Source organism: Lactuca virosa, chromosome 8, assembly GCF_052849685.1.
Source record: "Lactuca virosa cultivar CGN04683 chromosome 8, Lactuca_virosa_CGN04683_v6, whole genome shotgun sequence".
Classification (NCBI taxonomy): domain Eukaryota; kingdom Viridiplantae; phylum Streptophyta; class Magnoliopsida; order Asterales; family Asteraceae; genus Lactuca; species Lactuca virosa.
The window spans coordinates 362,166,230-362,238,318 of NC_136433.1; the positions used below are offsets into that span (position 1 = coordinate 362,166,230).

Genomic DNA, 72,089 nt, shown 5'->3' on the forward strand with positions numbered 1-72,089 from the left:
ATACCACATACGCACATACGCCACTCAAGGCTATAGCTCTACAAGACCTTCTGGTCCATGTGTCTCAGGGGACTTCCGTCCCACAATCCGGATAGACTTTCCGGTCCTACCCATAATGACCTTCCGGTCCTCCTTTGTCGACCTTCCGATCCATAACATCTTGACCTTCCGGTCCATATCATAATGACCTTCCGGTCCATACCATACTACTCAGAACCTAACATAACACATACATATCATATAACAACATACATCACATACTCCTCATAGTACATAAGACTTTCCGGTCACACATAATTACCACTCTAGGTAAAGTATAGTGAGAAGACTCACATCATACGATGTCGGATAACCTCTCGTGCTCGATAACCCGACCTAGCCTCCTCCTATCAACATAATAACATCTCTAATCAATACTTTCTCTTGTCCTTATTTCTAAAGAATGGGTAGAAGACCATTCTACCCCTCCCTGACCTCCCTTGAACCAGCTTGACCAAAACCCTAAGGTCAACTGAAGTCAACTCTAGTCAACGGTCAAACTTTGACCAAACTCGTCGAGTGCACTCATGTGACTCGGCGAGTCGATGCGGGTCCTCTTAATCCTCATAAATCCTCACTCGACTCGTCGAGTTAACCTTTCACTCGACGGGTTACCACCGGTCACAAATCGCGGGGCAACCCGACTCGACTCGTCGAGTCCCCTTATGGACTCGGCGAGTTCCCTCCATGGCAACACTCAAAAGACCTTCTGAGGTCAGATCTGCTTCTCTAACCTATAGATCTGACCTTCCAATACACAATAATCACGTAAAGGTCCAACCTTTACACTCATGCAACACTCATAGGGCTTCTTTTGGTGAAATAGCTTCTAAAATAGCGACGTAGGTTCATATCTCCAAAGGAATAGCATAAAGCAGGATAGTTAGGACTCTCTGGACCTCTTAAGGTCCAGATCTAAGAAGAATTCCACCTTGGGACCTCATATGCTTCGAATCCAAGCTAAAGAAGGCATAAGAAAACCCTAAATTCAAGTATATCACCATATACACGAGAATGAGCATAGATTTATACCTCTAGCAGCATCTTCTGATCAAATGGTAGTAGATCTGAGCTCCTCAATCTGCCTAGCTTGCCCTCCTTCCTTCTTTCTTGCAAAATCACACTAGCAATGATGAAAATGGCTTCTTTTCTCACTCAGAATGCTCTCAGGTTCTCTGGTGCTCTCAAGGGTGAAGGTGGCCGCAAATAAGGGCCATAAGATCCCTTAAATAGGGCACAGGCCCGAGGATTTAGGGTTTCTGTCCACAGCGCGGACTCGTCGAGTCAACTTGCTGACTAGTCGAGTCCATTCATTAAATCCAGTCAGCAATCGCGATCCTACTCGACGAGTCTAGGCGTCAACTCGTCGAGTCCCTCTTCTTGACACAAACTAAATAATTAAAATATGATACCTGGAATTCCGGATGTTACAATTCTGCCCCACTAGAATCAGACTTCGCCCTCGAAGTCTCGCTCTGCAAACAACTTTGGATGATGCTCCCGCATCTCCAACTCCGGCTCCCAAGTCAGCTCGGACCCTCTCCGATGTTGCCACTGGACCTGAACCAGGGGCACCTCCTTGTTCCTCAGAACCTTGATCCTCCAATCCAGGATCGCGATCGGTCTCTCAACATAATTCAGGCTCGCATCCACCTGAATATCCTCTAGTGGCACTACCGCTGACTCGTCGGCTATACACTTCCTCAACTGAGATACGTGGAAGGTATCATGTATCTGGCTCAACTCTGCAGGTAGCTCTAAACGATATGCTACCCTGCCCACCCTCGCGGTCACCCTGAAAGGACCAATGTATCGGGGCCCCAGCTGCCCCTCTTCCAGAATCGGATCACTCCTTTCCAAGGAGATACCTTCAGGAGTACGAAGTCACCAACCTGAAACTCGAGCTCGGATCGTCGCCTATCCGCATAACTTTTCTGGCGACTTTGAGCTTTCAACAACTTTTGTCTGACCTATTGTATCTGCTCAGTTGTCTGAAGCACTATCTCAGTGCTACCCATCACTCGCTGCCCTACCTCTCCCCAGCAGATGGGAGTTTGACACCTCCTCCCATACAACAACTCGAAGGGAGGCATACCAATACTCGAATGATGGCTGTTGTTATAGGAAAACTCAGCCAATGGTAAGTACGTGTCCCAACTTCCTCTGAAGTCCAACACACATGCTCGAAGCATGTCCTCGAGCGTCTGAATCGTCCGCTCACTCTCTCCGTCCGTCTGTGGGTGGTAAGCGGTGCTGAAATGCAACCTCGTACCCAACTCCTCATGGAATTTCTTCCAGAATCTGGAAGTGAAACGTACATCTCTGTCAGTCTCTCTGCGGAAGAGCTCTCACTGATAGCAAAGAAGTGAGCGCTCTTCGTCAGCCGGTCAACGACCACCCAGCATCGACACCCCTCACGTTCCACGGCAATTTGGTGATGAAATCCACAGAAATTTGTTCCCACTTCCATTGGGGAACCTCAAGTGGCTGCAACTTGCCATGCGGACGTTGGTGCTCGGCCTTAACCCTGCGACAGGTCAAGCACCTCTCAACAAACCACGCAACATCCCTCTTCATACAGGGCCACCAATAATCTCTTTTCAGGTCCAAATACTGATGGGTTTTGAGCATTCTAACACTTCCTAAGTGTACATGCAACCCTAATAACCTTGGATATATGTTTGTCTAATAATCATGCAAAGTTGAATTCCAAGGTTATATTCCTATCTGCATACATGGGGAACATTTTTAACTTGAATGAAAGATAGAATAACTTACCTTGTTGTTGATTATGATCCTTGAAACCTTGTGAGCCTAGCACCCCAAGTGTGATGCCTCAAATGCTTCACACAACACCAAATGCAAAGGAGTAAACTTTGAGAGAATCTTACACTTGCAAAATCGGCTCTAGCCCTCTTGTTTCTTTAGTGTACCGATTTTGGTGGAGAACATGTTGCTTATATAGTGTGTCACATCTAGGGTTACACCATGTAAACCCTAATGTGGCATGACTCTTCATTTCCATGACCCATGGGTTTGTAACTCCCATGGAGCCTCCATGGAGCATTCAATGGGTTTAACCCAACTTGATTATCCATGGAGCCTTTTAGCCCACTATACAAGTTATGGATGATTTACATGATCAACCCATATATTTAATTAGTCATCTTTTGATCACTTAATTAATCCTAGATTAATTCTTGATCAATACTAATTAAATAATACTATTAATATATTAGAACTTATAATATATTAATAAACCACAAGTGTTATTTCTCTCATTTAGTCTATCCAAATGCATGATGCCATGCAACCCAAATGGACCATGCCGGGTCGGGTCAAGTACATAACAGAAATAGTTATGGACTTAGACACCTTATCCAACAGTCTCCCACTTGGATAAGTCTAATAACTATAACTGCAAGTATGACTTCAGGAACCGATCAGCAATCGTAGCTCTTTTAAAGGTTTCTCGGAACTGAGAAGATCATGATACGCCATTTAAGATAAGTGATCATACAATCCTCTGTTCTAGATATCAGCCGGACAAATACATGGAACAATGTCTTACTTATTGTCCAGCAGTTTGTTTCCCGATTTCCGATTTGTTTGACAAAGAACTTAATTGAACACATCAACTTAGTTCTGACCGGGCCCGGTACATAGGTCAAAACAAAATCATCGAGGGGCCCAGATATCAGCTTCTAATCCAAGAAGGAACAGATAAACTTCGACTCATATGTTTGTTCTACTACTCATTGAATTATACACAAGAGCACGTTTTATAACATCGAGTTACCAATGTGTTTTCGTACAATCAATGCATAACCAACTCATAAGTAACAAATCATATATCTAGGTTTGAAGACTTATATGATATTACCGTCTCACGATCACTCGAGATAAATTCCATGAAGTGATTCCAGTGAGCGTGGGTTGAGTCCAATGCTCAGAACTTATGAGCACTCATGAGTGTTGTAGCCATGTCCAACAACTTAGACCTCTACAACCAATCATGACAGTCTTGATTCATACCTACTTCCGACATATGACCGACTGTGGAGGTTCGAATAATATGATATACCAAACATAATTATTCTGGAAGTCAAAACATGCAAAAGAAATATAGTAAACGATCGACAAGAGATAGCAACACTTTACTCATAAATAAAACACCTTTTATTCATCATCTAATGTCAATTACACTTTACAAATTTCAAGGTTATCTAACTAATAAATCTAATATCATCCTTCAGCCCTATGCTCCGAGCATGCTGGAGATGCTTAACCCGAGTCAGTCCTTTTGTGAGGGGATCTGCTGGATTCTCATCCGATGATACCCTCTTTGCCACGAGGAGTCCTTCTTCTATTCGATGTCTGATGAAATGGTATTTTCTGTCGATGTGTCTGGATCTCCCGTGATCCCTTGGTTCCTTGGCTAAGGCAACTGCACTTTCACTATCACAGAAAATTTCCATTGGCTCTTTAATAGCTGGTACAACTCCAAGGTCTCCAATGAAGTTCTTTAGCCATATCGCCTCCTTTGCTGCCTCGCTAGCTGCTATATACTCTGATTCGCAAGTTGAATCAGCCACTGTCTCTTGCTTGGAACTCTTCCAAGAAATTGCTCCTCCGTTTAACGTAAAGACCCAGCCTGACTGAGAGCGGAAATTATCCCTATCAGTCTGAAAGCTAGCATCACTATACCCTACAACTCTCAAGTCTTCACTCCCACCGAGGGTAAGGACCCAGTCCTAGTCCTCCGTAGGTACTTGAGGATATTCTTTACCCCAGTCCAGTGTGCCTTGCCAGGGTTCCCCTGATGCCTGCTAACCATGCTCAAAGAAAAGGCTACATCAGGTCGAGTACACGTCATAGCATACATGATCGATCCTACAACCGAAGCATAAGGTATTCGACTCATTTCTGCTATCTCAGCCTCAGCACTAGGGCTTTGTGTCTTACTCAATCTGGCGTTACTCTGGATGGGTAACTCTCCTTTCTTGGAGTCCTGCATGCCGAATCTCTTCAGCACCTTATCCAAGTAGGTACTTTGACTAAGTCCAATTAGTCTTTTACTCCGGTCTCTCAAGATCCTTATCCCTAGAATATAGGCAGCTTCTCCTAGGTCCTTCATAGAGAAACACTTCCCAAGCCAGGACTTAACTTCCTGCAGAGTTGGGATGTCATTTCCTATGAGTAGTATGTCATCCACATACAATACCAAAAAGCTAACTATACTCCCACTAGCCTTGACATATACACAAGATTCATATTCACTCCTAGAAAAGCCAAATTCCTTGTCTTTCTCATCAAAGCAAAGATTCCATCTGCGAGGTGCTTGCTTTAACCCATAAATGGATTTCTCAAGCTTACACACTCTATTAGGATACTCTGTGTTGACAAAACCCTCTGGCTGACTCATGTAAACATCCTCAACCAACTTTCCATTAAGGAAAGCGGTTTTGACATTCATTTACCATATTTCATAGTCATGAAATGCAGCTATGGCTAACAGAACCCTAATAGACTTAATCTTGGCCACTGGAGAAAAGGTCTCATCATAATCAACTCCCGAAGTTTGTGAGAAACCCTTTGCAACCAGTCGTGCCTTATAAGTGTGTACATTACCATCCATGTCGGTCTTCTTCTTCAAGATCCATTTGCACCCTATAGTCTTACGACCTGGTACATTCTCAACCAAGTTCCAAACTTGATTGTCATACATGGACTGTATCTCGCTGTCCATTGCCTCTTTCCACTTGGCTGACTCAGGGCCTGCCATGGCTTCCGCGTAACTGTTAGGTTCATCCAGACCTATCAGTGTCTCATCACTGATAAGTGTATCACCTTCCACAGTAATATGGAATCCATAGTAATGCTCAGGAGCATTCCTAACCCTTGTGGAACGCCTCAGAGGTACAGACTTGTCAATTGGCTCAACAGGAGTTTCCTCCTCAAGTTGAGTGCTAGGGTTTGAAGTTCCTTCACCACTTGACTCTTGAATTTCTTCAAGGTCAACTTGCATCCCACTGTCTCCTTGGCTTATGAAATCTCTCTCTCGAAAGAAAGCCCTCCTAGCTACAAAGACCACATTCTCACTAGGTCTGTAGAAGAGGTAACCAAAGGATTTCTGTGGGTAGCCGATGAAAATACAGCTCTCACTTCGAGGTTCGAGCTTATCATGAGTCTCGCGTCTCACGAAAGCCTCGCAACCCCAAATCTTAATACGGTCTAGTTTGGGTACTTTACCAGTCCACATCTCATGAGGAGTTTTGGCAACTTTCTTTGTGGGAACTAGATTAAGGATATGGGCGGCAGTCTCTAAGGCATACCCCCAAAATGAGATTGGTAGCGAAGCTCGAATCATCATGGAACGAACCATATCCAACAAGGTTCGATTACGCCTCTCAGCTACACCATTCAACTGCGGTGTCCTGGGAGGTGTCAATTGTGAGACAATCCCACATTCCCTAAGATAGTCGAGGAACTCTGAACTAAGATACTCACCACCTCGATTGGATCGAAGCATCTTAATGTTCCTGCCCAATTGATTCTCGACTTCCTTTTTAAACTCTTTAAACCTCTCAAAAGTCTCTGACTTATGCTTGATTAAGTAGACATATCCATATCTACGGTAATCATCAGTAAAAGTCAAATAATAACGATTAGCATCCCTTGTGGCATGTTTGAAGGGCCCACACACATCCGTGTGTATAAGATCCAACAAACCTTCACCCCTCTCACAAGAACCTATGAAGGGTGACTTTGTCATTTTTCCAAGTAAGCATGATTCGCAACTATCATCTGACTTTAGGTTAAATGACTCCAATACTCCATCCTTTTGGAGTTGGCCTATGCGTTTCTTGCTTATATGTCCAAGACGACAATGCCATAATGATGCTTTATCCAAGTTATTATCATTAATAGAATCAATACACAATACATTATTTCCTAAGTTATCAACCACAGATACAGTTTCATACACACCATCACAAGGTAATGCTTTAAAATAAAGAACATTATTAAAGAAAGCATTAATCGAACCAACTTCATTATCAAATGAAAAGGTGAAACCTTGTTTATACAATGCATGAAAGGAAATAATATTTCTTGCCATTTCTGGCGAATAACAACATTTATTCAAATCTAAACTAAACCCACTACTTAGCGATAAAGTATAAACTCCAATCTTGGTGACAGGTAAAGCTTTCCTATTCCCCATGATTAAGTTTATTCTTCCATGCTCCACATTCTCACTTCTTCTTAGTCCCTGCAAATCAGAACAGATATGAATACCACAACCGGTATCAAGGACCCAAGAGTTAGAATGGGGTGAGTTATTAGATAAGATAGTGTAAATACCTGCATGGTTGGGTTTAACTTTCCCATCCTTCACATCTTGCTGGTATTTTGGGCAGTTCCGCTTCCAATGTGACTTTTCATGGCAATAGAAGCATTCAGCCTCTTTAGGGTCAGAAGAAGGAGTGACAAAACCTTTCTTGGTTCCACTTGAAGAAGAGCCATCAAGGGTCCTAGCCTTGGTACCCTTCGAAGAGCTCTTCCTCTTCTTCCCTCTACCTTTCCCGATTGCCAAAACCGGGGCGGAGTTTGGAGTAGGAGTGTTAACAACCGACTTACCCTTAAGACCTGTTTCTGCGGTCTTGAGGAGTCCCTAAAGTTTGCTGAGTGTGACCTCTTCCTTATTCATGTGATATGTCATGCGGAATTGATCATAGCACGATGGTAAGGAGTGCAAAATGATATCTATTGCAAGCTCCTCAGGGAAGTTCACATTAAGCTTCAGCAACCGATCCACATACCTTTGCATTTTCTGCATGTGGCTCGTGACGGATTCCCCGTCCTTCATCATGGTTGTTATGATAGAGCATATGATTTCATACCTCTCTTGTCGTGCACTTTGATGGTATCTTTCCATCAGATCTTGGTGCATTTCAAAAGGGTAGAAGTCCTCATAGGACTTTTGGAGTTCCGCTGTCATGGTGGCCAACATGATGCATGCTACTTTTGTAGCATCCCTTTCATGTGCCCGGAAGTCAGCGATCTCCTGGGGAGTTGCAGTGGTCTCATCAATCTCCTTAAGCTCCTTGTCAAGGACATATTCTTTGTCCTCGTAGCGGGTAATCATCCTGATGTTTCTGATCCATTCATTGAAGTTGGATCCATCAAAAGTGACTTTCCCACACAAGTTCATAAGGGTAAAGGAGCCATTAGGATTAGAGCCAGAAGCAACATTGTTTGAAGACATCTGAAAGAAGAGAACAAGATTAGTTTAGATATTAAGAGAGTCCTTAATAAAACACCCAAATGTAATATTAAGGCTAGGATCCAATCACAATATATTATAACTTAGAAGAGGTATGCCGTAATCCAAGCTATAACATATTTGAAAGGTAGGTGAATGACGATTCACCAATTTCCACCATGAAAAACGAAATATAAATATTAGGTTTTTAATTGGTTCTTAGAAATTCCTAGATTCTTTTGAGATTCAATGAACTTTTCAAAGGCATGTTTCAATCTCGAGTGTGCCCTCCAAGTTTTGTGACTGGGATACCGAGGATCACAAAACGAGGTGTGAAGTAACCATGCAAATCACTTGGTACCCTCAAGGTTTATCACTCAATCGATGTGCCGGTAAACCACACACGCTCCACCGATGCTATGGTAAGCCTTAAGTCACCCTTTACCTACCTTGTTAAGTCCAAGTTAGTGTGCCGGTTAACCACACACGCTCCACCAACGACTTAAACAAAGTGTAAAGTGTAATTTCATGGATTAGCACCTTATTCACATTTTCCTAAAGTAACTAAGATTGGGAATTTAATAAAAGCATTTAGTTACTTTATAATATTCATCATACTTTTAATGAGAATTTATAAGTCCTTGTCTTACCCGTTCGGCTAACGACCCTCCATCGATCAAGGAAGCGGTGGGTGAGAGTGGACACCCATTAAGTTGCCATTTTATAGGCAACAACCTTATACCCCCCTTATAGACCGGCTTCGTGAATGAGGCGTACTAGCGGTAAGACGACTTGACGTTATACATATATATATTAGTAACTTATAATATTATAAAGTATAAGGGTTGAATTTTAACTTTTAAAATTCTAAGGGTTGGAACTAAAGTTTTAATCAAGACTTTACATGTTCCAAAACTTGAGGGCAAGTTTTGTAAACTTCCAAAACTTTTCATTTCTTATAACTTATGAATTAATTGAGTAATAAAAATGAAGACTCTTCATTTTTATAACTCTTGTGTTCTTTTAATGGCTTTAATAAAAGTGAGACTTTTGGTTTTCCATAACTTGAGGACAAGTTATGGACTCCATTAAAACACATTATGATCATGAATTAAACTACCATGAAGGTTACAAACAATTCCTATGATCATCTAATCTTCATAAGTTCAAGAACATGAATATGAACACTTTCAAGAATCAAAAATTACACTTAAAAAAAACTTGTAATTTTAATAATTGCCATTGTAAATGGATTAGCATAAACATTACACCATCTAAAACAAGCTTTAAAACATCAAAACAGTTTAGGGTAATGTTTCTAGTCCATTTCCAGCAACAAATGTGCAAACTTTCATACGAGCAGAAAACAGAAAAATGATTTTTTTTCAAGCTGTTTGCACACAAAAAAAACAACAACAAACAAACCTAGGCTCTGATACCACTGATGGGTTTTGAGCATTCTAACACTTCCTAAGTGTACATGCAACCCTAATAACCTTGGATCTATGTTTGTCTAATAATCATGCAAATATGAATTCCAAGGTTATATTCCTATCTGCATACATGGGGAACATTTTTAACTTGAATGAAAGATAGAATAACTTACCTTGTTGTTGATTATGATCCTTGAAACCTTGTGAGCCTAGCACCCCAAGTGTGATGCCTCAAATGCTTCACACAACACCAAATGCAAAGGAGTAAACTTTGAGAGAATCTTACACTTGCAAAATCGGCTCTAGCCCTCTTGTTTCTTTAGTGTACCGATTTTGGTGGAGAACATGTTGCTTATATAGTGTGTCACATCTAGGGTTACACCATGTAAACCCTAATGTGGCATGACTCTTCATTTCCATGACCCATGGGTTTGTAACTCCCATGGAGCCTCCATGGAGCATTCAATGGGTTTAACCTAACTTGATTATCCATGGAGCCTTTTAGCCCACTATACAAGTTATGGATGATTTACATGATCAACCCATATATTTAATTAGTCATCTTTTGATCACTTAATTAATCCTAGATTAATTCTTGATCAATACTAATTAAATAATACTATTAATATATTAGAACTTATAATATATTAATAAACCACAAGTGTTATTTCTCTCATTTAGTCTATCCAAATGCATGATGCCATGCAACCCAAATGGACCATGCCGGGTCGGGTCAAGTACATACCAGAAATAGTTATGCACTTAGACACCTTATCCAACAAATACATCTTAGTGGCCCCGGGATGGATCGAGAACCTTGATCTGTGTGCCTCCTCGATCAGGATGGTACGTGCCCCGCCCGCACACGGCACCCAAATCCGACCCTGAAAGGTCATAAGCCCTCGGCTATCGGTAACAAACTCAGATACCTGCCCAATCACCAGCTCTCTCTTGCGGTTCTCTGGTCTCACAGCCTCTGCCTGGGCCTCTCGGATGGTATCCATTACCGGAGTCATCACCGTCATCCTCATACAAATATCTCGTATCGGGACACTCTTCGCCCTACGGCTCAGGGCATCGGCTACAACGTTAGCCTTGCCCGGGTGGTACATGATCTCGCAGTCATAATCTTTTACAACATCTAACCATCTCCTCTGGCGCATGTTCAGGTTGGGCTGATCCATTAAGTACTTCAAACTCTTGTGGTCCGTGTATATGATACACCGAACCCCATACAAATAATGACGCCATATCTTGAGGGCGAACACCACGGCCCCCAACTCCAAATCGTGGGTGGGATACCTCACCTCGTGAGGCTTCAGCTGCATCGATGCATACGCTATCACGTGCCCTCTCTGCATAAGCACCGCACCCAACCCCGATATCGATGCGTCGCAATACAGCACGAAATCCTCCATTCCCTCTGGAAGGGCTAACACCGGAGCTTCGCACAGTCTCTGGCGAAGAGTCTCAAACGAGGTCTGCTGCTCTGGACCCCATGTAAAAGCAACGCCCTTCCGGGTCAACCGGGTGAGTGGCATGGCAATCTTAGAGAAATCCTTGATAAATCTCCGATAATAGCCGGCCAACCCCAGAAAAATCTTGATCTCGGTGGGGGATCTCGGCACCTCCCAACTCATCACCGCCTCAATCTTGACCGAATCGACCAATATCCCATTCTGATTAACGAGATGCCCCAAGAACTGGACCTCTCGTAACCAGAAATCACACTTGGAGAATTTGGCGTAAAGCCTCTCCGATCTCAAGACCCCGAGGACCTCCCTCAAATGCTCCTCATGCTACTCTCGGGATCTCGAATACACCAGAATATCGTCGATGAACACGATCACCGATCGATCCAACATCGGCCTGCACACCATGTTCATGAGATCCATGAACGCTGCCGGTGCATTGGTGAGCCCAACAGGCATCACCATGAACTCATAATGCCCATAACGAGTCCTGAACGCCGTCTTCTGGATATCCTCATCCGGCACTCTCATCTGATGATATCCAGACCTCAAATATATCTTGGAGAACCAAGACGCTCCATGTAACTGATCGAACAGATCATCGATCCTTGGTAAGGGGTAACGGTTCTTGACCATCAACTTGTTCAACTCCCGGTAATCAATACGCATCCGGTGTAAACCATCCTTTTTCTTGACAAAAAGGATCGGCGCCCCCCACGGCGAGCTACTCGGTCGAATAAACCCCTTCCCCAGCAGCTCCTGAAGCTACGAGGATAAATCCTGCATCTCTGGCGGCGCAAGGCGATAAGGCGCCGTGGCGATAGGCGCTGCCCCCGGAACCAAATCGATGCGGAACTCCACCTGCCTCTCGGGAGGCACACTCGACAACTCCTCGGGAAAAACATTTGGGAACTCACGCACTATCGGAACATCATCAACCGAACTCGGCCTCTCTGTGGCCACTCGTGTATCCATCACATAAGCTACAAACCCGCTGCAGCCCTGCTGTAAACTCTGTCTCGTTCTGGCAGCCGAAAAAAATGATGACCCACATCGGGTACCCTCGCCATATATAGTCAGCACTCCCCCACTAGGGTCTCGTATCATCCATCTGCCGCTCGCAGTCTATAACCACCCCAAATCGGCTCAACCAATCCATGCCCACTATAACGCAAACGTCCCCCATCGCAATCGGGACCAGATCTATCGGGAACTCAACACCGAAGATCTCGAGTACACATCCTCGAATCACGTCAGTAGCATACACCGCTCGCTCGTCAGCTATGGAGACTCGTAGAGGTCGACTCAACGCCTCTCGTCGAATACTGATGTGCTGACTAAACGCTAACGACACAAATGATCGACTCGCACCCGAGTCAAATAACACCAAAGCAGGTACAGAACTCACAAGAAAAGTACCTACGCATATCATAATATAAGCACAATATCTCAACTCAGCATATACAAATGAAAGAATACATACCAGCCACGACATCGGGCACTGCGCGGACCTCCTCCGCTGTCAACTGGAAGGCTCTCCCGTGAGCCTTCGGTGCCTCGGCCTTCACTGGCCGACCTTCAGTAGCTCGTGCAGTAGCAGGGGCAGATCTCTGCGCTGATCTCTGTAACAGTTGTGGGCACTCGGCCCTCCGGTGACCCGTCTGGTTGCAATGAAAGCAAACCATAAATCCCTTGGGGCAGTCCTTGGCTATATGCCCCTCCTTGTCACATTTGTAGCAAGCACCCGCTCGACACACTCCATCATGTCCCTTGCCGCACTTCCCACAAGTGCGGCCCTTCTGGCCTCCAGATCTCGTGTCAGCGGGCTTAGCCCGCTTGGCTGCCGGATGTACCTGTACCGGTCGCCTGTCCCTCCTTTGAGACTCGGCCTCCTCCCTGGCCTGAGTCTCTAGCTCAATCTCCCTCTTCCGGTCATTTTCCTGGAGCTCAGCAAATGTCTTGTAAGTCGAGTTCGCCACGAACTCCCGAATGTCCCTCCTCAGAATGCTCAAATACCGACTCATGCGTTCCTGCTAAGACGACTCGTGCTCAGGGAAAAACAACGCCCTCTCATATAACATCCTTGTAATCACAGTCACGGACTCCGTCCCCTGCTTGAGGGACAAGAACTCCTGTGCCAACCATTCCCTCTCCACCGGGGGAACGTACTCGTCTCTGAACATGGTGGTGAACCGCTCCCAGGTCACCTCTGAGATCTCTGCAAGAGTGGAGTTTGCCGTCACAAACTTCCACCAATCCTTTGCTCCCAAGCGGAGCTGGTTCAGCGCAAACCGTACCCTCAAATGCTCCGGACACGAACAGGTGTAAAAGCATCCTTCAATATCAGAAATCCATCTCATCGCAGCAATCGGGTCCTGTGTCGCATCAAACTCTGGTGGCTTCGTGTTGCTGAACTCCCATAACAGCAACGAGTCACCCCCCTGAGGTCTAGCAGCAGCAACAACTGTTGTAGCTGCAGCGGCTGCAGCCTCAGTAACCACAGCGTACCGCTCATCGAATGTCTCAATCAACGTGGTCTTAATAGACCCAAACATCTCCGGTATCTCTGCTCGGATAGCCGCAGCTATCTCATCATGGATCATCTGACGAAGCCCCTCGTCACTTACGTTGCTGGTCTCTGGTCTGTGGCGTGTCCCAACTATGATGTCTCTGAAATATGACATAAAAAAAAATCAGAGACTCGCTCGAGTATACTCGCACTCGATAACTCAACCCTACTTGTTCCCTAGTACCCTAAGGATTCTTACTTGGACTACGCACTGATCCGGTGTTTTCAGTAGTACGGGCCCTATGCTACCTTCCACACCGCATCAGCATTCATTCCAAGTCCTCCTCCTAGGATCCCATATCACAAGTACTCTACATCTCGCTAAGTATAGGCTACCCTTCGGTAGACTTCTCATAAGCTCCTCACTGTTACCTACTCACTCTCGAAGCATCTCATAGCAGCAGTAATCTCCTAGGCTAAGGCATCACAAATCAGGCCATGCTAGTCCTAATAGGAATACCTAGCCTACTCTAGCATGCATAACATATCATATCATATTTCATAACACATCATGTAAGGGTATCATATCATATTTCAAAACAGAACTCACAACTTACACCATTTTACATCTACATTTTCAACAACACTTTACAACTTACTCACATCACTAAAATCTTATGAACTCACCAGCTTAATTGCTGAACAACTCTTTCAAATAACTTGTATTCTCAGGAGACTATTAGACAGGTGCTCGTGCTGGGAATTCAGAAGATGGAGCATTGCAGCTTCAAATCTTGTTTTGTTATTTGTTTATGAATTCTATGTTTTGTGAACACACACATTGTAAACACTTTCTTTCGAAATGAAATGGTTGTTCATTACTTGCTTACCATATACATATCTCATGATACTAAACATGACGTCCTCCACCCCCGAACGATTCCGCCGTTCCGGTTTTGGGGTGTGACAGATTGGTATCAGAGCATTGTTTATAGTGAACTTAGTATATCAACCAATAAAAGATATACAACTATAAATACAATGGGGCTTAAGTGCTCTGGATAATGATATATTTTTAGAGCATAACGATAAGTTATAAAAATATACCTACTTGCTTATACATGTACAAAATAGAACTAGTGTCACGAGGAGAACAGAACTAAAGTATTTAAAGGTTGGACACTGTCGTCAACCTGAACAGTTATGTAATCATAGCTAGGATCAATATAGCCCGATCAACTATATTCATTCGAGATGTGACGGACATGTGTTTGGGAATGATGTGGTGTTGCAACAGTGTTAAAACTTACCTGAACACCAGTCAAGAGAACACCAGAAACAAGTACATTTAGAGTTAGAATACTATAGGAGTATTTTAGTCCATATAAATAACTTATGTGATAACTTAAAATACCCTTACGGATAGGTCTATAATCTTGCAATGTATATTCCTAAAGTTTCATATATAATTAAGATCTTATAGACTTAGAATTTGTGGTCTACGCTTCGCTATCCATTCCTATTAAGGGTGTAGTTTTGGAGTAGGATCACTTATTCGAAGGTCTATTTAATCTTCAATTATATACAAACTTGTATACATTGTACAATTATAGGTGGACTCCCTAAGGATCACCCCATAAAGTTACCTTAAAGCTCATAGATTCTTTAGTCACTTTCATTCTCGCACGACAAGCCCAGATAGATGTAACCACTTCCTCATAGTAGACAACAGAAGAGTCCAGGAGGAACAAGAACAAGTTCATGAGAATTTTTCAAGGTGAGGTCAGCCGAAGTAACCCAAAACGTCTTACACGTCACACTATTAAATAATAATCTTGTTAATTTAAGTGAGCAAGTGGAAACACAGCTCACATTATATGTTAAAGATTTTTTTCTTACATGCAGCTGGTAACAGTTATTCAGGAAACAGATATTCATTCGAGGATAGTTGTTTCAAATTCATAGAGTTCGTTAGGTATAGACTCTTTTATGAATTGTTTCTAGAACCCTATGGAAGTCAGGACCCGATACATCCAGAACTAGGATAACCTTGTCTTTTCAGCTTTTGGCTTGTGTCCATTGCTTTAGACTTATTCCATCTCATCTCTGTATTCTTTTAGCAAAGATGCCTCCTCGCAGATCTAACAGACGCACTACTCTGATAACTCCAATACCACCTCCTTCGCAAATGGATATGGCAGCTATAAACGCTGCAATGGCTGCGGCTGTGGCAACAGCCATGGCTCAATATCACTCCATCAGTACCAGCGGAGGTGAAACGTCTACTGATTCTACTCAAGGTGAGGTCCTCGTGCGCTCGAGAAAGTTCTCCTACAAGGACTTCACCAAATGCCAGCCAATGTCCTTTAATGGGGCTGACGGAGTCATTGCCCTCGTGTAATGGTTCGAGAAAACAGAGTCGATCTTCGAAATCTGTTCATGCCCAGAAGGGAGCAAAATGAAGTTTGCTGCCTACACCTTCTCTGGCAAGGCCCTAACATGGTGGAACAGCCATGTTAAGTCACTGAATCTATCAGTGGCTAACTCATTAGGTTGGGAAAACCTAAAAGAGTTAATGCGGGAGGAATACTGCCCGTTAGGCGAAATTCAAAAACTAGAACAAGAACTATGGGATCTCACTATGGTCGGCTCAGACATAGTGACCTACACTGACCGGTTCAGCGAGCTAGCAGCCCTATGCCCCGGGATGGTTACCCCGAAGAGCAAGAAGATAGAAAGATACATTTGGGGTCTGACTGCTCCGACCCAAGGAAATGTGTTGTCTTCTAACCCAGCCACGTTCGATAGTGCTAAACGCCTGGCTCAGCGACTCATCGACCACGGAGTCCGCCGTGGTGTAAAAGTCCCTATTCCCGAGCCACCGAGGGAAGAGGACTATAATCAGAAGTCGGGGCACAAGAGGAAGTAGAAGCGAACAACACAGGACACCCCGCAAGGGCAACGAGCGAGTACTATGTACGCCGCTACGACGCCTACTGCTTCAGCACCTGCCATTCGATATGTTGGAAACCTTCGGAAGTGTGGAAAGTGCAACTTTCACCACACCGGAGTATGCCGGGAAATGCAGTGTCTGAACTACCACAGAAAGGGACACACAGTCCGTTTCTGCAGGGCACCGGCTCAACCGATCTCCCAAGTCCCCGGAACTGAAGAAAACCAAGCCTGCTATGGCTGTGGTGAGACTGGACACAATCAGAGGGGCTGTCCGATAATAAGGAACTCAGGCGCGGATGGACGCATTCTGATGATCACCGCAGGAGAATCAACCCCAGAGTCGTCAACGAGTAGCGGTACGTTTTCGAAATAGTAATTACTTTTAAAATTAATTTATATTCATATAAGATTTAAATTTGGGGATAACACCTAAAAGTAATTATAATAACTCACATATTGAAATAGGTCACAGTATTCAAGAGAACTAAAAGATCCTTTAGAGAAGCTATTATGGCCTACCATATACATCAGGGTTGTGCACAACTAAGATGTTGCAGACTTAGAGTGAGTGACTCCGCTTAGGTTCCCATTCCTTAATTGGTTGAGGATTTGAGGCAGGGTTACTCAGTCGACTGCCTGGTTCATCTTAAATATTCATAACTTGTATATGGCAGGAGATTGTAGTGGTACCAAGGAGGATCATGATATAAAGTATCCCCACCAGTTATTAGAGCACTTTCGTTTGTATGTACGCGCACATAGCGGTACGATACGTAGGAGTGTTAACCTCAACGACAAATCAGGAAACACGGGAACATTCACAAAGAGTACATTTTCGAACACACTAGAAGTACATTGTCGAACATACTAGGAGTACAGTATCGATCATATAAGGGATACATCGTCGTATAGCAGACGTTTCTTTCATTTGACCAAAACTTTGTTCAGTAAAGAGTCTGTTGCTTTCATTCGTCATGAGTTGGCGTGGTCCTCACCATACTGAGTTCATATGTTCTATCGCATCGATCGGTAAGTTCTCGAAACTTTCGTCATTCGTATCGAAAGTCCGACCTAAACCTCGATTTTATCTTTTGTATTCTAAACCCCGAAGTACTCATGCGAAGAGTATTTTGTCCTCCGAAGCCTTATCGTCAGATGTCCGCAGACCGTCACGAAATACCATTCGTCCAGCAGACCAAGTTCGAGCACAGAGGCGATGGAAGAATACAGCCCATCTATCACTATTTAGTATATATGCGAGGGTGGTATATGATTATGATTACGCAGATTTAGTATGTGTGTTTCCGCCCTATCTCTTGTTCCTTGTTTGGTTGTGGACCTGGGGCAGAGTCGTACATCCGACCGTCTTAATAACCCTAATTACATACGACTTGTATGCACGAGGTAGTAATAGATGGACCAAGTACGAATCCTAACATGAACACCAGGGCAAGGTTGCCAGGTCTATGACTAAGTATTCTGACAATCAGAGGAGTGTAACCCCAGTAGTAATGCTAAGAAAGCTAATTTCGGGACGAAATTCCATCTAACGGGGGGATGATGTGACAACCCGGAAAATTTTTGCTTTTAAGGCCCAGTCAATCAACTCAACGGAGAGTCAAACTCATTGGTAATGAGTTCTAGCCTTGTTAAAGGTCTTTCTAAGGAGTTTTAGCCTAGTGCACTTAAGGAATAAGTGTTGGATTTTATCTGCTAAAGGCCACAGTATAAGATTCAAACCCTAAACTCCATCTTGTGGAGTTTACGACCGTAAACATGGAGTTTACGGCCGTAAACTCATGTAGGCCGTAAACTCCTCCACATAAGTTCATTTCCTTCACTTTTCTTCATTCTTTCACTTTCACCTCAAGAACACATGAGTTTCCTCTCAAGTATCATCCTGATCTTCATACTTGATCTTCAAAAATCGTAAGTGTTCTTTCTCTAGTTAGTTGATAATCCTTCTTAACTAGCTTCATCCTCATGATTCATCCATGGAAATCATGTTTTCTTAGATCTTCAAGTTTCACCAAGAACACACACTAGTGTTCTTGGCCAATATCAACCATTTCAAGCTTCTAGATCGTAAGTACACTTCCCTATACTTCATAGCTAGTTAGTATCCATGCTTAGAGACTTGAAACATGCCTTTTCCCATGAAGATCAAGAGTTTACGGTCCAAGATCTTCCAGGACCGTAAACTCAATGTTAATGCATGTATTGGCCATAAACCCTATAAGATGCAAGGCAAGTGATCCAGAACCCTTCCTTGATGTTTGAAGGACCTTAAACTTCACTCAACTTCACAATGACCATGAGTTTACGGCCGTAAACTCCTTTGGGCCGTAAACTCATCAAAAGCCTCATTTGAGGTGGTCTTCTTCATACAAGTGAAGAGCAAAAGTCCTTAAAGTTCCCTAGCATTCAAACCAACACTTTAGCATGTTTGACCATGAGTTTACGGCCGTAAACTCCCTTGGGCCGTAAACCCATGACCGTAAACTCATGTTAGTGCCATTTCACTTCCCTTTGTTGAAGCACATGTGATTCCAACACTTGGTCAAGGTGTTTCCTAGTCCCGGAAGGTGTTTCCTTTCATATAATTGTCTATAAACACTATATTCATGTCAATATGTGTCCTTATATGTCATTTAGGACTTATTGTGTCTCGGGACTTCATTCGTGGAACTTCTCATCCTTACACGCATACCCGTTTGAATCACCCACATCAGGTGAGTTCATACCCCGTAATGAATCTTTTAACTGTTTTAAGGGGGGGATACAAGTTGAACACAATGATAATTGTGTAAATGTTTGTTATAAACATCTTTCGAAATGTTACTTATGTCATTTATAAGTTGTCAATACATTTCAAAACTCTTTAAAGTTATGTTACTTTATAGTTATACAAAACTCCGTTTTTAAAGTACAAGCATAACTTAGTAGATAAATGAGTCTTTTCAATAACAGTCCAAGTAGAACATTAGTAAACTATAATAGGTATAGTTTAGGAGAATGCTATTCATTACTTCTAGTACAATGAAGCACACAAAGAGTCGGTCCATACATGAGTCAAAGACACAGTGAAGAGAATCAAAAAATACCATATAGAACTTATAGTGAAGAGAATCAAACAATACCATACAGAGAGAACACACAATTACGATAAACAAACAGAACGTATAAGATACAGTACAAAACAAACAAGTTAGGTTGCTATAGCATGAGAATACATACAGGGTCTAATTATACCAATGAATCACTAACTGATTGTTTTAAACAAAAGGTGATAGTTATAGTGGGTATACATGATCATATAACAAATGTGAATTACACGGCTTGCAAGAATTTGCAGAGGTCGCGTTTGGTTCCCTTAATCGCTTGACAGGGAGAGCGTTTAGTAGGGGTTCTAGCCTTCACATTATAATCATAATAAAACAAATATGTTTTTAGGTTTTTAGTACATCCGCATGTCATTATAAACGACAACTGTGTACTTACATTTCCCATTACTTTCATAAAGTGACAGTACCACTTGAAAGTCAAACTCAAACTATTTTCGAGTCAAGATAGTTATAAACTAGGGAAAATATACATTTTTAGAATCGACAAACTAAACAGTCGAGTCTAGCACATCACAGAACATGCCTTGGTAGAAGGCTACGTTTAGAAGAAAGGACCATAATGCTAGTCTTATGATTCTTTAATGTATACATCACAGGATATATATATACCAATAGAGTCTGATAGGTGATAGGATGTGTGCTCTCCGCTTCATTTCCTGTTCCTTGTTTGGTTGTGGGCTTGGAACGAATTCACCCAATCTATTTTCTACCCGATTCTATATATATGTATGCTTAGTATACATTAAGTCATCATAAGGGTACCAAGTATGGGTCAGGTTATAGGACACAGAGTCAAAGCACAGTTTTCTAGTACAAAACATACTTTCCCAAATCAGTACTTTTGGTATACAAAACTAGAAACTTCCCAGTAAAGGGTTTAATCCATTTTATTAAACCAGTACAATTTAAAGGACCTTAGGTGGGTAACTCTATAATACCTTAGTTTATACACCATGCTTATATATAAAACTAATACCCAATAGGTAGTTGGATGCGTGCTTTCCGCCTTACTTCCTGTTCCTCGTTTGGTTGTGGGCTTAGGGCAGATTCACTCAATTAACTTTCTATCCGATATTATATTATATATAGCAGTATAAACTAAGCTATTATAAAATTAGTCATTGTGGTCACTATTTTATTATAAGAAATAAGGGTTTTCTTAAACAACTTTTCATTAGATACAAAGGAACCATTACAATTAACTCCATGAGTAACAAGTGTTTACACTAGGGTTATATACAACGATGATCTAACAACCAATGGGATGTGTGTTATCCGCCTTAATTTTTGTTCCTCGTTTGGTTGTGAGCTTAGGGCAGATGCGCACAATCGATTGTTTGTTTACTCTGAGTCTTATATAACTCGTATTTGCTTAGTACCCATAGAAAGGGTTGTAGTGTTATTTTACTTAAACTTCCATCAAAGTAGGAAATATAGGATTTTCTAGAGGAACAGACGATCTTTTCAAAACAGAACTCACAACTTACACCATTTTACATCTACATTTTCAACAACGCTTTACAACTTACTCACATCACTAAAATCTTATGAACTCACCAGCTTAATTGTTGATCAACTCTTTCAAATAACTTGTATTCTCAGGAGACTATTAGACAGGTGCTCGTGCTGGGAATTCAGAAGATGGAGCATTATAGCTTCAAGTCTTGTTTTGTTATTTGTTTATGAATTCTATGTTTTGTGAACACACACATTGTAAACACTTTCTTTCGAAATGAAATGGTTGTTCATTACTTGCTTACCATATGCATATCTCGTGATACTAAACATGACGTCCTCTACCCCCGAACGATTCCGCCGTTCCAGTTTTGGGGTGTGACACCATTGCTCAAAGAAGGGAACATTCTTTCACCTTGATCAACATGTGGAAGATCATCTTCAGATAGAGTAAAAACATTTCTAGAAGAACGAGAAAGACCATTGTTGTCTGAGTTTTATATCTATAATATGAGAAAAGAGAATTCAAGTTAGTTGATTTTAATCCTTAATTATTAACCCATAAATTTGATTTTAAGTCTAGGATCCATATTTTCAATTTGAACTTTGAAGAGGGATGTCGTAATCAAATTCGGATATATTTTAGGTAGGTAAAGCATTTACTAATTTCAATCTCATGAAACTCCTAGCTCATTTGAGATACACTGAATCTAATCAACGGCATGTTTAATCTCGATTATGCTCTCACTTTGTGTCTGGGATACCGAGGATCACAAACGAGATGTGAATAACTATGCAAATTAGCTTGGTACTCTCGATGTCATTTATCAGCTCTTTTTAATGTGCCGATTAACCGCACGCGCTCCATTAATCAACAATAATTTTCGAGACACCATTACCACCCTTTATAAGTCCCACATTAGTGTGTTGGTTAACCACATACGCTCCACTAACGACTTATAAAGTGTAATGTGCAATTTCAAGGATTAGCATCAAATTGACATTTTTCCTAAAGTAACTAAGAGTGGGATTTTAGAAAATAGTTTAGTTACTTTTCATCATTATACTTTTAATGAGGTTATGTCCTATCAAACCCGTTTGGCTAACGACCCTCCACCAATCAAGGGAGCGGTGGGTAAGAGTAGATACCTAATGGCAGTCATTTTCTGGGCCTCTTCCTTAAACTCCCCTTATAGATCCGCTTTGTGAATGAGGCGTACTAGCGGTTCGACTGAATTAGTCTTATACATATAGTAAATATTAAAACTTTAATCATATACATAGTATAAGATGTATTTTAAAATACTTTAAAATTCAAAGGGTTTAATCTTTTAATAAATTAAACTTTTATTTTAATTAAATTTAAACCATCTTGTGGATTTATTGATTATCTTTTAATTAATAATTTAATTAAATTAATAATAAGATCCATAAAGATGTATTTTTTCAAAATACTAGGGTTTTTAAGTTTTAAATTTAAATTTCGAAATTAAAAAAATTTAATTAAATTTAAAATTAAAAAATGATTTAATAATTATCTATTAATTAAACCTTTAATTAATTTATTAAACCAATTGAGGATTATCCAATTAAATTAATCAAATAAGGAAATAATTACCAAAAATAAGAAACTCTACCCAAAACCCTAAATTTCGAAAAAGGCAAATCATGGGGAGGAAGGCAAGGATTTCAATCCTTTCCATATTTCGAAAATCTAGAGGGTTAAGGAAACCCTAATTTTCAACACGTGTAGGGTAAGGGAAAGGGTTAAAACCCTTTCCTAATTTTCGAAACCTTAGGGCCGAAGTAACCCTAAATTTCGAAAATCCCTTAGGCCAAAAGGGTTTAATTGCCATAAACCCTAATTGATCAAATTCCAAAAATTGTAACCAATTCAATAGAAAACAAGACAAGGATTTGATACCACTTATGGGTTTTAAGCATAACAAACAAAAGTCTATGTGTGCATGCAACCCTAATTTCCTTATCTATGTTTTTTATGGGTTTTGTGCAAAAGAACATCCTATGTGTACATGCAAAACCCTAAAGCTTTGGATCTAGGTTTCTCTATTGTAAATGAAAATTTATCCAAAGCTTGTAATCCCTAATCTAGCATACTATAAAAATCGAAATCTACAACTAATACAAGGTTAGATGATTACCTCTTGATAGTAGCAAGAATCTTCAATCTTCAAGAGCTTAGTATCACAATTGTAATACCTCTAATGGCTCACAAACACCAAGGCAAGAAGATGATTGAAAAGAGAGGAGAAGGAGGCACAATTTCGGCTAGGGGAACTCTAGGGTTTCTTCTTGTAGCCGAAATATGTAGCCCTGGGGTGCCTTAAATAGCAGAGCTGCTATGGTTTCAGTCAAAACCCTAATTGGATGACTTAGGCCCTAAGCAGCTTCAAGAACCTTCTGGAATATGGCCCCTTGGACGAAATTACAGTGGGCTTCCACTCTAAATTTCGTCCCCCCCCCCTTATATCCATAAGGATTCACAGCCCAAAATCAATTATCTTATAATTGACAGTTCTAGTCCCCTTTATTTGATTAATCTCTTTTAGCCTCAGAATTAATTTCTTAATTAATTCTTGACCAATATTAATTAAACAATATGATTTCTCATTTAATATGTTATTCTTATAATATATTAATAAACCATAATATTCTCTCTCTCCGTAAATCATCCTGTCCAGTTGCTTTGGTGAAGGCAGCCCAAAAGGACCATGCACAACCGGGTCAAGTACATACCAAATATAGTTATGGACTTAGACACTAATCCAACAGTCTCCCACTTGGATAAGTCTAATAACTATAAATGCAAGTACGACTTCAGGATCCGATTAGCAATCGTAGCTCTCAAAGACGCTGTCGAACTCTGATCTTATCAATAACCTGTCCTTTAGATAAGAGATCGTAGAGTCCTCTGTTCTAGATATCGTGCGGACAATTACATGGAACATAGTCATACTTATTGTACAGCAGTTTGTTTCTCGATCTCTGATTCATCTAGCGTAGAACTTAATTAAACACATCAATTCAGTCCTGACCGGGCCCGGCACATAAGTCAAACCAAATCATCGAGGGGCCTAGATATCTCTTTTACCCTCTTAGGATAAAAGGAACATATAAACTTCGACTTATATGCATTTACCATTCACTCATCAAATTATGCACAACATTGTGTTTTATAACATCAAGTTACTGATGCGTTTACGCATTATCAATGCACAACCGAATCGCAAACAATAAACCATATATCTAGGTTTAAAGATTATATGATATTATCATCTTGCGATCACTAGTGATAAATTCCATGAAATGATACCAGCAAGCGTGGGTTTAATCCAATGCTCAAATCTTATTCATAAGCACTCATGAACGTCGCAACAAATTTTTTCTATGTCTAATACACTTTAGACGGTCTGCAAACCAATTCATGACAGTCTTCTTTCATACTGTGACAACCCGAAATTTCTATCTTATACAGTTATTCAATTCAATCTCAGTCAGACTCGTTTCTACTATCTTTAGCATTGTTTAGGGTCTGTTTGAGTGTTCTAAGCCTAGTACATTCAAGGTTTGGGTTTAGGGATGAGATAACTTAAGTTCATCGTATTGAACTCGGCCCAAACACTCCATCAAAAGGAGTGTACGGCCGTACACATGAGTGTACGACCGTACACATGAGTGTACGGCCGTACACCCAAGGTGGCCGTGAACCCAAACATATATATAAGTTTTCCCTTCATTCTTTCTCACTTTCTCACACTTTCACCTCAAGAAATTTGATTCTCTCTCAACTATCATTAAGTTTTACACCTTAATCTTCAAAGATGTAAGTATTCCTTCCATTGATTAGTTGATACATGGCTTTATCTAGTGAAGATCCATGTTTTCATCCATGAAATCTTCTATTTTGGATAGATCTTCAAGTCTTCTTCACTTTCAGCAAGAACACCAAGAACACCTACTTGTTTTTGGGCCTTGAATTCCTTAGAAGCCTTCAAAAGTGTGAGTATCTCTTCTATATGCTAGTTAAGCTTGATAAACACTTGATTCCTAGCCTTGATTCGTCATCTAATTCATAAACACCAAGGTTGTACGGCCGTACACACCTCATATGGCCGTAAACCCTTGTTTAGTGCATGTATTGGCCTCAAACTCACTTCATGTTCCAACATAAGATCATAAACACTTAATGGACGCTAGTTGGGGCCATAAACACCCCTTTTTGCATACTTCTTCCATAAGTGTACAGTCGTACACTCCATGGCCGTACACCACAATGGTCGTACACACCTTTGTGTGACCATAAACCCCTTTAATGCAATCACATGTGATTGTAACACTTCAATTCAAGTGTTTCCTAGTCCCTAAAGTGGGTTCCTATCATAATTAGTTGTTATATACACTAATTATATCCATATATGTATCATTATATGGTTAATAGGATCCGTTTGTGCTCAAGACTTCACTTGACACTTAGCATCCTACATCGACCTGTCACTCGAATCACTCACTAAAGGTGAGTTCATACCCCCGTATTTTCATAGTTTTTACTGTTTTAAGGGGAGGGGGGAATACAAGTCTAACACAAAGATTTTGTGTTATAAACAAATGGTTTCAAATATCTTATCAAAATGGATTTCAGTTATCATCAAATCAAATGGTTTTCAATGATTGTATCAAAATGACATCAAGTCACCAAAATGAGTTTCAAAATATCAAACTTCTTTTAAATGTTTTTATAAACTTATATTTCTCCCAGAAATCATACTTGTATATATATATTTATATAAATAAGATTTAAAAGGCTTAGGACTGATAACCCACTTTGGTTCCTTTTCCTTGTTTGGATGTGGGATTATAAGCATCAGTTATTTGTCCGAGTGTCATTTAAATTTTACTTATATATATTTGTATATGTATACAAGTATAAAAGTTAATTCATTAAGTTTCAAATACCCTTTGTAACATATTGAGCAAGGGGTTGCATTCATGAATACTCGGTATCAATTCAGAAAGTACATATAAATTATAATAGGTATAATTTATGAATCACAGAACATTAATTCATGATTCAAGTATACTAAAGTACATTGTTTTACAAGAACAAAGGTTTTGTTGAGTCTAAGTGTTACGTCTTTGGGCTCGGTTAATAGTCCATTTTGTTTACCCGGTTTGGGCATGTCCAACCGTGGATTACTATTAGGGTTAGCATATATATTGTGCATGCATATATAGCTTTTATGATGACCGTTCTCATTAATTACTTTGCATTGTAACCCTAACACACCTCTACAGTCGAAGTTCTTCATCGAGCTCTTATGAGGTGTGAGATATTAATCATTCGACACCATTTGATCCATTCATGTGTTCTTTACTTGATTAATATTGCTTTTCTGCTTAGAATCTTTCGATCTATAGCGCAATATTCACAACAATTGGTATCAGAGCAGGAGACTGTGTAATACATACGGATCTCTTCTGTTTGAAGAATCCTTTAGGGTTTCCGCTTTTATCAATATATAGAAGTTGTCTTCTTCTTGTCGACGGTATCTCTTGTGTTTTGATAAAACCCTACGTTCAACTTTACAAGTCTGATTCTAGCAGATTCAAAGAAAAGGTACATCATGTCTCACGACGACTCTCAAATCAATCCGATCAACATCTCCAACAGTATAGGATCCACTACAAGGGTTCCTATTCTCTATACTCAAGATTATGAAGTATGGGCGCATCACTTTGAAGACTACGTCGTTGGATCTGAAGAATATGGCTATCTTATCTGGGAAGCAATAACATTGGGTCCGTTTGTTCACTCTGGAACAAACAGAACGGTCAAGACTCAAAAGGAGTATAACCAACTCTTGGCGGATGTAGACAAGATCCCTCAAGATGAAAAAGACAAGGTGTTATGCAACGTTAAAGCCATGAGGATGATCAAATTTGCATTGCAATCTGACACTTTTCGTCTGGTAAGTTCATGCACAACAGCTAAAGAAATATGGGATAGGTTGAAGGAATTGTATTCAACTGATGAGGATCTAGAGCACTCGATCCAAACCCTATTGCTCTCTGAATTCGGCGCTTTCGAACAAAAACCTAAAGAGAAGCTCATCCAGACATTCGATCGTTTCAACCATCTGCTCAGCAAGATGATGAAGCATGGTATTGAAAGGAAGGTGATTGAACAAAAGGTTACCTTTATGAATGGATTAAGGCCCGAATGGATGGCAGTGGTCTCGACTGTGAAGGCTCATGAGCAATTTAAATCATATTCACTGGCGAAACTGATGGGTATACTCAAATCTCATGAAAGCGTGGTGACGAAGGAAGCGAAGGTAGTTTTGGGTGTGGGTTCACTGGCCCTTGTTTCTAAAAGCGAGAATGTAGCAGACGAAGAAGAGGAATCTGATATGTCAGAGTGTGATCTGTCCAGTGAGGAATATGAAATGATGGTTACAAACCCAAAGAAGTTTGCTCACAGAAAGTTCCCGATCAACAAGAACCGAAACTGGCAGGGAAGCTACAGTTCAGAAAAGGTGAAAGAAGAAACCAATAACTCCTCTTAAAATGACGATGAGAAGAAGGAGAGTAAGATTGTGGGAGACTCAGGGTACGATTGCAACTACTGTCACAGCAATAACCACTTTGCCAAAGATTGCATGCTAAGGAAGATGGCAGAGAAGAAGGATGGTGAAGATGACGAAGCCTACTACATGAGAAAGCTGGAGGAGATAAAGAAGAAGAAAGCAACTAAAGTTACTATGAATGCTTTAATTGTGCAGGAAAATATTATTGATGATGAGTTTGGTGGAGTTGAAGTCTGGTCAACAGACTCTGAAGATGAAGAGGTACGCAGACTGTCACACCCCCGAAACCAGACGGCGGAAACGTCCGAGGGCTCGCGTGACTTAAATTGAATATCATCACAATGAATATACATGAATCATAACATAAACATCACCATGCATCAATACATTACAACTGATATTGTTCACATCCAGTACATTGTTTTAAATATTACACATCCATAACATAAATTGTTTGAGAGTTTTCAAAAACATAACATCCTAACATTACTTGATATTACCCTTCAGCTTACCTGTTACCTGAGAATACAAGTTATTTTGAAAAACGTCAACATATGAAATGTTGGTGAGTTCATAAGCAGGGTTGTGATAAAATGATTTGTGTAGTTTGTAAAACCCAGAAAATCCGATATTTTCTGAAAAGACAATTGTTTACCAAAGTGTGAAGATCCATAACTTGATGCATGAATGATTTCAAAACATGTATAAAAAGGAAGTTTTGTATTATAGTTATAGAAAATACAAGCGAGTGGTGTTAATTTCCTCGAAAAACCCGATGTTTTCCGAATACATAAATATAATTGCTTTTCAAATTGCTATACCGCCACAACGAATGATTTTGATTACTCTTCCTTGATTACTCAGATGGTATTGGATTAATTTATGGTTGTGAGTCGTTATAACCATGCATGATAATGACTAGTTATAACTACAGACTACGAACGATCCTTAGAGGTGTCGCCCGTTATTACTCACTTAATCTAAACTACCTTGATTACTATTGATTAACAACCTGAATCTGTTTACTTTGATTACACATAAGCCTAGCAAACGAGAAGAAGAGGAGTACAAAGTCCTGCTACTTTCGTGAGTTATTTTAGGTTGTTGAGTATGTGAAGGACACGTTGGCCCATTTCGCATTTGATTACTTTGACCTTACTAGCAATGCTAATGGGCCACTAAGGCCCAATGGCACTTAAAAGCCATTGAGGGTCCCTTAAATATGAAATTGGGTCATAGATGGCCCAATAACATTTATTGTTATCCCTTGGGCCCAAAGATCATGTTAATGGGTCACAAAGGCCCAACAAGCATGATTGGAAACCATCAAGCCCAAGTTTTGAATGTTTACCTGTTTTAGGTATTGTATAATTGTTGGAAGGTTTGATTGAACGATTGTTATTTTTGTATCGACTCGAGACCGGTCGATTTGTTTATAACGATATTTGGATTTATACGTATATTCATCTTTAAATTTTCGTAAGTCGTAGTTTAATGTTTTTGACTCAATATTCTAAAAATAAAATAATTGACTTAAAAATATTGGTTTGACCTTTTCAGCCCTTCTTTATTAAAAAAAATGACAATTTTAGCCCCTTATAAAAAAAAGACATTCTTGCCCTTAAACCCTTTTCTTGACACATTTGACCCATAGACTTGTTGAAGTGATATTTTTAGCTCAAAACTTATTCCTTGGCAGTTTCAGCCCTTCCAGAAAAGTGTTTTTCGGTTAAAGCCCAAACTTTTTGCAACTTTTACAGTTTTGGCCCAAAATCCCAAAACTATACATTCTTGATCCTTTTTGGTAAAGAAAAGCATTTTAACCCCTGAATTGGTTTTGTTTACAGTTTTTACCTCCTGTTTTGTGAATTTTATCATTCAGCCCTTTGAAAATGTGGTTTTTCGCAATTGTTGACTCATTGGGCCGAAAAGCCCAAAATTTGGCCCATTAAGCCATAAATTTCATTTCCAACCTTTAAAAGAGTATGATATTCATAAAAACACTTATTTTTACTGTTTGCACTCTTTTAACCCTTGAGAAACCGTGAATAGTAATTTTTCAACCCAACTTTTGTTTATTTGACAATTTAAGCCCAAAAATGGGTTTTATGTTGCAATATGTTTATCATAATCTTAGAAGTTAATATTTTTGACTTGTTTAGTGTAATATAACTTAGATCATGTTTGTTTTCCTTCTTATGGCATAGATCTCGAGATTTCTTCCCTTTTGGTTACATATTTACCACAAAAACACATAAAATCACACATACATGCATAAAAGCATACATAGCATACACATACCCATAGATCTACACATTTTACTTGTATTCTCTCCCATAAAACTTATGAAAACCGAAAAGAGAGGGGTATGAACTCACCTTTGCTTGTTGTTTTTGATTTAGAAGGAAGAAATGAAGAAAATTTGGTCCTAGCAAGCCTTCTTGGAAGATCTCGAACTTAGAGGTTTCTAAGATGGTGATCATGAGTTTAAATGAGTTAAGAAGAGATTTTTGATAAAACAAAGAATCTAGATCATGGATCCAAGCATGAACTTACCTAAGATGATGGTTTTTGTGGAATAACCTCCTTGGAATGCTTCTAATTCTCGAAAATTTGTTGAAGAAGAAGGAGTGTTTCTTTGAGAGTGTTTGAGTGAAATGTGTGTGTGTGTCTTTCCCTTTGTGGTTCTCGGCCGAAGAAGAAAAAGAGAGAGGAGAAGAGAGAGATAAGTGAAGTGATGGTGTGCATGGAAGTATGTGATGGTGCATGGAAGACCAAAATATAATAAGGAGGTGGCAAGTGGAAAGTCAACTCTTCCCCCCCTCATTTGTGTAGTTGGGCCGAGAAGAGGAGAAGAAGAAAAGAAATTGGGCCTTTTTGTGCTTAAGTCCATTTTATGGCCCAATTAGATGATTTTTGGCCCAATTGATCTTGGGAGAGGGTTCACGGCCCAAATTAAATCAAGGAATGATTTTTAGGGCCCATTAGGGTTATTTAGATTTGTTATGGCCCAATAAGGCCCATTTAATATATCCTAGTTTATTTTAGGCTTATAAGGCCCAAAATATTAAGTTTCATGCATATGGGTCCAATTAGGGTCCATTTAAGAGTTCTAAGCTCAAAATAGTCGAATTGGAAGCTTATCGGTCCATTAGGCCCAATAAGAAAATCCTAGTCCAAAATGGACTTAAACCGGGATTTCTAGGGTTTCCAATTCTTTGTTGACTATTTGTAGTGCTTGTATAAAGTGTTTGATGGAAGTTTGTTGTTATTGAATAAGCATTATACATGCTTTCTCATTTTTGTTCACAAATGTTATCATTGTTGTTGTTACAAAGCATCAAAATTCCTAGTTGTGACATCATCCCCCCGTTAGAGGGAATTTCGTCCCGAAATTCTTTTGAAAGCTAGATTTGAGAATGCGAGAATAGGTGAGGGTACTTCTGCTTCATTTGGTCTTCACGTTCCAATGTGAATTCTGGTCCGCGTCTCGCGTTCCATCGAACTTTCACAATCGGAATGCGACTTTGCTTAGTACGCTTCACCTCCCTGTCCATGATTTCGACTGGTTCCTCGATGAACAGGAGATTCTCGTTGATTTCGATTTCTTCTAATGGAATGACGAGAGTCTCGTCGGATAAGCACTTTTTTAAATTGGAAACATGGAACACGGGGTGTACACTGCTGAGCTCAGCGGGTAACTGTAGTCTATAAGCCACTGGACCAATTCGGGCAAGGATCTCGAAGGGTCCAATGTATCGAGGGTTTAGATTTCCCCGCTTTCCAAAACGAATCACCCATTTCCAGCGAGAGACTTTTAATAACACCCTATCCCCGACTCTAAATTCCAAGGGCTTTCGCCGCTTATCAGCGCAGCTCTTTTGTCTGTCTCGTGATGATTGCAGTCGGGCTCTGATTTGAATTATCTTCTCGGTCGTCTCGCGTATGATTTCTGGTCCTGTTAGTGCATTGTCTGATGTTTGTCCTTTTGCTAACTGAGTGTCCCCTACCTCTGCCCAACACAACGGTGATCTACATTTACGCCCATATAATGCCTCGAAAGGAGCGACTTTGATGCTCGAGTGATAACTGTTGTTGTATGAGAATTCGATCAAAGGCAAGTGGGTATCCCACGACTTTCCAAAGTCTATCACACATGCGCGAAGCATATCTTCTAGCGTTTGAATAGTTCGCTCGCTTTGACCATCCGTTTGCGGGTGGTAGGCAGTGCTCATGGCAAGTTGTGTTCCCATGGCTTTCTGAAGCGATTGCCAAAAGCGTGAAGTAAACCTACTATCTCTATCGGAGATGATAGATATGGGCACTCCATGGAGTCTCACGATTTCCTTGATATAAATCCTTGTCAGGCGCTCCATTTTGTATGATTCTTTTATTGGCAGGAAGTTTGGTCACAAAGTCCATAGTAATCCTTTCCCATTTCCACTCGGGAATTACTGGTTGCTATAGTAATCCGGAGGGCTTTTGATATTCCACCTTTACTTTAGCACATGTGAGGCACTTGCTAACGTAAGTGGCAATCTCTGCCTTCATGTTAGGCCACCAATAATTTTGCTTGATATCCAAGTACATTTTATCCGAACCCGGATAGATGGAGTATCGCGTCTTGTGGGCTTCATTCATGACTACTTCTCTGAATCCCCCAAGTTTAGGGACCCAAATACGGTTCATGAAGTAATATGTTCCGTTCTCCTTCACTTCGAAATTCTTTTCCATTCCACGTAACGCTTCGCTCGTTCTGTCTTCTGCCTTCATGGCATCCGATTGAGCTGCTCTGATTTGCGAGGTCAGGTGGGATTGGATGGTTATGGAGAGAGTCTTCAAACGACGATTCGAGTAATCCTTCCGACTCAAGGCATCAGCAACTACGTTAGTTTACCTGGGTGGTACTTGATTTCGCACTCGTAATCGTTCAGCAATTCAACCCATCTTCGTTGCCTCATGTTTAACTCTTTTTGATTTAAGATGTGCTGAAGACTCTTGTGGTCGGTGAAAATGGTGCACTTGGTACCATAAAGGTAGTGTGACAACTGTCAATTCAGGTCATTCTCGGACTCATGCATCTTTATAAAAACCATTCATGCACAACATGCCATGGCCTAGTAGTATAAATTAGGTCAAAATCTTGCATAAACTAGGATCCAACTAAGATCTAGGACTAATATACTTGACTCTTACGATTCTAGTAAGTTGCTTAACTACAATAGGAAATGCCAATACCATAATTAGAATGAAACTTCAAACTTTGTTACAATTGAAAAAGGGTATAAAACCCTAAAAATAAATTAAAATATTCTAATTACATTCCAATATGATAGTGAATATCAAACAATATTCCAAAAACCCTAAAGAGCCAAAAATCCAAATTTATAAACCTTAAAGCTTAAAAACTTTATAAAATTGGCTATAAACTTCCTAATATCAAATTTTTATTAATCAAAATTATGGATTATAATCAATGAAATAGAAAGTTAAATTATCATACATTAATCATAATTTATTAGTTAAAAACAAGATTTTTAAATAAATCAAGAATTGCTTTAATAAACACTTTTATAAAAAATTAGGGTTTTATAAAAATTAAGGAGGGAGTTTTATAAAGTTTGAATTTAGGAGAGAGGAGGCTTAAATGCTCTCAAAAATCCAGCCATCCCCTCTCCCCATGCTCTCTCTCTTCCCAAAACTCAATCATTAAAACTTATTCCCCACTCTTCCACTTCTCTCTTCACTCTCTCTCACACTCCACCCTTTCAACTCTCAAACTCTCCTCCTCTCTCTCTAAACTCACGAAATTTTTCAGTCAAGAACACCTCTCCACACTCAAATCTTCATCTTCCAAGGCTATTCTTCAAGGTATACACGAAAATCTTTCACCCTCCCTTACTTTTCCTTCTTGTTTTTAAAGAGTTTTCTTGTATTTCTCTTCCTTCTACACCATTCTTTATGAACATTCATGAACATGTTCATGAATGTCGTGTTTGATGATGGTGGTAGGGTTTCACCCAAGAACAACATGCATGTTGTTTAATGGTGAAATCCAAGGACCAAAACCTATGTCAAACACTAAAGTTTGGATTTTTTACAAGTTTTAAAGGTTCATACACCTTATGCATTCAAGTATTTCCTTTAAAAACATCACTATGACAAACATATGTCCATGCATGGTCTTCAAACCGTGATGCATGTGATGAACACCAAGCTAAAGAGCTTGGTGATCAAAGTACATTGTTAATAGTGCATGTAAATGATTTTGTCTATAAAAATATCTAAAAGTTCTTTTCTGTTTAAATCAAAATTTTTCCAGATTCCCATTAAGGTAATATGAACATCTGGAAAATTTGAAGAGTTTTTATCATTTCCTTGATTTATTAAAATTGTTACAAGAAAACAAGGGCATAAATCACATAAAATACTTCCATAGGTCTATAAATCCGGAATAAATTCAGGGATGACCCCTATGGTGAATAATGACCTCTCATTAAGTTTCATCGATTTATGTTTCTGTTTAGTATGACTTTTGATTTTCTTTTTGTTTGGTTCCAATAAATCGCAAAACCACTTTAAAGAGTGTGAAAATTGTATCTAACAATTTTCGCAGCTCTTACCTGAGGTGGGAGACTCAGAAAAATAATTTCAGAATTTTTCATCATGCCTTCCTATTTTTCCCAATTTTTGGTAATTATAATGGCCTAAAAATAGGAAAAATAGTTTTGATTATCCAAAATTCATGAAAATTTACTAGAACATCATGTTGTACATTAGGAGGTTACATAAAACTTTTAATGATTTTTCTCTACTGTATACTATTTTTCTCCTATTTGCTAAGGTTAAATACACTTAAATACACTTAAATACACATAAATACCCAAAACCGGATTATACAACATGAAAACCACTTTTGGTATTTTTCCCAGATTACTTACACTGTAAATGATGTTACAAAAGTTTTTGGTAATTTATTCTAACTGTTTATTATTTATTCTTCAATTAATGATTATTTAAGGGGATAAAACAAGAAAAAATAGAAATACCCACTGAAAAATATCTTTTATATTTTTCAAATCCTATTTATGTATAATAACAGTTAAATAAAAAGTTTGGGTGATTGTGGAAACTGTTTTCTATTTATTTCAATTTTTATTGGAATAAATGCTCAAAAATCGTAAAATATAATTAAACAGCTTGGAAATCCATTTTTATATTTTTCCCAGCTTAGTAATGTGTAATAACAGTAAAATAAAAAGTTTGAGAATTTTTATCCTTTGAATGCTATTTTTCGTGAATTTATGTTGTTATGAAGGCTTAAAAATTTGGAAAATAGTTAACCATATCAAAAATTCAAGGAAAATTTTCTGGAAAACCTCTATTGTATTTAGAATGAAAAATACGAGGTTTGACAATTTTTGGAAACTATTTGATAATATTTTACATTTTTAGGAATTTAAAACACCTTTAAATGTGTTGAAACACCCTTAAATTTATATTACTAAATCTGGAAAATTAATATCCCAAAGTTGTATTTATCGCATGACTTGTAGAATTTCATCATTTCAGAAAAAGTGTAACCAATTAATATAAAATCCAATATTAGAACATAAATTGGCATTTCACTATATGTAGAGTTTAGTATATTAGCATTAGATTTCGACATGGAAACTCACTAGTGTGTGTTTGATGTCGTAGGATCCCGGCATTAAGACGTTGGTGTATTCCAAGGCACCACTTGTATCTACTCGAAACATTGTGAGTATTCACGCACTCCCCTATTTTCAGTTTTTATGTTTTGGGGTGGAAAAGCATGTCCCGAAAAACTATTATTTGAATGTTGTATTTAAATTGATTTGTATCAAACATGATTGCTATTTTATTGCTATGTCTCTCTATGTATGTCTATGCAACACGGAACATGAGAACTTATCGTACTAAGGCCCTTCCCTTATCTCTAACCATTAACTCTTTGAGCCAACGGTCATTATGGATAGCGCTATTAGGAATTGACAACTCCTCACTCGCCCTATTGCTGGAGTGCATGATACCATATTCATCTATGAAACGATAAGCATAGATCTTGATAGGGCTTCAGTCATAGGTTTGGTTGAGACTCATTGTTTGCTCATACACATACAAACTCATTTCTCGTTATAGCAATAAACTTGTTATCAATAATAGCAATCAACTTTGTTTCTCATTAAAGCAATGTACTTGTATTTATGAAAAGCCTTATTCCAAATCTTGATTTTATAAACTTGTGAACTCACCAACTATTTTCATAGTTGACGCTCGTTTTACATGCTTTTTCAGGAAATAATTAGTAAGTGGATATAAAGATTCATCATCATAGAGCATGCTGCATCGTGTTGAAGTTATTTATGAAGTTATATTTTGAACAATGTTATTTTGGAAAAACTTGTACTTGTTTCTATTAAGCTATGGGTTGTAAACTTTTGAATATTGCTATGGTGATGTATCTTTATCTTTTGCAATGAAACCGTTATCGCTGTCATATCTTGCGTTTCCGCTTTAGCGGGGTGTGACAGGTAGTGCCTCCAAATCTTCAGGGCGAAGACCACAGCTCCTAATTCTAGGTCATGGGTGGTATAATTCACCTCATGTGTCTTCAGTTGCCGGGACGCATAAGCTATCACCACTACTAGAAAAACAGCCTTTTACGACGCTCATTGCGTGTCGTAAAACGCTCAGACGACGTGCAAATGCGCGTCAAGAAAGGCCCTGTCATAAAGAGAGACGACGCGCATTTATGACGCACATTTACGACGCGCGGTTATGACACGCAATGCGTATCAAGGAAGGCCCTGTCATAAAGGAAGACAACACGCATTTGCGTGTCGTAACCTTACGACGCGCGTGTTTATGACACGCAATGCGTATCAAGGAAGCCCCTGTCAAGAAAGGCCATGTCATAAATGAAGATGACACACATTTTTGCGTATCATAATTTTAAATGTTAAAAAAATATTATTTACAGATTTACTAATTTTCAAATTAAATTTGCATTTAATGTCTCATAACAGAAAATAAAATACCATATACAAAAAATACAATCCATTGCATAAAATTTATTGTCATACAAATAACAAACTTTATTTCATATTCATACATATGATTACATTATTCATTAAAAAAACATATACCTACATCTTCCCCTAAAATGTTATTACATGATGTTGGCCACTTCATTGATGGATCACCAAGAGGAAAACCAACAACTGCCCTAAAATGTTCCATGATGTGCCCATACTCATGTCCTGTAACTTTAAACATTTAATAAAGTAAAATACCTCCTAAAAATAAAATTGCACAAGAAACAACACATCATAATGAGAAATTACTAACATGAATGGAAGAAGTACACTATAAATTTGTTTTACCAAGAGTGGCATGGACGATCAGGTGCTACAAATTTTGTCCAAGCTGCCAAACAAAGACTGCATGCAAACCAAAACATACATACACTATAAATTTAATTACCATACAAATCATATTCATACATACAAGTTTGTTTTACCTTTTTTGCCTCATATCTTTATTTTTTTTATTCTTATTAGCCATGGAGTGTTGGTGTTTTCTTTTCTCTCGTTCAATCAACCCTTTGTTTTACTTTGAAAAATTAACAATTTCCCTACCAGTTGACTCTGCATCAAACAGAAAAAAGTAAGTCAATCAATAGTCAATGGTCAATACCAACTACAAGTTTTTACTGAAGTAACCTGACACCATAAATACTTTGTTTTAATGAACAGGAACATGTATGTATAAAAATCGCAATTGAAGTACTTTGGTCTAATACCTCCATTTCTACTAAGTGTCCAATCATTGTTTGTGAAGGTTGAAGACCTTCAAACAAAAAACTCCCAACAATGTCATTAATGTGCATCTTAAGAACAGGAAACTGTTGTAGTTCATGCACTAGACAACTATGGCTGATCTGAAATATTTCCCAAATATTTATTTATTCTGAATTATAAAAAAAGAAAAAGAAAAAGAAAAAAAGATAATACCTTTACTAATTCATTGTATACAAGTCTAGCACATTGAAGACAATGATCCAACACTCGAGCTATTTGTCTTCGAACCAAAACTTGAAGTGGAACCTATATATATGAATTAAAGGGTTAAATTATTAATATAAATAAATAAATAAATAAAAATTTAAACCTCTGGCACGAATAAAGCGGATCTAGGACCAGTTGCATTGTGGATTGCAGTGCGGATGTCTTGATCAGTTAATCTCTCAAATGGATCTACTTCCTGTGACAATGACATATCAAATATATATATATATATATATATATATATATATATATATATATATATATATATATAGAAATAATAATGAACATGTTTCTAAATATTATTATTGGGAAAGCTGTAATGAACATGTTTCATATGCTTTTTCAAATGGGATCCTTCTCCCTCTCCCTCTCCCTCTCCCTCTCCCTCTGGTAATTTCCTCTTCAAACCTGATCCTCCAGATTTAATAAAACATAAGACTATCAGTCTATAACCTCAACAATAAAAACAAAACAAATTATTATTAAAATCAAATAATGATAATACAAATTGTTACAAATTGTGGGACAGCAGGGTCTTCTTCTATGATGACATATAAAGCAGCCCTATTACAATATTACCCTTGTGGGACAGCAGGGTCTTCTTCTATGATGACAAATTGTGGGACAGCAGTACATGACTAAATGCATGTAGATAGATAAGGTTGTTTCTTTTTTACTTAATAAAACCAAAATGACTTGTCGGGCTAAGTGAGAGGTTGGTCACTTTATGTATTAAGACCCTCCCTATTACAATATTACCCTTGTTTATTTTTTTATTTTATTCAACTTTTGACAACCTCATGAAAAACGCACTATCGACCTCGGTTTTTTTCAATGTTCACAGAATTTTAAGCAAAATGTTGGCATCTATTTACCTGTTGCTGTTTGTTTTAAAATTTGGAGAAAGAGAGAGAGAGAGAGAATCTTCATGCCTTTATGGTGTATCAAAGGAGGGCGCGAAAAGACAACCCAGTTACCATCCTAAGCAATTAGTGGTCCTAGACCAGTTTTGGACTCCAGGGGCAAAATGGTCTTTTATGCTTATTATTATTATTATCCGTTTGAATTATTTAGACCATTACCTGCAGGTGGAGATGGTATAGGAGTAGTGGGGGGACAATATATTCTCCTCCTTGGATCATTTTTTGTAATACCTTGAAAAGTTCAAATTAATAGTTACAAAAGACATGTGAATGTGATAGTGAAAAAATAGTTATTAATCAACCTCTATATAGTTGCAGAGTTTAGTTGTTAAACCCTGATTCATGTAAGAATCAAAAAAGAAATATTGTTACACAAAATCAATAATACAAAAAGATCAATCAGTTAGCTATCAAAAGCCCTAATTTCAGAATGGAAGAAAATGATGAAGAACAGAAACAAAATCAAATGAAGTTGCACAAGGTGAAATATTACTATATTAGCCCATAGAATGGAAGAAAAAGATCAATCAGTTAGCTATCAAAAGCCCTAATCAGTTAGCACCTCTGGATAGAAGTGTCCTGATGGCCTTTTGCAAAGGTGAAATATTACTATATTAGCCCATAAAATGCTGGGAATATATTATATGGAGCTGAGATAACATACCTTTCTTGAAATCCTTTCTGCTGCTTTAGTTTTGGTAAAATCACAAGCATCAGAGAGGGTATCCTGTCCATGTGAAAAGCAGAGCTCATATACATGTTGAGGTCGAGCAGGACTACCTCCAACTTCATAATGACCCTCCATGGGATTTGGCAGGAATTGGAATCCAATTCCACATGGCAACTACAGATTATTACAGAGTTAATCTAATAAACATTGAGATATAAGTTAATGTGACTGTATCATCCTACCAACTATGCACGACTCAATGTCTATCCTACCAACTATCCACGATTCAATGTCTATCCATATATTATATTAGAAGATCCCACAAAAAAAATATTCATATAAAATAACCATTACATTGCCATGAAATTTATTTCAAAAGCTGTTACCTACTTAACTAAATTAGTTAACCTGTTTTTCTAGCTAAGTTTAGGTGCATGAAAATAAAAAACCAATTTATACATTTAAGCTACAAAACCTCTGTTTTCATTTGATTAAGCCATATAAACAGGATAAACATCCCTGTTATTGCCTAAGTAAAATCCATTTGAATTTCAGTATAGTAATCCTAAAACATGCAAATCAACAGAAAATACTATTCTCAAAATAACTACATGATCCACTATTACCCTCTTTGAAGGAAATTGCAAAAAAAATATATATATATATAAAATAAAATAAAAAAAATAAAAAAAATAAAAAAAAAAACACACTCTATACTAGATTAAACTTCAAAGGTAAGTGCATTCTATAGTCTATACACAAGCATATAGATATCATTAAGTTTTGACTTCAATGGTAACTGCTACCTATCTCTTTGTCAAATCCTTATTCGTAAAATCTTTAGTGTAAGCTTGTCTGATGCCTCCTATGCATCCCTATAATAAAATAGTATGATGATAATGATATATATTCACATTAGACCACAAAAATTATACCTGAGATTTTGAAATTTTCGAATTTTGAGATTTTTGAACTTCTGAGATGAGAGTCGAACTCCTCAGAAGAGTGAAGACCATCGAACTCCAACCCACACAAATCTTAAAACTCCAACCCAATAAACAGATTAATAATACTAAGTATCAGAGTCAGGAATTAGTTTGCATATTAGAGAGACAACAAAAAAAATACCTACCGAAGCCTCCTGTCTCCTTCTCTTCAGAAATCAGAATCAATCTGTTTATCTCCAGAATTAGGCGTCCCTTGTCCAGTAGAGAACAACAAATCAGATTGTAAACTTCTAACTCACAGAAAAATAATCGACCCTACAACCACGATATTAATTAGAGAAATCACAAATAAGAACTTGAAAAATACCAAAATTGGAGTATATAGAAATCAAAAATCGATTCACAAACAACTTAGGAGCTATGTAATCGACTGATAACTAAGAAATTTGAAGGGCAGAATATCAGATTTAGAGAGAATAAGAGAAATCATCAAATCGGTTACGGGTTCTTACTTTTTATTTATCAGATCGATGCCCACATCTACGTGATTCTAGGGCATTGAGTTCTCCAAACTCCAACCGATGTTTCTATGCAGCGGACGTTTCGTTTTTCTAGGCGCAGTTGATGCAAATTGAAAACAGATATAGGATCGATATACCGGAGTTGTTTTGGCGCCTAAGGTTTCGCTGTGATGCTGCCTTTTCTCACGTCGGAAAGTGGTGGTGATGGAAGAGATGGTAGGGCGGCGGCGGATGGTAGGAATGGTGGTGACGGTCGATTGTGTAGAGGTGAGTATGAGGTAAGGTGGAATGAGATCTTATGAAAAAAAAGCCCTAGATTTGGACGCCTTTTGTAATTGAGGATAATGGATGTGCGTTTAGTAAAAGAATTATAAAACGACGCCTTTACAATCCAGAAGGTGGAGGATAGAGATGAGAGAAAACCTGGTGGAGAAGGAGAGACGAGAAGGTGGTGGTGTCGATTAGGGGTTGTTCAACTGGTAGCTTCGATTAGGGGGTGGAGACGAGGGAGAAGAAGGCGGGGGTTTAAAAAATTTGGGGATTTCATTTTCCCTCTGAGGAGAAGCGCGTTTCTTAAAAAAAATATAAAACGACATTCATAGACGACGCACCTTTTAGCTAAAGTGCCCTCCGTGTTTTTTATTTTTTTACATGACACAATTTAAGGGCACGCAATAATACGCGACCTCAATCCTTAAATTTTTTGAAGAGATGACACTTTTTTAACGTCACTCTCGTTTGCGTAACATAAATCTCCGAGTTTCGTTGTTTGCGGGTCGTAAAAGGGTCTTTTTCTTGTAGTGCACCTTTCCACGCTGCATGAGTACACAGCCTAAACCTTGATTCGACGCGTCACAGTAAACTATAAAGTCTTCTGTTCCTTCCGGTAGTGACAGTACCGGCGCACTGCAGAGTGCTTGCTTCAGAGTTCGGAATGCAGCTTCTTGCTTGTCCGTCTATTCAAAGGGTACGCCCTTTTGTGTAAGCAAGGTAAGTGGCTTGGCTGTTTTGGAGAAGTTTTGAATGAATCTCCTGTAGTAGCCTGCGAGGCCTAAGAATTGACGAATTTCGGTGGGTGTTGTTGGGATCGCCCATCCTTCGATAGCTTTGACTTTAGAAGGATCCACATGTATTCCCTCCTGACTAACAACATGACCCAAAAAGTTCACACTACGGAGCCAAAACTCGCACTTAGAGAGTTTTGCGTATAACTTTTCGGTTCGCAGGGTTTCCAGGATTTGTCGGAGATGTCGGCCGTGTTCTTCTTTGCTTCGAGAATAGACGAGGATATCGTCGATGAAAACGATGACAAAGTTATCGAGGAATGGTCAGCAGATTCGATTCATTAGGTCCATGAATACGGCAGGGGCATTCGTTAGACTGAAGGGCATTACGACAAATTCATAATGTCCATAACGAGTTCGGAAGGCGGTTTTGGGAATATCTTCCTCCCGGACTTTGAGTTGGTGGTATCCGGATCGTAGATCTATCTTAGAGAAGTAACTTGCTCCTTGGAGCTGATCAAATAGATCGTCGATTCGCGGAAGTGGATAGCGGTTTTTTATAGTAAGCTTATTAAGTTCCATGTAGTCAATACACATCCTGAAGGTACCGTCTTTCTTCTTAACAAAGAGTACCGGAGCTCCCCAAGGTGAGAAACTGGGTCGGATGAATCCTTTGTCCAGAAGTTCGCTGAGTTGACTGGACAACTCTTGCATCTCCGCAAGAGCCAATCTGTAGGGTGATTTGGCGATGGGAGTAGCTCCTGGCACTAGATCAATTCGTAACTCGACTTGTCTTTCTGGGGGTATCCCCGGAAGATCCTCCGGAAAGACATCCGGGAAATCGCAAGCCACAGGGATGTTTCGAATATTGATCTCTTCGTTGGACTTATCCACTATATGAGCTAGAAACGTCAAGTCCTTCTTTCGTAGATACTTATGTGCCTTAATGCACAAGATAAGACGAAGGTTCGTGCTGGGTTTGTCTCCGTATATAATTAGGGTTTCGTGATTTGGGAGATGAAGGCGAACGGCCTTCTCGTGACACATAATTTCAGCATGGTGGGGGCTTAACCAGTCCATGCCGATAATCACATCAAAACTCCTAATGGAAACATGCATTAAGTTTATTTGAAGGACGTGATGATTTAAGGTCAGGGTACATCCGATGTAGATTCCCCCAGTGGATTCTGTTTTCCCATTAGCCATTTCAACCGTAAAGGTTTCATTAAGCTTCTGGGGTTGTTGTTTTAACAAGTGTTTGAATTTATTACTAACAAAACTTCGTTCTGCTCCAGTATCAAATAGGATGCATGCATAAGTGTGGTTTAGGAGAAACGTACCGGTAACAACAGCGGGATCCTGAACTGCTTCTCCCTGACCCATAGCTAGCACTCTTCCTGTTCCTCCGTTCCCAGGGTTGTTAATGTTGGGGCAGTTTCGACGGATGTGCCCAGGGGGTGGTGCTGAAGAAGTGGACGCTTCCTGAAGGCGAGCCACCTGTTGTTCTGCGTCTTGGAGGCGAGTCTCCCACCTCACCTGCCTCATGTGGAACTCTCGGATAACCTCTCGCGTCTCCTGTTCTGCACGCTCAACTCTAGCCCGCATCTGGTGCATCTGATCGACGGTGCTCTGAGCCAGGTCGCCAGTGTTCCGCAATCGTCTCACAATGACCGGAAGCGCCCGATCAGCTGGTCCTCCCTCCCTCAAGTCGTAGAACTCGCGTGCCATGCCAAACGGAGGTCACTGTCCCTGCTGTCTGCTCCACCTCCAAAGATCGATACCCCAGGGGGGTGTAGGGCCAGTCGGGCCCATCCGATGAGCGGGCACCCTAGTCGGGTAAGGGGGGTTGATGACTTCGGACTCCGCGTCCGAATCACCGTCATCGTTGGGTTCCTCCTCGAGGTCTTCTCCAGCTTCTTCTTCCTCCAAGTCCACCACTGGCTCAGCATGTCCGCCCTCGACTTCCGCCTCGGGTTTTTCTTCAGACCCCTCCTCAGGGTCTTCTTCAGGCTCCTCCTCTAACCACCCGTTATTCCCCTGATTAGGGAAATACGGATCTCCGGGGTGATGGAAACCGGCCATACTGTCTGCGAGAGTGTACTAATATTATTCCTAAGATGTCTTAGTTATTATGTAATTTGAATTAATGTTCTCTTCTTGGTAACAAAGGGGTATGTTTTTAGGTTTACTGACCATTGAAGTTTTCCCGGGGCATGTGATAGTTGTACTTCGGAGAAATTGTAGTTGATCAGGCTACATTCACCCCTTACTACAACCATGAACAGCCCCGACTTAACCGAGTTGTCGGTGTTATCTTATTTGATTTGGTATTATGTTCTTTTTCCTATATCACACAAGTAAAGATATTTTATTGTTGTGTTTTATTTGTTTTGTTCAGAGTTGTTTTAGTCCCTTTTTGGTTTATAGTTGCATATCAATGTGTGGGTAGATATGCCAGTTCACTATAAACAGAGCTCTGATACCAACCTGTCACACCCCCGAAACCAGACGGCGGAAACGTCCGAGGGCTCGCGTGACTTAAATTGAATATCATCACAATGAATATACATGAATCATAACATAAACATCACCACGCATCAATACATTACAACTGATATTGTTCACATCCAGTATATTGTTTTAAATATTACACATCCATAACATAAATTGTTTGAGAGTTTTCAAAAACATAACATCCTAACATTACTTGATATTACCCTTCAGCTTACCTGTTACCTGAGAATACAAGTTATTTTGAAAAGCGTCAACATATGAAATGTTGGTGAGTTCATAAGCAGGGTTGTGATAAAATGATTTGTGTAGTTTGTAAAACCCAGAAAATCCGATATTTTCTGAAAAGACAATTGTTTACCAAAGTGTGAAGATCCATAACTTGATGCATGAATGATTTCAAAACGTGTATAAATAGGAAGTTTTGTATTATAGTTATAGAAAATACAAGCTAGTGGTGTTAATTTCCTCGAAAAACCCGATGTTTTCCGAATACATAAATATAATTGTTTTTCAAATTGCTATACTGCCACAACGAATGATTTTGATTACTCTTCCTTGATTACTCGGATGGTATTGGGTTAATTTATGGTTGTGAGTCGTTATAACCATGCATGATAATGACTGGTTATAACTACAGAATACGAACGATCCTTAGAGGTGTCGCCCGTTATTACTCACTTAATCCAAAGTACCTTGATTACTATTGATTAACAACCTGAATCTGTTTACTTGATTACACATAAGCCTAGCAAACGAGAAGAAGAGGAGTACAAAGTCCTGCTACTTTCGTGAGTTATTTTAGGCTGTTGAGTATGCGAAGGACACGTTGGCCCATTTCGCATTTGATTACTTTGACCTTACTAGCAATGCTAATGGGCCACTACGGCCCAATGGCACTTATAAGCCATTGAGGGTCCCTTAAATATGAAATTGGGTCATAGATGGCCCAATAACATTTATTGTTATCCCTTGGGCCCAAAGATCATGTTAATGGGTCACAAAGGCCCAACAAGCATGATTGGAAACCTTCAAGCCCAAGTTTTGAATGTTTACTTGTTTTAGGTATTGTATAATTGTTGGAAGGTTCGATTGAACGATTGTTATTTTTGTATCGATTCGAGACCAGTCGATTTGTTTATAACGATATTTGGATTTATACGTATATTCATCTTTAAATTTTCGTAAGTCGTAGTTTAGTGTTTTTGACTCAATATTCTAAAAATAAAATAATTGACTTAAAAATATTGGTTTGACCTTTTCAGCCCTTCTTTATTAAAAAAAATGACAATTTTAGCCCCTTATAAAAAAAAGACATTTTTGCCCTTAAACCCTTTTCTTGACACATTTCACCCATAGACTTGTTCAAGTGATATTTTTAGCTCAAAACTTATTCCTTGGCAGTTTCAGCCCTTCCAGAAAACTGTTTTTCGGTTAAAGCCCAAACTTTTTGCAACTTTTATAGTTTTCGCCCAAAATCCCAAAACTTTACATTTTTTATCCTTTTTGGTAAAGAAAAGCACTTTAACCCCTGAATTGGTTTTGTTTACAGTTTTTACCTCCTGTTTTGTGAATTTTATCATTCAGCCCTTTGAAAATGTGGTTTTTCGCAATTTTTGACCCATTAGGCCGAAAAGCCCAAAATTTGGCCCATTAAGCCATAAATTTCATTTCCAACCTTTAAAAGAGTATGATATTCATAAAAACACTTATTTTTACTGTTTGGACTCTTTTAACCCTTGAGAAACCATGAATAGTAATTTTTCAACCCAACTTTTGTTTATTTGACAATTTAAGCCCAAAAATGGGTTTTATGTTGCAATATGTTTATCATAATCTTAGAGGTTAATATTTTGACTTGTTTAGTGTAATATAACTTAGATCATGTTTGTTTTCCTTCTTATGGCATAGATATTAAGATTTCTTCCCTTTTGGTTACATATTTACCACAAAAACACATAAAATCACACATACATGCATAAAATCATACATAGCATACACATACCCATAGATCTACACATTTTACTTGTATTCTCCCCCATAAAACTTATGAAAACCAAAAAGAGAGGGGTATGAACTCACCTTTGCTTGTTGTTTTTGATTTAGAAGGAAGAAATGAAGAAAATTTGGTCCTAGCAAGCCTTCTTGGAAGATCTCGAACTTAGAGGTTTCTAAGATGGTGATCATGAGTTTAAATGAGTTAAGAAGAGATTTTTGATAAAACAAAGAATCTAGATCATGGATCCAAGCATGAACTTACCTAAGATGATGATTTTTGTGGAATAACCTCCTTGGAATGCTTCTAATTCTCGAAAATTTTTTGAAGAAGAAGGAGTATTTCTTTGAGAGTGTTTGAGTGAAATGTGTGTGTGTGTCTTTCCCTTTGTGGTTCTTGGCCGAAGAAGAAAAAGAGAGAGGAGAAGAAAGAGATAAGTGAAGTGACGGTGTGCATGGAAGTATGTGATGGTGCATGGAAGACCAAAATATAATAAGGAGGTGGCAAGTGGAAAGTCAACTCTTCCCCCCCTCATTTGTGTAGTTGGGCCGAGAAGAGGAGAAGAAGAAAAGAAATTGGGCCTTTTTGTGCTTAAGTCCATTTTATGTCCCAATTAGATTATTTTTGGCCCAATTGATCTTGGGAGAGGGTTCACGGCCCAAATTAAATCAAGGAATGATTTTTATGGCCCATTAGGGTTATTTAGATTTGTTATGGCCCAATAAGGCCCATTGAATATATCCTAGTTTATTTTAGGCTTATAAGGCCCAAAATATTAAGTTTCATGCATATGGGTCCAATTAGGGTCCATTTAAGAGTTCTAAGCTCAAAATAGTCAAATTGGAAGCTTATCGGTCCATTATGCCCAATAAGAAAATCCTAGTCCAAAATGGACTTAAACCGGGATTTCTAGGGTTTCCAATTCTTTGTTGACTATTTGTAGTGCTTGTATAAAGTGTTTGATGGAAGTTTGTTGTTATTGAATAAGCATTATACATGCTTTCTCATTTTTGTTCACAAATGTTATCATTGTTGTTGTTACAAAGCATCAAAATTCCTAGTTATGACACAGACCCTCGCATGGAAGAGCCTATGTGGCGAGAGAAGGAGTTGCTGATTCGGCTGGGAGATGCTTAATGGTTACAACCGAAAGTAAGCATGAGGAAGCGAAGGTCGTGGAAGACAAATGTTTCACTGCCAAGCCCATGAGTGAAAAGATCAGCGATTGCGATCATTTGATCAAGAATTTACAAACTATCCTAGAATCTCATAAATTACCAATAAAAAACTACGAAAAAGACTTAAATGAATTAAAATTCAAGTTTTCTAATTTAAGTGGCAGTCTTATGCAAACTCGCCTAGCTAATTCTAACATAAATGACCAACTCAGCAGGGAGTCTTCCAAGAGTGAGGAGAGAAGGATGTGGATTCAGCAGAAGGAGTTAGAGTTAAGTAGGGCTAGGGATGAACTTATTTATGTGCAACGAGACAATTTAAAGTTTTTAAAACAAAGAAATGTTTTCTGTTTGATTGTTAAACGCTTATATACTAACATCACTCAGTTACATCAAGATTGTGAGATAGGTAAAAAGATTTATAAAATGATTTTTCCCTTCCTTGAATTTAAGGAAGACGAAGTCATTGCTGAATGTGAATCTATTATGTCTTCAGATGAGATTTCAATAACCTATAAATATGGCTGGACAAAATTGAATCATTCATTGAGTCCAAAGAACATAAGTGCATGCTTAAGAATTTACTGGACGAAAACGAGAAATTAAACATCAAGACCGAGACTATACAGAAGTTTGACTCATCCAACGCCAAATTGAGTTTAGAAAATAAAATAAATTTAGAAACCAATTCTGAATTTGATGAGGATAGTGAGATGAGCGTTATCTCTGTAGAAGACGAGGTCGATTGTTCAGAATTTCTTAAGAGCGAACCTGAAGCAGCAAAACCACTCATATCAGAAAATTCAGTTGAATACGCTCGGGTATCAAAGGACAAATCCAAGAAACTCAAAGAAAAGGCCGTTGTATACCAGAAGGTACAAACTATACCAAACCAAGTGTATGCAGTCACTGGAGTAACTAAGAAACAAACGGCGGAGTTGACGTCCATGGTTGACAAATATAATGCTGAAGGTTGCGATAACCACTTCTGGTCTGCTCCTATCGATAATTAAGACGAAACAGTTGGTCTGTCAGAGCAAACCTCATGGAGAGTTAAGGGACGATACATTCCTGAACCTCTCAACAAACCCTCAAGCTTTGATAAACCCAGTACAAGTGGTACAAAAGAAATACCAAACGAACAACTGAAAGCTTCTAGCGAATCATCAACCACAACCGAAGCTCATGAGAAGAAAATGAAACCTAAGGCCAACATTCACATGACTCAAGAGCAACTTGCTGAACAGAAACGCCAGAGGAACAAAAGATACATGAATAATCTAAATGAGAGAAAGCAGTTTTGGCAATCCCAAAACCCCTCTTATGTTCGCTCTGAAAAAGCTTCTAATCTCAAAAAGGAAGCACAGGCCAAGTCTCATTCTAGCAATCACTGCCAGACATGCATTTAGGAGAGCCGAACGACCCATTTCGGTCCTAATTCTGGTAGTCACATGAACCGAAAGTCCAGTTTCGGTCCTAACTCTTACTACGCCAAGAACCGAAAGTCCGGTTTCGGTCCCAATACAAGAGCTCAGAACCAAAAGTCAAGTTTCGCTCCCAAATCCCATCCTCCTCACTCTCAACCAAAATTCAACTCCGAGAAGGATGTCAAAGGAAAGGGAAAGGTGCACTCAGATTCTGAAGTCCAAGATACCAAAAAGTCAGCTAACCCTAGGATTTCAAAGAAAACCTCAACTGTGAAACCAATTAACAAAAACTCACTCCAGTTAAAACAAGATGAAAATAAAATAAAGGTTTAAACCATCAAAAGAAAAGATAAAACCACTTTAATAAAAAGAACATATATGGTTGATCTTTCAGTTGCAATTCCCTATTCCGTAAAAGTCTCACAAGGGCCCAAGCGACTTTGGGTTCCTAAATATGCTTAATTTTTGCAGGTTATCAGTGACGAGCAGTTTGACGAAGAATGGTATATTGACAATGGCTGCTCTCGTCACATGACTAGGAGGAGGGAAGAGCTTAGGGAGTTTCGGTCCCTTAAGGATGGTGGATGTGTGAAATACGGAAACAACTCTTACGACACGATCAAAGGGTATGGAATGATCACCAATGGAGAATTCTCAATACAAAAAGTGGCATATGTGGAAGGTGTTGGATTAATGTCTAAGTCCATAACTATAATTGGTAAGACTTGACCCGACCCGGCATGGTCCATTTGGGTTGCATGGCATCATGCATTTGGATAGACTATAATGAGAGAAATAACACTTAAGGTTGGTTAATATATTATAAGTTCTAATATATTAATAAGGTTATTTAATTAGTATTGATCAAGAATTAATTTGGAATTAATTAAGTGATCAAAAGGAGACTAATTAAATATATGGGTTGATTGTGTAAATCATTCATTCTTATATATGTGGGCTTGTGATCCAAGATTCCTTATGTTGGACTAAGTCCATGGGGTGACCCATGGATACTCCATGGAGGTTAAAATCCATGGAGCATAAGGAATGGGTAAAGTTATGAGTTACATGGTGTAACCCTAATAGCCACCATATAAAAGAATCCCATGGCTCAAGAAATCGTGCACTAATGTGTGAGTGTGAGGGCTAGACGATTTCAAGGAGTGTTCAAGTTTCTCTCAAGTTATTCCAAGTGTATTTGGTGTTGTGTGAACCATTTGAGGTGTCACACTTGGGGCACTAGGCACTCAAGCTTCATGAAGACATTCTACATCAAAGAGGTATGTATTCTATCTTGTTATATTTATTATTTTGTATGCTAGATTAGGATAATACCTTGGATGTTCATAATTGTATGTATAATAGAGAAAACATAGATCCAAGGTAATTAGGGTTGCATGTACACTTAGGAGTGTTAGAATGCTCATAACCCAACAGTGGTATCAGAGCCTAGGCTTGTTTTCTTGTTATACTTGCAAAAGTAGCTGAAAAATCGAGTTGGATGCATATATTCGATTGTTTTGGCTGGAATTGGACTAGGAACATTACCCTAAGATGTTTTTGGACTTATAAACTTGTTTTTGATGTGGTAATGTTCATGCTAATCCAATTTCTAAGATAATTGTCATAATTTCAAGATTTGTATTAGTTTGTATGTTCATGCTAATTTCTTGAAGATTTATGGTTTGAATTATCTTGTTCTTATGAGGTTCTTAGATTAATAGAACAGTTGTGTGAAATAGTTGTTTTCAATCCATTTTAATCTAAGAGTTGATTCCAAAGTGTGTTTTTGTAACTTGTCCTCAAGTTATATGAAAAGTCACATTTAAGAATCATAAAACTCATAAAAGTTGGCAAAGGTTACAAAATGAAGAGTCTCTTCATTAAATTAAAAAAAAAGTGTAACCTTAATTAGTTCCATAAGTTACAATAAAAAAAGTTTTTTTTTTATTAATTAGTTTAAAGTCTTCCATAACTTGTCCTCAAGTTATGGAATTTGAAGAGTTTTTTTTTTTTTTTTTTAAACTACTTTAAACTCATAAGTTATGGAATTAATAAGTTTTGAATAGTTTCAAAACTTGCCCTCAAGTTTTGGAATTTGAAAAATTTTCACTTATGAATACTTTAATTCCAAGTTAGCCCTTAGAATTTTAAAAGTTAAAATTCAACCCTTATACTTTATAATATTATAAGTTAATAATATTTATATATATGTATAAGAGTAAAGTCAGTCTTACCGTTAGTAGGCCTCATTCACGAAGCCGGTCTATAAGGGGGGTATAAGGTTACTGCCTATAAAATGGCAGTTTAATGGGTGTCCACTCTCACCCACCGCTTCCTTGACTGGTGGAGGGTCGTTAGCCGAACGGGTAGGACAATGACTATAATTCTACTTTCATTAAAAGTATTAATGATAAATACTAAGTAACTAAACTCTTATTAATACCCAATCTTAGTTACTTAGGAAAATGTGAATTTGGTGCTAACCCATGAAATTACACTTTGCACTTTGCTTAAGTCGTTAGTGGAGCGTGTGTGGTTAACCGGCACACTAACCTGGACTTAGCAAGGTAGGCAAAGGGTAACTTAATATTTATCATAGTATCGATGGAGCGTATGTGGTTAACCGGCACACTGATTAAGGGGTAAATATTACGGGTACCAAGTATATTTCCATGGTTATTCACACCTTGTTTTGTGATCCTCGGCATCCCAGTCACAAAACCTGAAGGGCACACTCGAGATTGAAACATGCCTTTGAACAGTTCAATGAATCTCAAAGATCTAGGACTTTCAAATCCAATTAAAACCTAATAAATTATTTCGTTTTTCATGGTGGAAATTGGTGAATCGTCATTCACCTACCTTCAAATATTTTATAGCTTGGATTACGGCATCCCTCTTCTAAGTTATAAAATAGTTTGTTGGGTCCTAGCCTTAATATTTCATATTGGGTGTCATATTAAGGACTTTAAATCAACTATCTTGAATATCTCCCAAAAAGATGTCTGGTCTAGACATTTATGATCTTCCCAAATCTCTTGAAACAAGCTTTCCTAAATGAAGATGATGTCCCATGGATATCATACTTCTTTCACCTCCTCCAATTATTCTCCCTAACCCACAAGTTCCTAAAAAGTTTAAGGTCACTCAAGCCCTATTGGCAAGGCAAGGTCTAAGTGTGATCACATCTTGGAGATGTAGTCACATATTGACAAGCCGGGAGAGTTGGGTGTAAAAGTCTTGAGAAAGTTGGTGGCTCAACTACTTTCTAAGTCACATAGCGAGTTCTTTTGGGAATCCTATGAAACAGACTAAGACAAGATCCTTAATGATCTTATCTATTTGCTAAGATCAACTTCCTAAAACGCTATGGACATTAACAATGATGACATTGGATATCCAGTAAAGCTCTCTCTTCCCAATGGAAAGGGATCGGCCATAGTCCACTCGGATGACCCAATGGTAAAGAGAGAGGCGAAGTCTGAGATAGTCCCATTATCAAGGGTCCATAGGTAACTATTGCCAAAGGAAGGGGCATTGGTTACGAAGCTGCCAAATTTACCTAAGGATGTTAAAGTCAATAAGTTTGGCTCTACTTCAGGTAAAGTCCATTGTCTAACTCTATTAAGTAGATGCTGATTCTGATCGCGAAGATGGATTTCAATCGCATGGTTCGGTGATCAGAATTTTGGGCTATTACTTAAGAGTTATGATATTTATATTGCTTAGGAATAGATAACAACAAGGTTTTCATATGGATTGTAAGGATAAGTTTTTCCGCAAAGTTTTAAAATAAAAGAAAAAGGTTTTGATTTTATTTATTTTAAGTATCCTTACAATGGCATTTGTGAAAAGTTGTTGCTTATAAGATTCCATTGATAGCAATATTGGAAAAATGGATTTGATTCTTTCGGTTGTGGTAGTGTCTAATATTACCAAATAAGGAAAGATTCTCATCACCCAAGGTTCAATTGGACCGAAACTTGGAATCATGCAAGTTGTATAGTATGATGAATGAGAACTTTCAGCTTGGAAAATTAAGACTAATTCCTTATCTGAATAAGGAAAGGACTAAGGGATCGAGTACACATTCTTGTGCACTGGTCAAGTCCACCACAAAAGATCAAGAAGACTATTCGTCATGATTTACTTAAGTTCAGTAAATATGGTTATACTTATACGTTTAAGTATAAGTCTGTAGCATTTGAGAAGTTTCAATGTGAGACAGAACGAATAAGAAGAATCAAAGTATGGCAGAAAGATAAAAGTTTCTCAAATCTGAAAAGATGGGAGAGTACTTTAGTATCATGTTTATGATCATCTTAATGATTAAGATACCATATCACAATTGGTCCTCTAAAGTCATCTTAGTGCATTCTTATGACTAAGAAGAGGAGTCATGAATTGTTGAAATGGTTAAATCAAAAAGATGAGTCATACTTCGTTCCAAAACAATTCTTAGAGTCATACTCCAAGATTGTAACTTGAGTGACATATCTTAAAGAGGGTTTGTTAACACTAGTCAAATGTAAGAGTAAAAGGTTATCTACTCTTGTACATTTGAAATTGGTAAGTTGTGATGTTTTGGATAAAACAGAGACCAACTTAGGCCAATTGTGTAAAGTGTTAGTCTTGATAAAGAATCCGCACTATCTCTTGAATATTTGACAAGGGAGTCTTATATGTCAAGAGGACAGTGGGAGTCTTAAAGCTCTTGAAAGTTTCAAGACTTAATCAAGAATAAAACCTAAAGTCCTTCACTAGCACACGACTTGAGGTTTATAACCTATCGTGTTGAAATTTTTGTGCCTATTCAAGTTGGCTTTGCATAGGAGTTCTGAGAGTTCTCAATTGGTTGCACAACTACTTGGAAGCAATGGCAGGCACCTGAGCTGCCAAATGGCAAGAATTTAAGATTGCACAAGTTTAATCAATATGAGTTTGGATTTGTCACTAACCTTGTCTTGTGATTATGGTTTTGACAAAATCACATGGATAAGAACACATACACTATTAAATCTAAGTGTCATAAGGTTTCTCTCCGATTCATGAAAATGATGGTGAGGAAACACTTTCACTAAGTAGATTTTAGCTAGATAGCAATTGTGATATTTGCATTCTCAAAGTCGTTAGTGGAGCGTGTGTGGTTTACCGGCACACTAACATGGACTTGTGAGAAGTGGCAAAGGTCTAAACAATTGAGACTATGATTACGGCATCCCTTTTCATAGTTCTAAAATTGTTTAGACACACATGTGAGCTATCTAAGAGAGGTGTATGATTTTGATAAAGTTTTATCAAAACAATCTAGTATCAGAAATCTGAACTTTGGTAAGAAAGTCAGCTGATTTCTAAGTACATGTCAAAGCTAGTGGGAGCATAAGTGTTGTGCTAATAATCATCATGTTAGTGGGAGCATGATAATTATGATAAAGGTTGCAAGTTAGCAATGTTAATTATAGAAAACAAAAGTTTCAATTCGTGAGGTTGCAGGGGTTGAAAAAGTTGTTTTGCTATAATTAAGGGAGAGGAAATTATACTTCATTTCAATTCTAAAAGCTTAGATTGAGATTTTAATCGTATTTAATCAAGGATATATATATGAATTTCATGTTGGAATGGCTCAACATAAGGAAATTCTATATATGGGTCCATTATTTGCGTTCTAAAATTCGATTATGATTACGGCATCCCTTTTCATAATCTGAATTTTGAGAACTTGGCAAATTGAAATGCAAATATTATAGCAAAAGACCGGTTTAGTCTTTATGTGAGACATCATGAATCGTGTCCCATATGCTTCGGATATAGGATCGATTACATGTGCTATATTCATCCTTTCTAAAATTTTCCAAATGCCTGGGGCATTATGAAGGGAGAAGGTCTAGAATTGGATATGACTAAAATGATTAAGCAATTGTCGAGGACAATCTAAGGTTTACCAAAGATTGGTTGCTCAAGGACAGTTAGAAGTATAATGTTAATTCAGGAAGGACCATATTGACATAATCTGTAAGGAGGCAACTCTTGTTCAGAAGTGATAGTCAAAATGGAATATGGAAATGTTTCAAAGTTAGAAATTATTCAATCTGTGTAAGATTAGGAAACTTAATGAAAGAAGGATGTTTCCAAGGAGCTGATCTCCTTTGGATTGCTCTGTAATGATTGTTGTCAAGTCTTTCTGACTTTGTGCATAATTATTAAGAGGATCAATGCATATAAGTTTAGAATCTAACAGATTTCAGTAAATGGCATGAATTTGGAATTCTTGCATTTGTAGTAAGGATTTGGGACTGTGAAAAGAGGATCATTGGAGTGATGTTCAATTGATCTATTTTACAAAGTAAAGATCATAAACAAACATAGTATGCATACTTGGTGTATGGCATGACTACTGTTTAGAAAACATAGTGTACATGCTTGGAGCATGGGACAACTATTGTTTTAAATTCAAGTATAAAGTTGATAAAACCGAAACAATGAATAATGAGTAATTAGTATGGTGATAAATAAAAGTGTTTATTTATATTCATAGGGTTTGATACCATATTTGATTCATTTATTCTTGTGTTTCACTTTGCATGTTTTGACTTCCAGAATAACTAAGTCGCTCTTCCTGAATGATTAAGTTATTCAAACCATCCACAGTCGGTCATATGTTGGAAGTAGATATGAATCAAGACTGTCATGGGTTGGTTTGTAGGGGTCCAAGTTGGTGGACAAAGTGGTGCTACAACACTCATGAGTGCTCATAAGTTCTGAGTATTGGATTCAACCCGCGCTCATTTGAATCACTTCATGGATTTTATCACGAGTGATCATGAGACGATAATATCTTATATTCTTCAAACCTAGAGATATGAGTTGTTACTATGAGTTGGTTATACATTGATTGCACGAAAACGCATTGGTAACTCGATGTTATAAAACGTGCCTTTGTGTATGATTCAACAAGTAGTAGAACAAGCCATATGAGTCGAAGTTTATCCATTCCTTTTACCTTCGGGATAAAAGCGATATCTGTGGGCCCTCGATGATTTAAAGATGATACATGTGAGTGCTTGGCCAAGCCAGGACTGATTTGATTTGTTCAATCAGTCAGTCATCATGAATCGGAAATCGGGAAACAACAAATGGATAGTGAGAATGATTGATAATCCATGTCTCAGTCCAGATGATATCTAGAATGGAGGAATATATGATCCCTTATCTAATGGAGAAGTCATTGACAAAGGTCAGAGTTCATCGACAAGGTCAGAGTTCGACAGAAGCTTTTGAGAGCTACGATTGCTGATCGGTTCCTGAAGTCATACGCAATAATAGTTTTAGACTTATCCAAGTGGGAGACTGTTGGATTAATGTCTAAGTCCATAACTATAATTGGTAAGACTTGACCCGACCCGGCATGGTCCATTTGGGTTGCATGGCATCATGCATTTGGATAGACTATAATGAGAGAAATAACACTTAAGGTTGGTTAATATATTATAAGTTCTAATATATTAATAAGGTTATTTAATTAGTATTGATCAAGAATTAATTTGGAATTAATTAAGTGATCAAAAGGAGACTAATTAAATATATGGGTTGATTGTGTAAATCATTCATTCTTATATATGTGGGCTTGTGATCCAAGATTCCTTATGTTGGACTAAGTCCATGGGGTGACCCATGGATACTCCATGGAGGTTAAAATCCATGGAGCATAAGGAATGGGTAAAGTTATGAGTTACGTGGTGTAACCCTAATAGCCACCATATAAAAGAATCCCATGGCTCAAGAAATCGTGCACTAATGTGTGAGTGTGAGGGCTAGACGATTTCAAGGAGTGTTCAAGTTTCTCTCAAGTTATTCCAAGTGTATTTGGTGTTGTGTGAACCATTTGAGGTGTCACACTTGGGGCACTAGGCACTCAAGCTTCATGAAGACATTCTACATCAAAGAGGTATGTATTCTATCTTGTTATATTTATTATTTTGTATGCTATTAGGATAATACCTTGGATGTTCATAATTGTTTGTATAATAGAGAAAACATAGATCCAAGGTATTTAGGGTTGCATGTACACTTAGGAGTGTTAGAATGCTCATAACCCAATAGAAGGATTGCAGCACAACCTCATCAGTGTTTCTCAACTAGTTGTGGGAACTGGTTTAAAAGTCTCGTTTGATGATAAGGGCTCAGAGATAATTGAAAAGCAAACGAAGAAAGTTTTGTTGAAATCTGAGCGCAAAGGGGAAATGTATCCTCTAAATCTCAATCCGATAAAAGGAAAGCCATCAATATGCTTGCTGTCGAAGGCGAACTCAGATGAAAGCTGGTTGTGGCACCGAAGACTATCGCACCTGAACTTCAAAGATATTAATAAACTGGTGCTCGGTGATCACTTGCGTGGACTTCCCGTTCTTAAATTTGACAAAGAACATCTGTGCGCAGCATGCGAGATGGGCAAGCAAAGCCGAAAAAGTCACCCTTCTCGTATTAATACAAAGATCATCGAACCTCTTGAACTACTCCACATCGATCTATGTGGCCCTTCGGCTATCGAAAGCTTCGGTGGTAGTAAGTTTATACTTGTAATTGTAGATGATTTTTCACGCTTCACCTTGGTTTTCTTTCTTAAATAGAAAACAGAAGCTACTCCCAAGTTGAAGGTCTTGATCAAGCAAGTGGAATTGCAGCTGCGAAAGGTGGTAAGAAATATAAGAAGCGATAATGGGCTAGAGTTTAAAAACAAAGACTTTGAAGAATTTCTGGCAGAAAAGGGAGTAACTCACAACTTCTCTGCTCCCTATACTCCACAACAGAATGAGATCATTGAAAGACGAAATTATTCTTTATGTGAAGCAGCCAGAGCCATGCTTAGCTTCGCTTCTCTTCCACTATACTTTTGGGCTGATGCAATTGCTGCTGTATGTTACACTCAGAACCTATCCTTCCTAAACAAGCGATTCTCCATCACTCCATACGAGATTTTGAATAATCGTAAGCCCAATGTGAAGTTTTTCCACGTGTTCGGTTCACGATGCTTTATTTTCAATTGCAAAGAGAACCGAAACAAATTTGATGTCAAGGCAGACGAAGGGATCTTTCTTGGTTATTTACTTACTTCAAAAGCATATAGGGTTCTGAATAAATGCTCGAAGAAGATTGAAGAAACCTATTATGTCACTTTTGACGACAATTATGTGAAGAAAATACGAACAACCGAAAGTCCAACAGTGGAAATCTTTCCAGAATCAGGTCAAGTCTCGGTTCCTATTTCCAATCTGTTTGAAGAGTACATGCTGCTCTTTGATGAGCCAGAGAAGGCGATTCACTCAGATGCGTAAGCAGCAAATAAAGAAATCGATACCTTGAAGAAAATCAACCGCGAAGCAAACTCAAAGCGAACCTATGGCATCACGTGATCATCCAGCTATTGATGACCCTCCAAGAGACAGCACAATACTCTAGGGGGAGGGTTCGTCTACACCAAAACCAAACGACATGCCTTTCCAGGGGGAGAATCCATCAAATACCCCAACCCATGAAGATCCATTTGAGGGGGAGAGCATTGAATCTGACATAGGATTCGGTTCGCCATTTGAGGGGGAGAATGAAAATGCAAATGACAAAGGCGATATGTCAGAACTGGAAAAAGAAGTCAATGCTGAGCTGGATCCGGCCTATGATCCAAATTACCCTCCTCTCATAAAATGGACAAAGGATCATCCTAAAACTCAAATTATTGGTGAATCATCTGAGGGTGTTCTTACACGCTCACAAATGAAAGCGAAGCAAACTGCTTTACTCTCTCAAGTAGAATTCTACATGTTTAATTCGTTTGTCTCTAAAGTTGAACCGAAGATGGTAAATGTTGCTCTTGATCACTCTGATTGGGTGCAAGCTATGCAAGACGAACTTCATGAGTTTGAAGGAAATCATGTTTGGAGACTGATTCCCACACCAAAGGATGCATCTGTAGTCGGTTTAAAGTAGGTTTTTAGAAATAAGTTAGATAAAGAGGGTAACGTCATTCGCAACAAAGCGAGGCTGGTGGTGAAAGGATATTTCCAGGAAGAAGGAATAGACTATGAAGAGACCTTCGCTCCAGTAGCAAGATTGGAATTTGTAAGAATCTTCTTGGCATATGTTGCACATAAAAACTTCGAAGTTTTCCAAATGGACGTAAAATGTGCTTTCTTGAATGGAGAACTAAAAGAAACGGTATACGTTGAGCAACCACCTGGATTTGTGAACGAGAAGTATCCTGATCACTGCTACATTTTGGATAAAGCCGTCTATGGATTAAAGCAAGCCCCAGAGAGCCTGATATGAAACTCTAACTCGTTTTCTCAAAATGTCAAAATTCAAGCAAGGTTCGGTCGACCCAACCTTCTTTTGCAAGAAAGAAGGTGAACACTTAATGATTGTTCAAATTTACGTCGATGACATCATCTTCGGCTCCAAGAATCCTAGCTTGACAGCTGAATTCAGGAAGTTGATGGAGACTAAATTTGAAATGAGCGCAATGGGTCCGATTAACTTTTTCCTTGGATTGAATATAAGACAGGGACCAGAAGGCATCTTCATCAATCAGGAAGCATACACAAAGACGTTGTTAACGAAGTTCGGCATGACGGGAGATTCTAAAGTAAAGGTTCCAATGACATTTGGCATGAAGTTGACTCCATCTCTTGAGAAACCAGCTGTTGATATGACTCTTTATCGTCAAATGATAGGATCTCTTATGTATCTAACAGCGAGTAGACCAGACATTATGTTTTCTGTCTGCTACTGTGCCAGGTTTCAAGCAAATCCAAGAGAACCTCATATGGTCGCAGTGAAAAATATCTTCCGTTATTTGAAGCGAACCTCGTCTCTCGGTCTTTGGTATCCTGCAAAATTCGGCTTCTTTGTTCAAGCCTTCTCTGACGCTGATCTTGGTGGATGTGGATTGGATCGAAAGAGCACAACCGGCGGGTGCCAGTTCCTTGATGGCAAACTTGTCAGCTGGCAGTCAAAGAAACAAACTTGTGTGTCCCTTTCCACAGCCGAAGCTGAGTACATCGTTGCAGCGTCCTGTACATCACAGGTCATATGGATACAAAGCCAACTTAGAGATTATGGCTTAAGCATGAAGAAGATCCCTCTCTACTGTGACTCTGAAAGTGCAATTCGAATATGTCACAATCTAGTGCAACACTCCAAGACAAAGCATATCGCACTGAGATATCACTTCATCAAGGACCACGTTGAAGATGGAAATGTTGAAATTCACTTCGTTCGGTCCTCAGATCAACTGGCTGACATCTTCACTAAGGCCTTACCAGAAGCTAGTTTTAACAAGATACTCCAAGGCTTGGGAATGATGGAAGCTGAGTCAGCACCGAAACCTCCTTCTACTCACTAAAATTGAATAAGCAAAATAGAGCGAATGATCGGTCTTTTCTGTTTCATCTTTTCTGTTTTTATTATTTTTCAGAAAATCCAAAAATCCAAAAAATATTTTCTTTTCTGTTTTTATTATTTTTCAGAAAATCCAAAAATCCAAAAAATATTTTCTTTTCTGTTTTTCTTATTTCTTGGAAAATCCAAAAACTTCAAAAATATTTCTATGTGTTTTTATGTTCTATATCTCAGTTCTAAACATCAATTCAAGTTCACAGATGCGAAACACGATGATGATGGGGCAGGTATAACATTCTTATCTATGTACTAGTTAAGAGTCCCTAGAAGCATGCTGTTGCATGTAGACCAAAGCCTCCATGACTCTGAGTGAAGCCTTAATGATTCGATAAAAACCAATAGTTTCTTCCCAATCAGGCTATTAAAATCACTCAAGTCGCGAGCTACCTAACTCTTCTCATAGTGAGTTAAGATTTTTCTGATTTGTCCTTCTTATATAGCAGAGGTACTTTCGGTTCCTTAACCACCTCACATTTATCCATTAAGTTTCGTTTCACAATCGTAACCCTTGAGACTCTCAGAAATTACCACTGAGGTTTATGGTTACTCAATTTCTGCGTTGATGATCTTAGTTTCTTTTACCACGAGCTGAGTGAAACCCAAAATCCAAAACCTTGAATGAATTGATGGTGAACGCTCTAATATTCAAGCTATTACTTGTCACCTCACGAAATCTCTTTTTATTTTTATTTTTTGCGTGATCTTTATGAAATTGTCTAACACCAAGATGTTTCTTCCCCTAAGATCCAGTTTATTTTTGTTTTGAGATTTCTAAATACATCCAGTCACTGAATATTTTATCAAACCTACTTGTTCAACAGGCCACATCGGTCTCACAAGTACTTCATCCAACTTTCGGTCTTATTTTAAGTATCGATGTTCGGTTGAAGGTAAACAGCCCTCTAAAGCCTATAATTGAAGAGATGTCTTTCAATGTTTCTTTACAAACATTCGATCGTAATTTACGGGAAACCACACAGACACTTCTCAGTCTCTCTTGACTTGGAAGGAAGAGATTCGTGCCCGGGATCCACAGTTTCTTGTCTAAATAAGACATCACTTAAATCCCACAAATATTTTGCTTTATTTCCTTTTCATTGACACCCTCTAGCACGAAGATCTTTATGATTTTCTAAATTCTTGTTTGTGATACTTATGGCACTTTTCCAGATTTGTGCTTTCGGCTCTAACTGCAATGGTTGTTCACTGTAATATGGAGCGAAGGTTCCTTAATATAAAGAGAAAGGATGCGTCACGATTTATTTTAAGAATAAAAATCAAATCAGGGTGAGTCAGCATGAAGTTGAAACGGTTCAAAACTTTAACAGGAGATAAGGTTGAAAAGGCGCGTAAATTTGAAACGGCACCTAATTTCACGCCGGCTGATGTAACCAGGCTGTCAAATCCCGCTTTTTCTGGCGACGTTTCAGAGATCGAATCATCATCACAAACGAATTTTTCTCTCTCCTAGCGACGGTATAAAAGGTTTTCTCACACCTCTTGGGCTACTTTACCAAATCTCCTCTATCTCTCAAGAACAAATCGACGACTTTTTTCTGTTCATCTTCTTCTTCTTCACTACAACAATGGCGGAATCATCCTCTTTCCAGGATCAAACGGTGTCATCATCTTTGCTCACGATAAAACCCAATCAGAAACTCATCATCCAACTGGACCCTTTTCTTTACGATTCGTACATGCTTCACGTAGTAGAGTGTCTCAAGTATTCTCCCTTGGTGATTGCTCTAACTCAAGTCGAATCAGTTCCAATGTCACTATTATCACAGGTTTATTTCACCGCTTCATACGACAAACGCAAGGAACGGATCTTCTTCGATATCTTTAATCAAAAGACTTTGGTATCTAAAGCACGCTTTTGCTCATTACTAGGGCTTGCTGCAGATGCTTCTGTTATCTCACCGGATTTCATAACAACGACTCAGTTGTTTTTGATGCTTTATGACATGGGATATACAGACGTTCTAACGATGGTGACGAAGTTCAAGAAGTCTTGTTTGCCACCTCAATGGAATGGTCTTCTTACCCTTCTCTACAAGGGGTTAGCAGAACGTGTTGCAGGGTCGGATGGTGCTAGTAAAGGATTCTTGGCCATTCTTTATGGTCTCTATAACGGCATCAATTTGGATTACGGGTCACTTCTCTAGGCACAAATGGTGCAGAGTCTCAACTCCTCAACCAAACATTCTGAAATTTCCTGTGGTCATTTTTGGACTTTGGTCACTAACAGAGCTATACAGACATTTCAGATTCCTGTAATGGAAGGTGCTCTGAGGTCTTCTATTGCGACTTTTCACACGGTCAAAATCATTGTGACTGACCCAACGAAGTTCATGTACATCAGTTCTATTTCTGGTTCAATGAGCCGATGTGTCTCCAGTGAAAGTAATGTCATGGCCGATTACAGGAAGTTGACTCCTTCGGGTCCACGCCAACTCACTCCCGAGATGAAAAGCTCGTTGGACGCTGCAGAAAGCCAGCAAAACGAGGAAAGAATTCTGATAACAAAGGGGAAAAGGTCGGTCAATCCTCCAAAGTTTCGACCCCTAAGAAACGCAAGTCAGAACAAGCAGAGCCTACTGCTCCAAAGAAGCGCAAGACCAAGAAGCAAGCTCGCAGACCAAAGTCTCCTTCCCCATCTACTAGTGACCCTGAGTATGTTCCTTCTGATGGCCAGCCTGACCCTGAGTCAACTGAAGACGAAGCCACTGAATCCGAGAGTCCACCTAGAGGTAATTCGCCTCCACCCTCACCCAATAATGATAGCAACCGAAACTCTCCTCCTCCACATTCGGTTCCTATTACCATCGCTCCTTGTCCTCCACCTATCTCATCTACAACTGCAACCTCCATCCCAATTCCAACCCCGTTATTCACTACAGTTACTACCACCACCACTCATCCAACCGAACCTATTGTTCGTGTCAATGTATCTAATACGGGGGCATCTACTTTCGGTTCTGATCCTCCTGTTACCTCAGCAGCTTTATCCCCACCTCCATCACATGACTCTGATCTTGTTCTTGGCGGTGAAGACATGGAATTTGACTCCACTTACTTTAGTCTGTATCGAGTACAGAGTGATGATGATGATGACGCTCCTGTGTCCAAAAAGAATCTCAAGGCACTGAATGACAAACTTGACCGCTTTCTCTCTTCCTCTTCTGCCAATGCATACTCGGAAGCGGCACTTAAAGCACTGTTCGAATCCGTTGTCAAGGAGCATGACAATTCTATCTCCAGTGTTGCTAAAGCAATTGAAGCCTCAACCTCCGCTTGTCAGAATGCTTCACTTGCAGTTGAAGCTTCTACCAAGGATTGCAAGCAGGCGACTGCAAATGTCGAAAAACTAATTTCTGAGGCACAGATATTTCTAGATTCTCTTCAAGCTGCTTCCAAGAAGAATGCTGAAACAGTGAACGCTTCGGTTGATCATCTTACGCGTTCACTGGCAGCCGAAAAGAAACATCTCGAGGAAGCTCGCAAATCCATTCAGGCTGCTAACCAAGAGCTTCATACTTCGATTGATGCTCGGCTGACTCAACTTGAAGCTGAGCTTGATGTTGAAAACAAGATTATGGATGAGCTGGATAAGCGCACTTCACAGCTTAAAATTCAGAATCTCAAGCTCATGACAGCCAACCAGTAGATTGCAAACTTAAAAACCGAGCGAGAAATAATTAAGAGTTCGTTTGGTGATGTCCACTCTATTCTCCTACACCTCCTGGATGCCCATGACTCCATTCTCACCATCTCAATTCGACGCTATTTGGCTGAGAAGTTGAGACCTGCTCTGGATGTTTTGAGCAGGATTGAAGGTGTTCCGGAGACTGTTGTCCCTCCGAGACAAGGGGGAGATAAGGTTACTCAGGGCAAGGTCCAACCTCATCCCTCTCACAAACCGAAAGTCACTACTGAGCCGAAGGATAATGAAGCTTCGGGCAGTATGAAGGACAAGAGAAAGAAGAAAATTGGAGACGATGATGTGGATGAAAATGACGATGCCGATGATACAGAAGGGAATGCTTCAAAAACTGAAAGTCTGAAAGTCAAGCCCACTGATCAAGAGATTCGGGAGAGGATTCAAAGAGAGAAGGAACTTCATGACAAGGAGTTGAAAGAAAACGAATTGCTAGAGCAAAAGAATTCCATGTTTCCTTAATGGACTATGGAATCACTTCTAAGAGAGGTAATCGATGCACCGAGCACTCATTGGCTCGAACCGGTTTCTTCGTTCGGGCTTGAGAACTCCAAGGACTCACAGTTTGACATGCCCATCACCCGAAAGGCGTTCATTTTCCACTATTTTGAGTTAACGGCTGGCATTCCTTCCCCAGACCCGAAGGTCGATCAGGATTTGCTTGAGTATTATCTAGAGTTTGATAAGCCACAATACCTGACCTGGAGTAATCAGAAAATCACAACGGTCAAGGTGTTGAAACCCTCTTCGGCAGGGAAATTCATCAACATCAAATTCAAAGTGACCCGAGGCTCTGATAGCTCGGTTTATATGATTTCCCTTGCTGACCTACCAAACCTGAATCCTCATGATTGGATACTTCTGAATAACATTTTGCTGAACAATCCACAGGAGTGTCAGCATATTATCGATCACATCAAGCGAATGCTCGTATGCTATATTCATGAAGTCACGAAGATGGATCAGGAGATCGCTTCTGCCATTCATAAGAGAACCACTGTGAAGGAAATGGGAAGAGCAGGCGATGTGAATGCGATGATTAAGGGAAAAATTGATCCCAAGTTTCACACTGTCATGTTCATGAGGGGCGAAGGTCAAAAATGCATGTTCGCTCTGATTGACAAACACCTATTCTCCACCGCCTGTTTGGAGCATATTTTGGAGATTATTCATAGGTGTAATCAGAACAGTGAAGCCGATAAGAAGCTGTTTACAGATATGCTTCGATGGTATATTTTGTTTCGTCAAACTCTTCTTGCCATCATTCCTAGGCTGTTCAAGGTTGTAAAGAAGATCAAAGTCACTCAGCTGAAGTAGTCTCTCGCCTCAATTGACGCAAAGGGGGAGATTGTTGAGTCTAAGTGTTGTGTCTTTGGTCTCGGTTAATAGTCCATTTTGTTTACCCGGTTTGGGCCTGTCCAACCGTGGATTACTATTAGGGTTAGCATATATATTGTGCATGCATGTATAGCTTTTATGATGATCGTTCTCATTAATTACTTTGCATTGTAACCCTACACACCTCTACAGTCGAAGTTCTTCATCGAGCTCTTCTGAGGTGTGAGATATTAATCATTCGACACCATTTTATCCATTCTTGTGTTCTTTACTTGATTAATATTGTTTTTCTGCTTAGAATCTTTCGATCTATAGCGCAATATTCACAACAGGTTTGATTCAAAACTATTCAAGGGTATACATCTTTCAGATACATGTTAAGAATACTAATTCAAGAACATACTATCAATCATTTATTTCAGAATGATTGGGTTTTCATAACTATTATACATGTAACGTTTATATGCTTTTTATGAGTTATCTGATACAGGTTGTTTAATTCATTTAAACAATATAGTTAAAGTCCTGACATTATAACCAGAATCTCCAGCCGAGGATCAAAACAATGTGTATATAGATCTATATTGGGATTGACAACCCCGCACTCAGACTGCTAGCTACAGTCAGGCATACACGCCTACGAGTGACAATTGTTATCAACAGCTTTCAACGCACTCATAGCGTTGGGTCAGGCCATCTAGTCAGTATGGTTATAATAACTCATATAAAAGATATTAACAATACGTTAGTGTATAATTAACTAAACATAAGTACATTTTCAAAGTACTAGTTTACAAGATACAATTTACAGTATTACATTACAGTTTACAATAACAGTTGATGACACCAGGCACACTCTCAGATACAAGTTTACAAAAGGAATACAAATACAGAACATTGGTTTACAAACAGAACGGTTTTATGTAATTAAAACTACTTTTCATATACAGCAGAAAATATAGGATTTTCTGGAACAGTTTACATATTCAAGAAATAGAAAACATTCTTTCAAACATAAATACTTATGCACTCACTCAACTTTATGTTGATACTCTCTTTTCAAATTACTTGTATTCTCAGGGAACCGGTAGACAGTTACTCCCCGTGCTTTTGAGAAGATGGAGTTATTTATGTCTTGTCTTCTTCTTTTGTATAACTATTTGATTTCAGTATACAATGATGAAAAACATGTAAATACTTATACTTTTTAAATACAGTGGTTGTTTGTACTCTGATTACTATAATGCATGTGTTGTGATACTATAAATGAAGTCCTCCACCCCCGGACGTTTCCGCCGTCTGGTTTGGGGGTGTGACACATACCTACTTCCAAATTATGAACGACTGTGGATTGTTCGAATAATCTTATTATTCAGGAAGTCAAAACATGCAAAGTGAAACAATAGGTAAATAATTAACACAAGACAGTAACTTTACTTATAAATAATACTCCTTTATTTAATCATCAAATGTTAATTACAATTTATCTATTACACGTTTCGAAGCTATCTAATCTAAACTAATATCGTCCTTCAGCCCAATGCTCCTAGCGTGCTGAAAGTGCTTAACCCTACTCAGTCCCTTCGTAAGGGGATCTGTTAGGCTATCCTCTGACGATACTCTCTTCACTACGAGGAGTCCCTCTTCCACCCGATGTCTAATAAAGTGATATTTCCTGTTGATATGTCAGGATCTGCCATGATCCCTCGGTTCCTTGGTCAAGGCAACCGCTCCTTCATTATCACAGAAAATTTCCATGGGCTCCTTTATGGCTGGTACAACTCCAAGGTCTCCAATGAAGTTCTTCAACCATATCGCCTCCTTTGACGCTTTGCGCGCCGCTATATACTTTGATTCGCACGTTGAATCAGCTACGGTCTCCTGCTTGGAACTCTTCCAAGTCACTGCTCCTCCATTCAGGGTAAAGACCCAGCTTGACTGAGAACGGCAGTTATCTCGGTCGGTCTGAAAACTGGCATCACTATACCCTCTAACCCTTAAGTCATCACTCCCACCGAGGACTAGAAACCATTCCTTGGTCCTCCGAAGGTACTTAAGAATATTCTTGACTGTGGTCCAATGTGCTCTGCTAGGGTTACCTTGATATCGGTTGACCATGCTCAGAGCGAAGGCCACATCAGGGAGAGTACAAGTTGAAGCATACATGATCGAGCCAACTGCGGAAGCGTAAGGGACTCGGCTTATCTCTGCTATCTCGACTTCGGTACTCGGACTCTGAGTCTAACTCAACTTGGCGTTGCTTTGGATCGGTAACTCCCTTTTCTTGGAATTCTCCATACTAAAACGCTTTAGTACCTTGTCCAAGCAAGTATTCTGACTAAGTCCTATTAGTATTTTACTCCTGTTTCTCACTATCCTTATTCCCAGAATATAGGCAGCCTCTCCGAGGTCCTTTATAGCGAAGCACTTCCCAAGCCATGACTTAACCTCCTGTAAGGTTGGGATGTCGTTTCCTATGAGTAGTATGTCATCGACATACAGTACGAGGAAGCTAACTATACTCCCACTGGCTTTGACATATACACATGACTCAGCCTTGCTTCGCAGGAAACCAAACTCTTTGACTTTCTCGTCGAAACAAAGATTCCATCTGTGAGACGCTTGTTTCAATCCATAAATGGATTTCTCAAGCTTACACACTCTCCTAGGATGTTTCGCATCGACAAAACCCTCTGGCTGACTCATGTAAACATCCTCGGCCAACTTCCCATTAAGGAAAGCGGTTTTGACATCCATTTGCCATATTTCATAGTCATGAAATGCAGCAATGGCTAGCATCACCCTAATAGACTTTATCTTCGCAACCGGTGAGAAGGTCTCATCATAGTCAACTCCGGGAGTTTGAGTAAAGCCCTTCGCAACCAATCGCGCCTTATAAGTGTGTACTTTCCCATCCATTTTGGTCTTTTTCTTGAAGATCCACTTGCACACGACCGTCTTACGACCTGTCACATTGTCAACCAAATTCCAAACTTGGTTGTCATACATGGACTGAATCTCGCTGTCCATAGCCTCTTTCCATTTTGTAGAATCCGGGCCTGCCATGGCTTCCTTATAGCTGTTAGGTTCATCCAAATTTACTAGTGTACTATCACTAATAAATGTATCCCCTTCAGTAGTAATATGGAAACCATAAAACTGGGGTGGAACACTAACCCTTTCGGAACGTCTAAGAGGTAATGACTCGTCAATCAGTTCAACAGGAGTTTCCTCCTCAAGTTGAGCGCCAGTGTTAGAGGTTCCTTCATCGTTCGATTCGTGAAGCTCTTCAAGATCGATTTGCATCCCACTGTCCCCTTGGCTTATGAGTTCTCGCTCTCGGAAAACCCCTCTCCTCGTAATGAAGACAACATTGTCACTCGGTCTATAGAAGAGATATCCAAAGGACTTTTTCGTGTAGCCGATGAAAATACATCGCTCACTACGCGGTTCGAGCTTGTCGTGAGTCTCTCGTCTTACGAAAGCCTCGCAACCCCAAACCTTGATATGTGCCAACGAGGGATATTTCCCTATCCATATCTCGTGAGGTGTTTTGTCAACCTTCTTCGTAGGGACTAAGTTAAGGATATGGGCGGCAGTCTCTAAGGCATACCCCCAGAATGATATAGGTAGCGAATAACGACTCATCATCGAACGAACCATGCCTAGCAAGGTTCGATTATGCTTCTCAGCAACACCATTCAATTGTGGTGTCCTAGGTGGCGTCAATTGCGAAACGATTTTGCATTCCTTGAGGTAGTCGTGGAATTCAAGACTAAGGTACTCTCCACCTCGATCAGATCGAAGCATCTTGATATTCCTGCCCAACTGATTCTCCACTTCCTGCTTAAACTCTTTGAACTTTTCAAAGGTTTCTAACTTGTGTTTGATTAAGTAGATATAGCCATATCTGCTATAATCATCAGTGAAAGTCACATAGAAGCGGCTAGCATCCCTTGTGGTGGATATAAAAGGCCCACACACATCTGTGTGTATAAGATCCAAAAAAACCTCACCCCTTTCACAAGAACCAGTGAAGGGTGACTTGGTCGTTTTTCCAAGTAAACAAGACTCGCACACGTCATCGTCCCTAAGGTCGAATGACTCCAACACTCCATCCTTTTGGAGTTGGGCTATGCGTTTCTTGTTGACATGTCCAAGACGACAATGCCACAAGCATGCTTTGTCCAAACTATTGGAAGAGTCAATATCCAACACATCATTTCCTAAGTTGTCTACAACCATCACAGTTTCATATATTCCATTACAAGGCAATGCTTCAAAATAGAAAACACCATTAAGAAAAGCATTAATAGAACCTTTTTCATTATCAAACGAAAATATAAAACCATGTCTATACAAACCATGAAAAGAAATGATGTTTCTTGCCATGTCTGGCGAATAGCAACAATTACTAAAATCTAGTCCTAATCCACTACTAAGAACTAAAGAGTAAACTCCAATCTTGGTGACAGGCGACGCTCTTATGTTCCCCATGATCAAGTTTATCTTCCCATGCTCCACATCTCTATTTCTTCTTAGGCCCTGCAACTCAGAACAAATGTGAAAACCACATCTTGTATCGAGAACCCAAGAAATAGCATGCGATGAATTATTAGATTGAATAATATAAATACCTGTGTAGGATGGTTTTATCTTTCCATCCTTGATGTCCTACAGATATTTCGGGCAGCTTCGTTTCCAATGCCCTTTGTCATGGCAGTGATAGCACTATGCATCCTTTGGGTTTGAGGAGGGTACGGTGGTACCAGCCTTGGTTCCACTAGAAGAGGTGCCATCGTGAGACTTTCCCTTATGGTGGCTCTTAGAAGGAGCCTTCCTATTCTGACCCTTCCCCTGCCCAATAGCCAAGACGGGGGCAGCAGTAGCGGGAGTTGATGCAACATATTTGTCCTTGAGGTTGCTCTCAGCAGTCCTCAACAAGCCTTGGAGCTTGCTTAAGCTGAACTCCTCTTTGTTCATGTGTTAGGTCATTTTGAACTGGTTGAAACAGGGTGTCAAGGAGTGAAGAATGATATCAATCGCCATTTCTTCATCGAATTTAACATTTATCTTCAGCAGGCGATCGACATATCTCTGCATTTTCTGCAGATGAGCAGTGACAGACTCTTCGTCCCTCATCTTCGTTGTGATCATTGAAGTGATGATCTCGTATCTTTCCTGTCTGGCACTCTGGTGGTACCTGTCCAGTAAATCTTGTGCATCTCATAGTAATAGTAGTCCTCGTAGGACTTTTGGAGTTTTCCAGTCATAGTCACGAGCATGATGCAATGGACTTTCGTAGCATCTCGCTCGTGGGCCTCGAAGGCAGCATTCTCCTCGGGAGTAGCAGTGTTTACGTTCCCCTCCTTCAGCTCCTTGTCGAGCACATACTCCTTGTCCTCGTAGCGGGTAACCATTTGGATGTTGTGGATCCAATCATTAAAATTGGTCCCATCGAAGATCACCCTCCCACACAAGTTCATGAGTGAGAACGAGTCGGCTGAGGTTGAGCCTGAAGTGTTGTTGTTGTTGTTCGAGTTCGACATCTGAAAAGGAAAAGAAACAAAGTTTGATTAGATAAGAATCCCCAATTAAACACCCAAATGAGTAATTAGGGCTTGGATCCAACAACATTATTTACAACTTAAAAGAGGGATACCGTAATTTAAAATTGCAAATAATTTCAAGGAAAGTGAATGACGATTCACTAATTTCCACCATGACAAACAAAATCGATTAAGTTTTAAATGTATTGAAACTCCTAGATCTTTTGAGATTCATTGAACTTTTCAATGGCATGTTTAAATCTCGATATGCCCTTCAAGTTTGTGACTGGGATACCGAGGATCACAAACAAGGTGTGAATAACCATGTGAATGTACTCGGTGCCCTCGATGTTACAGTCACCTAATCAATGTGCCGTGTAGCCACACACGCTCCATTGATCTATGACAAACAACGAGTCATCCTTCGCCACCTTTTCTTAGAGCCAAATTAGCGTGCCGGTTAACCATATACGCTCCACTAACGTCTTAGCAAGGGTACAAAGTGTAATTCCATGGAATAGCATCAAATTCACATTTTTCCTAAAATAACTAAGATTGAGAATTTTAAAAAAAACATTTAGTCACATTATTAATCATTATACTTTTAATGAGGAATTAGTTGCCCTATCCTACCCGTTCGGCTAACGACCCTCCACCAATTAAGGAAGCGGTGGGTGAGAGTGGACACCCATTAAACGGCCATTTTATAGGCCATAACCTTATACCCCCCTTATAGATCGACTTCGTGAATGAGGCCTACTAACGGTAAGACTAGCATTTATCTTATGCATATATAATAATTATTCTTATAATATTATAATAGTATAGGGTAAATTTTAAACTTGTAAAATTCTAGGGTTTGGAATTTAATTATTTCAAAATTAAACTTTTAATCAAAAATTTAAA

At 39.1% G+C, this 72,089-nt stretch overlaps 1 protein-coding gene across 5 annotated transcripts; it reads right to left on the bottom strand.

The window, feature by feature from the left end:
• Positions 1 to 36,925: 36,925 nt before the first annotated feature.
• On the bottom strand, positions 36,926 to 39,688 carry LOC145134189 (dynamin-related protein 3A-like). Of its 5 annotated transcripts, none has more exons than XM_079069072.1 (8): positions 39,538 to 39,688; positions 39,033 to 39,104; positions 38,054 to 38,146; positions 37,897 to 37,989; positions 37,686 to 37,823; positions 37,404 to 37,530; positions 37,267 to 37,323; positions 36,926 to 37,143 (listed from the first exon to the last, which is right to left on the bottom strand). In XM_079069072.1, exons 1-6 carry the CDS (start codon positions 39,676 to 39,678, stop codon positions 37,480 to 37,482), a joined length of 588 nt encoding a protein of 195 aa, XP_078925198.1. In that variant the 5' UTR covers positions 39,679 to 39,688; the 3' UTR covers positions 36,926 to 37,143; positions 37,267 to 37,323; positions 37,404 to 37,479. The 5 variants fall into 5 exon arrangements, with proteins under 5 accessions (XP_078925198.1, XP_078925197.1, XP_078925200.1 ...); XM_079069071.1 differs by having other exon boundaries at positions 36,926 to 37,149; XM_079069074.1 differs by having other exon boundaries at positions 37,232 to 37,323.
• Between the last annotated feature and the right edge of the window lie 32,401 nt (positions 39,689 to 72,089).

What these genes read in the sequence shown, in the direction of transcription:
- LOC145134189 (XM_079069072.1), bottom strand. Translation starts at nt 39,678, where the DNA reads ATGGAGGGTCATTATGAAGTTGGAGGTAGTCCTGCTCGACCTCAACAT. An exon ending in TATACCATCTCCACCTGCAG is followed by an intron (nt 38,147 to 39,032) that starts GTAATGGTCTAA and finishes TCATTGTCACAG; the next exon opens with GAAGTAGATCCATTTGAGAG. An exon ending in TATACAATGAATTAGTAAAG is followed by an intron (nt 37,824 to 37,896) that starts GTATTATCTTTT and finishes GAAATATTTCAG; the next exon opens with ATCAGCCATAGTTGTCTAGT.